Source organism: Trichomycterus rosablanca, chromosome 1, assembly GCF_030014385.1.
Source record: "Trichomycterus rosablanca isolate fTriRos1 chromosome 1, fTriRos1.hap1, whole genome shotgun sequence".
Classification (NCBI taxonomy): domain Eukaryota; kingdom Metazoa; phylum Chordata; class Actinopteri; order Siluriformes; family Trichomycteridae; genus Trichomycterus; species Trichomycterus rosablanca.
Genome location: NC_085988.1, coordinates 20,894,334 through 20,966,422, shown reverse-complemented (window position 1 = coordinate 20,966,422; position 72,089 = coordinate 20,894,334). Strand labels below are relative to the sequence as shown.

The 72,089-nt window shown below is 38.7% G+C and overlaps 3 protein-coding genes and 1 long non-coding RNA gene across 8 annotated transcripts; 2 read left to right on the top strand and 2 right to left on the bottom strand.

The window, feature by feature from the left end:
* Positions 1-13,911: 13,911 nt before the first annotated feature.
* On the bottom strand, positions 13,912-20,896 carry msx2a (muscle segment homeobox 2a). The gene is made up of 2 exons (XM_062994618.1): positions 20,593-20,896; positions 13,912-15,299 (listed from the first exon to the last, which is right to left on the bottom strand). The coding sequence occupies exons 1-2, from the start codon at positions 20,894-20,896 to the stop codon at positions 14,866-14,868; spliced, it is 738 nt and encodes a 245-aa protein (XP_062850688.1). The 3' UTR covers positions 13,912-14,865.
* A 14,236-nt stretch (positions 20,897-35,132) lies between these two features.
* Positions 35,133-51,337, bottom strand: si:ch211-277c7.7 (uncharacterized protein LOC100538111 homolog). Of its 5 annotated transcripts, none has more exons than XM_063000885.1 (4): positions 50,672-51,337; positions 47,637-47,704; positions 47,450-47,545; positions 35,133-35,284 (listed from the first exon to the last, which is right to left on the bottom strand). In XM_063000885.1, exons 1-4 carry the CDS (start codon positions 50,982-50,984, stop codon positions 35,150-35,152), a joined length of 612 nt encoding a protein of 203 aa, XP_062856955.1. In that variant the 5' UTR covers positions 50,985-51,337; the 3' UTR covers positions 35,133-35,149. The 5 variants fall into 5 exon arrangements, with proteins under 5 accessions (XP_062856955.1, XP_062856963.1, XP_062856972.1 ...); XM_063000893.1 differs by having other exon boundaries at positions 47,450-47,542; XM_063000902.1 differs by having other exon boundaries at positions 47,637-47,701.
* A 6,102-nt stretch (positions 51,338-57,439) lies between these two features.
* Positions 57,440-59,014, top strand: LOC134312529 (uncharacterized). Its single transcript, XM_062994572.1, has 3 exons — positions 57,440-58,191; positions 58,681-58,799; positions 58,880-59,014. Exons 1-3 carry the CDS (start codon positions 57,453-57,455, stop codon positions 59,012-59,014), a joined length of 993 nt encoding a protein of 330 aa, XP_062850642.1. The 5' UTR covers positions 57,440-57,452.
* Positions 59,015-59,141: 127 nt separating this feature from the next.
* On the top strand, positions 59,142-61,597 carry LOC134319592 (uncharacterized). Its single transcript, XR_010013543.1, has 7 exons — positions 59,142-59,209; positions 60,063-60,151; positions 60,231-60,336; positions 60,406-60,511; positions 60,871-60,944; positions 61,152-61,256; positions 61,370-61,597. It is a non-coding gene; the product is annotated as an uncharacterized LOC134319592 (long non-coding RNA).
* The last annotated feature ends 10,492 nt before the right edge of the window (positions 61,598-72,089 follow it).

The window sequence follows — 72,089 nt, the reverse complement described above, 5'->3', positions numbered from 1 at the left end:
TCAGTGGTCACAGGACGCTGCCCACGGGGCGCTGTTGGCTTGATGTTTTTGGTTAGTGGACTATTCTCAGTCCAGCAGTGACAGTGAGGTGTTTAAAAACTCCATCAGCATTGCTGTGTCTTATCTACTCATACCAGCACAACACACACTAACACACCACCACCATGTCAGTGTCACTGCATTGCTGAGAATGATCCAGCACCTAAATAATACCTACTCTGTGGTGGTCCTGGGACAGTCCTGACCTGGGAGAGTCCTGAACAGCATGAAAAGGGGCTAACAAAGCAAAGAAACAGATTGACTACAGTCAGAAATTATATATCTACAAAGTGCTTCTATATGGTAAGTGGAGCTGATAACATGGACAATGAGTGTAGAAACAAGGAGATGGTTTTAATGTTATGGCTGATCGGTGTATATTCCAGATCTAAAGCCCACTGACTTTCATGAAGTGTAGATTCACATACTAGATGACTTTTTGCAGCCTACCTGTGGTCCATATCCAAGTGGTTGAGATATTATGAGCAATAGGGTTTGGTAAATTATTTAGCATCACTTAAAGCATTGCTATTTATAAACAGCTTTATTTCTTTGATGAATGGAAACACATTCTGCCTCGCCTCATGTGGACAATTTAAAGCCAGACTAGTTTAACCATAAATATGCTCAAAGCCTGAAACTAACTGTAATTTGTGTGCATTACAGGCCTAATTCAGGATTAACATAAAGTATTTTGCCACCTTTGTGGACCTCCCAGGTTTGAGACATTTCAAAGCTTAGCGCTAAGCCTAGCGAACAGTCGGGCAGACTTGGCATGGCGAGCACAGATTTTCAACTCAAAGGAGTGAAGCTAATCTCCGGAGCCGAAAGGCAATTTTGCACCTCGAAAAACATTCTGCTATCAAACTAATGCCAAAGCTTGTTTTCAAAACAAAGGCAAGTAAATGGAGTGTGAAATAGCTGGTAATTGTAACATGGCTCCACAGGACTGAAAGGCAGTAAGATAGAGTCAGTTAAGCTCACGGGTGAGAGAGCGAGAGAGACAAGTCCCTCTCGGTCTGAGAATGTTTTTTTTTCCTTCTTATCACCAAGCACTGTACACATCATTTCACAGTGGTTAAGATAAAATTGGGGGTCAAGCACAATTAGTCGAGAGTCTGGTTGACATGAAGCACAGCATTTATGATCAGATAAGTCTGATGTGTCTAAAAACCACTAAACACTGGTCTACACACTGAAGTGCCAGAAAAACTGGTTCACCAGGCTAACACTTGGCATCCCAGATGTATTTAATAACATTAAGAACTGGTGACTTAGGTGGGAATGGCAAAATCCCAAACTCAGATGAGTGCTCCTCTAACCATAACTTGGCACCTCTAGACGTGAGTGGTGGCACATTGTCCTGCTGGAAAAGGTCAAACCTATCAGAATGAAGGCAGGACATGAACGGGTGTAACGGACGTTCACCTGTTAGAGATGTTTGTAGATGTACCAGGGGTCTAATGGAATGCCAGTGAAACAAACTCCATACCATTATGGAGCCACACCCAGCCACTACAGTCCCCTGTTGTACCAGTTTTTCTGGCACTTTAGTGTAGACAGGAACTAGACTAGTCGACTTAAGAAGTTTAAGTAGAAATGAACACCTCTGTATAAACCTATATTTACATTTATGGCACTTAGCAGATGTTTTTAACCAATGTGGCTTACAGGGGCTTTAGGACCCAATACCATGCAAGCAATTGGGGCCAAACAGTGGCATCTTGGCTGTAGTGGGGGGTGAACCAGCAAACTTATGATTTCTAGTCTAGTAACTTAACCACTAAGTTATTACTGTCCTATGTCCAACCCCAAATCAGAAAAAAGTTGGGACGGTATGGAAAATGCAAATAAAATAAAAATGCAGTGTTCCTTACATTTACTTTGACTTTTATTTGATTGCAGACAGTTTGAACCCAAGATATTCCATGTTTTATCTGCTCAACTTCATTTCATTTGTTAATATACCTCCATTCCTGCATTTCAGGCCTGCAACACATTCCAAAAAAAGTTTGGACGGGGGCAATTTAGGGCTAGTAATGAGGTAAGAAAACTAAAAAATGATGTGCAGCATCCAGGAAAGGCTGAGTCTTTGATGAGCAAAGATGATCAGAGGATCTCCAGTTTGTCAACAAATGCGTGAGAAAATGATTGAAATGTTTGAAAACAATGTACCTCAAAGAAAGATTGGAAGGGATTTGCATATTTCTCCCTCTAAAGTGCATAATATCATTAAACGATTCAAGGAATCAGGAGGAATTTCAGTGCATCAAGGCCAAGGGTGCAAGCTTAAGCTGAACGCCCATGATCTTCGATCTCTCAGATGGCACTGCATCAAGAACCACCACTCAACAATATCTGATATAACCACATGGGTGAGGAATTACTTTGGCAAACCTTTGTCAAGCTCGACAATACAGAGTTACATGCATAAATGCCACTTAAAACTTTACTGTGCAAAAAAGAAGCTTTATGTTAACCATGTCCAGAAGCGGTGTCAACTTCTCTGGGCTCGGAGGCATCTAGGATGGACCATCACACAGTGGAAACGTGTATTGTGGTCAGATGAATCAGCATTCCAGGTCTTTTTTTTTTTTGGAAAAAATGGACGCCATGTGCTCCGGACAAAAGACGAAAAGGACCATCCAGACTGTTATCAGCAACATGTCCAAAAGTCATTGTCTGTCATGGTATGGAGCTGTGTCAGTGCCCTCGGCAAAGGTCATTTACACTTCTGTGATGGCAGCATTAATGCAGCAAAGTACATTGAGATCTTAGGCATGGCTGTGGAAGAAGAGGGTACGGGTACTGGACTGGCCTGCCTGCAGTCCTGACCTGTCCCCAATAGAGAATGTGTGGAGAATTTTAAAACGAAAAATGTGACAACGACGACCCCGTACTGTTTCACATCTTAAGACGTGTTTGCAGGAAGAATCAGACAAAATAAAAGCTGAAACACTAAATCACTTGGTATCCTCGGTGCCAAAACGTCTTTTAAGTGTGGTGAAAAGGAATAGCAACATTACAAAGCGGTAAATGCTTTACTGTCCCAACTTTTTCTGATTTGGGGTTGTACATTGAGTACATAATGGAACATATAATAACATGTACTTTCAATGTATACAGTAGTGTATCAGGTGCAGCAGTATTGTTGGGATTTTTGACAACCACAGAGCCAGTGATGGGCGAGTTGTGTTACAAGCCAAAAAATATAAAGCCAATAGAACAGAATAGAATTATAGAATCCCTTTATTTGTCAAATGTACATATACTTGTGTACAGTACCATGACATTTTTTTTTTCGCATATCCTAGCTTGTGTGGAAGCCATTGCCCCTGGAGCAGACAGGGTTAAGGGCCTTGCTCAAGGGCCCAACAATGGCTGCATGGCACAGCCTGTATTTAATCTGGAACTCTATTACCCAAAGAAAAAGCCGTACATGAATTCTATACAGAAATGCTACTGAATTCTCTGGGTTCAAGCTCATCTCAATTGGACTGAAAGATAGTAGAAATGTGTGCTGTGGTCAGATAAGTCCACAGTTCAGCTTGTTTCTAAAAAACGGATGTTAAATTCTGTGTGCCAAAAATGAAAAGGACCATTCAGACTGTTATCAGTAAAAGGAGCAAAAGCCAACATCTGTCACGATATGCGGGTGCATCAGTGCCCATGACATGGCTGACTTGCATATGACTGAAGAGACCATTGACACAGACATACATAGTGATTTTAGAGAGACAAAGGCTGCCATCAAGGCGGCGTCTTTCCCTGGGAAGTCCATAATTATTTCAGCAGGTAATAACTGCCTGCAGTCCAAATCTGTCACCTATTGAAAATGCAGCATGAAGAGGAGAATCAGACACTGGCAATCACAGACTGTGGAGCTGAAGTCTCGTATCAAGCAAGAATGGAGAGAAATTCCACTTGCAAAACTGTAACAATCAGTGTCCTCATTTCTAAACCACTAAAAAGTCTCATTATTAGAAAGATGATAGCACACTGGGTAACATGTCTATGTCCCAGCATTTTTAAGTGACTATTTGCAAGACTATTTTGAAGTGACCTGTGGTTTCTTACCTTTCTAACCAAAGTCCTCTGTGCCTGCATGCCCAATTTCTAGTAAGGTTCAATGTTGTGCCAAGAGAGTGTTTTATATATACTCACTGTCCATTTTAACAGCTCCAATTACCATATAGAAGCACTTTGTAGTTCTACAATTACTGGTTGTAGTCCATCTGTTTTTCTGCATGCTTTGTTAGCCCCCTTTCATGCTGTTTTTCAATGGTCAGGACTCTACCAGGACCACCACAGAGCAGGTATTATTTAGGTGGTGGGTCATTCTCAGCACTGCAGTGACACTGACATGGTGGTGTGTGTGTTAGTGTGTGTTGTGCAGGTATGAGTGAATCAGACACAGCAGTGCTGATGGAGTTTTTAAACACCTCACTGTCACTGCTGGACTGAGAATAGTCCACCAACCAAAAATATCCAGCCAACAGCGCCCCATGGGCAGCATCCTATGACCACTGATGAAGGTCTAGAAGATGACCAACTCAAACAGCAGCAATAGATGAGCGATCGTCTCTGACTTTACATCTACAAGGTGGACCAACTAGGTAGGAGTGTCTCATAGAGTGGACAGTGAGTGGACACGGTATTTAAAAACTCCAGCAGCACTGCTGTGTCTGATCCACTCATACCAGCACAACACACACTAACACACCACCACCATGTCAGTGTCACTGCAGTGCTGAGAATGACCCACCACCTAAATAATACCTGCTCTGTGGTAGAACAGGGAGAAAGCAGGCTAAAAAGGTATGTAGAGAAATAGATGGACTTCAGTCAGTAATTGTATAATTACAAAGTGCTTCTATATGGTAAGTGGAGCTGGTAAAATGAACAGTGAGTGCAGAAACAAAGGGTGGTTTTAATGTTATGGCTGATCAGTATATATGTACAGTGTATCACAAAAGTGAGTACACCGCTCACATTTCTGCAAATATTTCATTATATCTTTTCATGGGACAACACTATAGACATGAAACTTGGATAGAACTTAGAGTAGTCAGTGTACAGCTTGTATAGCAGTGTAGATTTACTGTCTTCTGAAAATAACTCAACACACAGCCATTAATGTCTAAATAGCTGCAACATAAGTGAGTACACCCCACAGTGAACATGTCCAAATTGTGCCCAAATGTGTCGTTGTCCCTCCCTGGTGTCATGTGTCAAGGTCCCAGGTGTAAATGGGGAGCAGGGCTGTTAAATTTGGTGTTTTGGGTACAATTCTCTCATACTGGCCACTGGATATTCAACATGGCACCTCATGGCAAAGAACTCTCTGAGGATGTGAGAAATAGAATTGTTGCTCTCCACAAAGATGGCCTGGGCTATAAGAAGATTGCTAACACCCTGAAACTGAGCTACAGCATGGTGGCCAAGGTCATACAGCGGTTTTCCAGGACAGGTTCCACTCGGAACAGGCTTCGCCAGGGTCGACCAAAGAAGTCGAGTCCACGTGTTCGGCGTCATATCCAGAGGTTGGCTTTAAAAAATAGACACATGAGTGCTGCCAGCATTGCTGCAGAGGTTGAAGACGTGGGAGGTCAGCCTGTCAGTGCTCAGACCATACGCTGCACACTGCATCAACTCGGTCTGCATGGTCGTCATCCCAGAAGGAAGCTGACGCACAAGAAAGCCCGCAAACAGTTTGCTGAAGACAAGCAGTCCAAGAACATAAATTACTGGAATGCCCTGTGGTCTGACGAGACCAAGATAAACTTGTTTGGCTCAGATGGTGTCCAGCATGTGTGGCGGCGCCCTGGTGAGAAGTACCAAGACAACTGTATCTTGCCTACAGTCAAGCATGGTGGTGGTAGCATCATGGTCTTGGGCTGCATGAGTGTTGCTGGCACTGGGGAGCTGCAGTTCATTGAGGGAAACATGAATTCCAACATGTACTGTGACATTCTGAAACAGAGCATGATCCCCTCCCTTCGAAAACTGGGCCTCATGGCAGTTTTCCAACAGGATAACGACCCCAAACACAACCTCCAAGATGACAACTGCCTTGCTGAGGAAGCTGAAGGTAAAGGTGATGGACTAAACCCAATTGAGCACCTGTGGCGCATCCTCAAGTGGAAGGTGGAGGAGTTCAAGGTGTCTAACATCCACCAGCTCCGTGATGTCATCATGGAGGAGTGGAAGAGGATTCCAGTAGCAACCTGTGCAGCTCTGGTGAATTCCATGCCCAGGAGGGTTAAGGCAGTGCTGGATAATAATGGTGGTCACACAAAAATATTGACACTTTGGGCACAATTTGGACATGTTCACTGTGGGGTGTACTCACTTATGTTGCAGCTATTTAGACATTAATGGCTGTGTGTTGAGTTATTTTCAGAAGACAGTAAATCTACACTGCTATACAAGTTGTACACTGACTACTCTAAGTTATATCCAAGTTTCATGTCTATAGTGTTGTCCCATGAAAAAATATAATAAAATATTTGCAGAAATGTGAGGGGTGTACTCACTTTTGTGATACACTGTATATACAGTGTATCACAAAAGTGAGTACACCCCTCACATTTCTGCAGATATTTAAGTATATCTTTTCATGGGACAACACTGACAAAATGACACTTTGACACAATGAAAAGTAGTCTGTGTGCAGCTTATATAACAGTGTAAATTTATTCTTCCCTCAAAATAACTCAATATACAGCCATTAATGTCTAAACCACCGGCAACAAAAGTGAGTACACCCCTAAGAGACTACACCCCTAAATGTCCAAATTGAGCACTGCTTGTCATTTTCCCTCCAAAATGTCATGTGACTCGTTAGTGTTACTAGGTCTCAGGTGTGCATAGGGAGCAGGTGTGTTCAATTTAGTAGTACAGCTCTCACACTCTCTCATACTGGTCACTGAAAGTTCCAACATGGCACCTCATGGCAAAGAACTCTCTGAGGATCTTAAAAGACGAATTGTTGCGCTACATGAAGATGGCCAAGGCTACATGAAGATTGCCAACACCCTGAAACTGAGCTGCAGCACAGTGGCCAAGATCATCCAGCGTTTTAAAAGAGCAGGGTCCACTCAGAACAGACCTCGAGTTGGTCGTCCAAAGAAGCTGAGTGCACGTGCTCAGCGTCACATCCAACTGCTGTCTTTGAAAGATAGGCGCAGGAGTGCTGTCAGCATTGCTGCAGAGATTGAAAAGGTGGGGGGTCAGCCTGTCAGTGCTCAGACCATACGCCGCACACTACATCAAATTGGTCTGCATGGCTGTCACCCCAGAAGGAAGCCTCTTCTGAAGTCTCTACACAAGAAAGCCTGCAAACAGTTTGCTGAAGACATGTCAACAAAGGACATGGATTACTGGAACCATGTCCTATGGTCTGATGAGACCAAGATTAATTTGTTTGGTTCAGATGGTCTCAAGCATGTGTGGCGGCAATCAGGTGAGGAGTACAAAGATAAGTGTGTCATGCCTACAGTCAAGCATGGTGGTGGGAATGCCATGGTCTGGGGCTGCATGAGTGCAGCAGGTGTTGGGGAGTTACATTTCATTGAGGGACACATGAACTCCAATATGTACTGTGAAATACTGAAGCAGAGCATGATCCCCTCCCTCCGGAAACTGGGTCGCAGGGCAGTGTTCCAGCATGATAATGACCCCAAACACACCTCTAAGACGACCACTGCTTTATTGAAGAGGCTGAGGGTAAAGGTGATGGACTGGCCAAGCATGTCTCCAGACCTAAACCCAATAGAACATCTTTGGGGCATCCTCAAGCGGAAGGTGGAGGAGCGCAAAGTCTCGAATATCCGCCAGCTCCGTGATGTCGTCATGGAGGAGTGGAAAAGCATTCCAGTGGCAACCTGTGAAGCTCTGGTAAACTCCATGCCCAGGAGAGTTAAGGCAGTTCTGGGAAATAATGGTGGCCACACAAAATATTGACACTTCAGGAACTTTCACTAAGGGGTGTACTCACTTTTGTTGCCGGTGGTTTAGACATTAATGGCTGTATATTGAGTTATTTTGAGGGAAGAATAAATTTACACTGTTATATAAGCTGCACACAGACTACTTTTCATTGTGTCAAAGTGTCATTTTGTCAGTGTTGTCCCATGAAAAGATATACTTAAATATCTGCAGAAATGTGAGGGGTGTACTCACTTTTGTGATACACTGTATGTATATATATATGTATATATATATATATATATATATATATATATATATATATATATATATTTATTTATTTTTATGGAACAAGGAAATGTGTTTCATGCTTATCTTGATTACAGTATACTACTATACAAAGATAAAAACACACCCATGCTGCCAGATACCATGGGCACTCCCAACAAGTCATGCAAAAGAAGAACTGCTATAAATAAACGTTTTAATTTGCATAAAAGATACTGACAGCTTTGGACATAAAAAAAGAATAAATACATCATTAGACTTTTGTCTCGTATATAATGCCAATCTGGGTGCAGAAAAGGGTGTGCACGTCTAAATGATGATGTGATTATTTATCACAATGAATGGACTGAGTCAGTTTTGCACACTCAATAGGCAGTCACATTCCAGTGCTCAGACACAGAGGGAGTTTAAACAGCTTGAATAGCTCTGGGAGAGCCCCAGTGTTTCACTGTGTCACGAAACGACACTATTTAATTAACTTCTCTTAGGACCACCAGGAAGACAAGGAGTGGTATACAGATTAACCTGAACATTTTAAAAGATTATAAGCATGAGTGCCTAAAAGCCTCTTTTCAGCAGCACAATTTAAAAAGCATTAGCAGCCCTGCAGCTTCCGTGGCTCAGCTTATCTCACCTTCTCAAGTGCTGCATCATCAAAGCCCACAAATATGTCAAAACCAGAATTTAATTTGAGGTTTCATATAAAAGTACTCTATTGATTTGGATTAACATGCTTTTACTCTGAGACTCCCTTAAGATTTGTATTAAGTTTCGTATTACATTGTAAGGTGTGGGTTATATTATCAGGGATCAAAACTCACCTCTATAGACCTAATAACAATAGTGCAAAGAGTAAATAAACTGCATGTGCCATTAATCTCTTCAACTAAATAAAAAATGATGATTTACATGGGAAAACAGACTGTTAGTACTTACCTTGAGGTTAATTAAGCTTTATAGAAATTGTTCGTAAATTCATTTCAACCTGGATCAACCAAAACAGTAAAACACAAGATTTGTAATGTTTTATCTTATTACATATATGTTTTTGTAAATATACACTGATTTCAAAATTAATGCCCACAGTACACTTCAAAAATACTTGGAACGGAGGCAATTTATTTCTAGACTATATAAAATGTTCAAAACAACTTAAACAAATGTTAAAATAATGTTTGGGTATAAAAAAAGCATTCAAAAAATTAGTAAAGGTACACCGATCAACCATAACATCTTCACTGTCCATTTTATCAGCTCCACTTACCATATAGGAGCACTTTGTAGTTCTACAATTACTGACTGTAGTCCATCTGATTCTCTGCATGCTTTGTTAGCCCCTTTCATGCTGTTCTTCAATGGTCAGGACTCTCCCAGGACCACTACAGAGTAGGTATTATTTAGGTGGTGGATCATTCTCAGCACTGCAATAACACTGACATGGTGGTGGTGTGTTAGTGTGTGTGTTGGTCAAAGCGTAAGCTCAGAGGGGATAGAGCTTTTTCAATTGCTGCCCCTAAATTATGGAACAACCTACCACTCCATATTAGACAGGCCTCTTCACTGGCTATTTTTAAAACTAATCTTAAAACCCATTTTTATTCCTTGGCTTTCAATCCAGTATGAGACTTTGCCCTTGTTTTATTTGCCTATTAGTTTTTACCGTTTTATTTGTTTCATCTATTTATTTTATTGTTTTTATTGTTTTTATCTTCTCATTGTTTCTAGTGTTTGTTTTATGTTTTATAAGTATCTATGTACAGCATTTTGTCACAGCTGTTGTTGTTTTTAAAGTGCTCTATAAATAAAGTTGAGTTGTGCTGATATGAGTGGATCAGACACAGCAGTGCTGATGTACTGTAGTTCTTAAACACCTCACTGTCACTGCTGGACTAAGAATAGTCCACCAACCAAAAACTCTGACTTTATATCTACAAGGTGGACCAACTAGGTAGGAGTGTCTAATAGAGTGGACAGCGAGTGGACACGTTATTTAAAAACTCCAGCAGTGCTGCTGTGTCTGATTCACACATACCAGCACCACCACCATGTCAGTGTCACTGCAGTGCTGAGAATGATCCACTACCTAAATAATACCTGCTCTGTAGTGGTCCTGACCATTGAAGAACAGGGTGAAAGCAGGCTAAAAAGGTATGTAGAGAAATAGATGGACTACAGTCAGTAATTGTAGAACTACAAAGTGCTTCTATATGGTAAGTGGAGCTGATAAAATGGACAGTGAGTGTAGAAACGAGGAGGTGGTTTTAATGTTATGGATGATCGGTGTATATATACATAACAAAGATAATTATTATAATAATTATAATATAATGGGTTTGACATAATTACATTTTTGTAGTGTTTTTATTTATACAGATTAAGATATTAATGACGTCTGTTTTTATTTGCATTTTACAGACCCAGCTCTTAAAAAATGTCGATTTGTGTAACTGGCCCATGTTAAGCTTACCCATGTTTTTTTTAACAGCAGCATGGATCACTACAATGCTCTCTTTACAAAGCTCATCACTACAGCTCCAAATGTAGCTGCTATAATATTAATAAGAGAAAGAGAAACGATCATGTAACACTTATCCTCAGATTTTACACTGACATCAAGTTCACTAGAGAATTTATTTTAAAAATCATCTTCAATAAACAACTAACATTGCAGGTCTTTCAGCTCATCATGCACTGGTTATTTACCAGTGCCTTACATTTTAAGACAACCCAGTAAAGCATTATTTAGGCATTATGCCACTCACAGCTCAAACCAATTTAAAAAGGATTCATTTATTGTCCACTTGTCTGAATAGTAAAAAAAAGAAAAAAGAAAAACAACCACACCAATGTGCCCTGTACAGGTTGTGCTGTTAGAGGAAAGTAATCTATGAATAGTGATGTGACAAGTTAATTAATTCAAAGTTGTTTGAAGAATAGCATGTAATTTGTAACTTAATCACATGGAATTTACGTGATACAATGTAGTCCTACTTTCATAAATGTATTGTGGGTTATCTGTGGTATTTATGCATATGCATTTGTTGGGCTATATAAAACTTAACATTTATGGCATTTAGAAGATGCTTTTATCCACAGTGACTTACAGTAATGAATAAATACCATGCATGCAAGGGTTATCAACCACTGAGCTATCATTGTCTATTATTATTATTTTATTATTATTATTATTGCTGTTATAATTACTCTATTTATTTATGTAACAGCTTTATTAAACCAATGTCAGTACAGGCATTCTTAAAATACAGAAGAACAAAGAAAAACAGAAAAACATATAGGCTACAGTATCAGGCACTGAGACAAATGGGTTGATTTTAAACATACTTCAGAATTTAGTCCTGTAAAAGACCCTTCTTTCAACCAGAAAAAAAGTATACATCTCACTGGTACATTTTTATTGGCCATTTTAAGTGTCTAACAGCCAATTAACCTCTTCAGCAATTTGAGCTACAGATACTGACCACTGCAGACCGGGAACACCCCACAAGAGCTGCAGTTTTGGAGATGCTCTGACCCAGATAACCACTGTTATCCATTTCACCTCAGTGGTCATAATGTTATGCCTTGTCGGTGTAAGTATTTTAACCAGTACGAATTTATGATTGAGCTTCAAAACTATTTGGTATCATGTTTTGTTGTATAACAGAATATTTTAGCAAAGTTAAGCATATGCATCTGTAAAAAAAACCTCCTATTTCAGTTGGCTGGCATCAGTCAAAATTATGCCAGCATTTAGCAGGTATTTATTCAAAACAACTCATATTTGTGACCAAATACAATTTAAGCAACTAGGGACTTAATGCCTAACAATGGTAGTGGTGGGGCTTGAACCTTCTGATAACTTGTTCGGTAGCTTAACTGCTGAACCTACCGCTTTGTTTAAAGTTGGTGAAACTGGTGATACATACAGCTGCCCAATTTCACATATATGTGAATATATATATTCCCACCCTTTGCCCAGGCTAAAATACACTCAAAACCGAACCCAACACTTATAAAAATCATGTAGTTACTAAGTACAAATTAATAAATAAAGTGTGCAAACTGTATTACATTACATTTTAATTATGTCTATGTTTATATAAATCATACTTAATAAGGGCTGGCATCGATCCGATACTCAGTATCGGTCCGATATTGGCCCAAATCACTGGATCAGATATCGGAAGGAAAATACACATGTAATCCGATCCGATACTGTTGCTTAATGTAAATAACACTTAATGTAAATAAGGCCATTGTTTGTGTGTAAAGCAAATAACAAACAAAGATACGTTCCAACAGAGTGCCGCTTATTGCCAGCTCACTCCTGATGACATCATTAACATGTGCCTCTGATCTACAACTCATCTGCAACAGCCATTCAGAAATTAAAACACACTGATCTACTTCAACTTTTAGCATTTTAAAAAATCATCTACTACTGCCACATCTAAAAACACTATTTAAACACAATAAAAATCATCTACTACTGCCACATCTAAAAACACTGTTTAAACACAATAAAAATCATCTACTCCTGCCACATCTAAAAACACTGTTTAAACACAATAAAAATCATCTACTACTGCCACATCTAAAAACACTATTTAAACACAATAAAAATCATCTACTACTGCCACATCTAAAAACACTGTTTAAGCACAATAAAAATCATCTACTACTGCCACATCTAAAAACACTGTTTAAACACAATAAAAATCATCTACTACTGCCACATCTAAAAACACTGTTTAAACACAATAAAAATCATCTACTACTGCCACATCTGAAAACACTGTTTAAACACAATAAAAATCATCTACTACTGCCACATCTAAAAACACGGTTTAAGCACAATAAAAATCGCTCTATAAATGATAAATCGTTCACCTGAGATAAAGAAAACCTCGTCCCGGCTTGGAGATCTCTCACATCCTCAACGATTAATCCATTAGTGTTATGAAATAAAACAAACTACACCGTTTCCTGTTTCCCGTTTTTCTCTTCAAAATCCAGTAGGGTTTTTTAATAAGCGTGCTTTGGTTTTTAATAATCTAAAAACGTGACAGAACTTTAACAGAAAATCTCAACTCTGCGTCAATTCTAATTGGTCCATCGCGTTTGATTGACATCCACATCTTCCAATTGTAGACACTTTTGTTAAACAAGCCAAAAATAATGCTAAATGTTGTGTGTAAAAGTTAAAATAAAAACAGCAGTTTTGTATAAGAGTGATGTTTTAGGTTCTGTATTTCTTCCTTTAGAATATTTGTTTCACAGTCTGAGCATTGTTATTTAGATAGCTAGTTTAACCATGGTGCATTGAGACGTGTATTATTACTGCTTAGTTGTTTGAGCGGAGAAATGACAATATCGGATTGGTATTATTACTCAATTTGCAGTATCAGTATCGGACATAAAAAAGTGGTATTGAGCCAGCCCTAATTACAATTGTGACAAAGGCATCACAGAATTGTGAAAAATATGGTGAGACAGCTGATCAACAGCAAATCACAAAGTTTTATCAGCAAGTCAAATTTATTAATATTAACTGTACATTCAATGTACAACAATTCTATGTAATTTTACCATAAAACATTATAGTACATTGATTTTTTATATAAATATAATTGTAACTACTACACAAAAGTCATGGAAGAGGTCAAGTAATTAACATATTTGGTTTTATAAGGCTAAATTAAATTTGTCTGTTTAAAATTAAAAATACTGATTACTTTCCAGTACAGTTCAGTATGCTCAATATTAAGTCATGCTTTCATGTAGTTTTAAAAAAATTGTATACAAAAATGGTATGTTTAAATGTAAAAAATGTAAAATGACCTTAGACTGGTTAACTTACCCTGCCCAAAGTTTAAAGTACTTTAGTATATCCAGCATCCAACTTTGCATAGTCTTCTTAATAAGGTGCATTCAGATAAACTGGTCTGAGAGGAACCAGTTACATGTTTGTGTTATACAGATGCTACTATGTAGATAAATTACAGTTGCCCAAATAGATTTTGGCCTCCTGACATACACCGATCAGGCATAACATTATGACCAACTGCAATGCACTGTCTATTCTGACACCTTTCTATCAGAACCAGCATTAACTTCTTCTGCAATTTGAGCTACAGTAGCTCGTCTGTTGGATCGGACCATGTGCATCAATGAGCCTTGGCCGCCCATGACCCTGTCGACGGTTTACCACTGTTCCTTCCTTTGACCACTTTTGATAGATACTGACCACTGCAGACCGGGAACACCCCACAAGAGCTGCAGTTTTGGAGATGCTCTGACCCAGTCGTCTAGCCATCACAGTTTGGCCCTTGTCAAACATTTTTCCTGCTTCTAACACATCAACTTTGAGGATAAAATGTTCACTTGCTGCCTAATATATCACCCACTAACAGGTGCCGTGATGAAGAGATAATCAGTGTTATTCACTTCACCTGTCAGTGGTCATAATGTTATGCCTGGTTGGTGTATTGTATTTAAGATTTTAGTTCATAGAGCAAAACGGATTTGGCAGCACTGAATTACACACAGTAAACAGTCTTAGCTTAGACAGAGAAACAAAATATCCTTGCAAGCATCAGGAAGTGCCTCTCAGGATAAATTATACATGCTGTAGGTCAAGGGTGTGGAGTAAATCCCAAGCGTAGGCACAGGAAGCATGTATCTGCGAATAGGAAAGTTTCCCGATTGTCCATACAGAAGAGCTGCAGCTTGTGGCTGAGTACCTAGACCAAATGGAAATGAGAGGCCAGAGTGCACTACCGGTTTAGATGCCATTTTCAGCTTTTCCATTTCAGCCTCCTGCAGTCTCTTGGCTTTGGCCCGTCTGTTCTGGAACCAGATCTTGACCTGAGTCTCGGTTAGGCAGAGAGAGCTGGAGAACTCGGCACGTTCAGCGATGGAGAGGTACTGCTTCTGACGAAACTTGCGCTCCAGAGCCAAGAGCTGGGCCGTGGTGAACGGAGTGCGAGGCTTACGGTTTGTCTTGTGTTTCCTGAGGGAACATGTTGTCGGACTCAAGTGTCCTGTAACATGGGAGAAATCAGAAACTACTTAGAATGTGTACAGAACTATGTTAACGTTCAATTAATACTGCTCATGACACAAGGTGTCACTACTATTTCCTTTGACTTGTTCAGTTTGACTAATACATACACTGGATTGGTTACTAAAGGGGTCAATCAGAGCACTTGTGTAAACAATGCTGCTGTTTAATGCATCCCAAAATGGTATTCACTAATCATACAACTACACTTAGAATAATTTAGATTTTATGGCTTATTAACTTCACTTTTCCTCTGAAACTTGTCCAACTGTGTATGCAGGATGCCCGGCTAGGCTAGCATGTAAGACTACTGCACCCAAGTACTCACCTTTTAATGTATTCATCATTAGCATAAACACCATACACCAATTAGCCGTAACATTAAAACCACCTCCTTGTTTCTACACTCACTGTCCATTTTATCAGCTCCACTTACCATAAAGAAGTACTTTGAAGTTCTACAATTATTGACTGTAGTCCATCTGTTTCTCTACATGCTTTGTTAGCCCCCTTTCATGCTGTTCTTCAATGGTCAGGACTCTCCCAGGACCACCACAGAGCAGGTATTATTTAGGTGGTGGATCATTCTCAGCACTGCAGTGACACTGACATGGTGGTGGTGTGTTAGTGTGTTGAGCTGGTATGAGTGGATAAGATAGAGCAGCGCTGCTGGAGTTTTTAAATACCGTGTCTACTCACTGTCTACTCTATTAGACACTCCTACCTAGTTGGTCCACCTTGTAAATGTAAAGTCAGAGACGATCGCTCATCTATTGCTGCTGTTTGAGTTGGTCATCTGCTAGACCGTTTTTGGTTGGTGGACTATTTTCAGTCCAGCAGTGACAGTGAGGTATTTAAAAACTCCATCAGCATTGCTGTGTTTCATCCACTCATACCAGCACAACACACACTAACACACCACCACCATGTCATTTTCATTGCAGTGCTGAGAATGATCCACCACCCAAATAGAGAGTCCTGACCATTGAAGAACAGCATGAAATGGGGCTAACAAAGCATGCAGAAAAACAGATGGACTACAGTCAGTAATTGTAGAACTACAAAGTGCTTCTATATGGTAAGTGGGGCTGATAAAATGGACAGTGAGTGTAGAAACAATTAAGGAGGTGGTTTTATTGTTATGGCTGATCAGTGTATATCTGCATTGGTTGATACATTTTATAATAAGCTTTACTATTTATTTATTTTTATTATTATTTTATTATTATTATTATTATTATTATATGTTTTTATTTTTTACATTTGTAAAACATTCTGCCACACTTGTAAACAGATGTTAAGGTACCCCAGGTTGCCATGCCAGCCACATTGTGAACCAGAGACCTACTGTGTGTATATTTTCCTTTAACCTATTGATGTACATACATTTCTTATCGACAACGTTGTGAAAACAAAAGGTTTGCTATAAGTTAAATTCATTGTTAAGCAAACCAGTTTACACAATAAACTGTCTACTGTTAAATGGAATGCTCAGATATTCACAATGTACAATTAAACATTTGACTGACACTTTTTATTAAGACTAATATTTTAAAGGCCTTTGTTGAAAGACCCAACAGTGGCAGATTAAATCCTTAGCATTGTAATCTGTTGTCCTGTACTGTTACTGCTAATCAACCACTGTCTTACAACCACTACATTTTACAACCCTATTATGACACAGCACATCTGTAAACTAGACCTTTTACAATTGTAACATTTTCACTGAATATACAAGTCAATAAAAGTACTGTCTTACTTTCAGACTTATTTAAAATACAAAGAGAAGACACAAATAATAATAATTGTATTAATAAAGTCATTAAATTTGAACGTAATTTTTGCTGATGAATCTAAATAAACTAAACGTTAACATGAAAGCATGGCATCATTAAACATTTAATTGTTGCAAGCTTAAATCATTAAAATAAGCTCAAATACTTTGATAGTTTTACACTATAATAACTGTGACGGACCTATCTATGATGTATATTTTAAATTGGTTCTGGGACTGGCATTGAGTTTTAAGGCATTTTTTCTCATAAGGATGTATGAGAAACCTGTTAATGCGTTCCATCGTCTGTGGAACTGCACATATTTTATGCTAATGTAAAAGAATAGGGTTGTTTTTGACATTTATACACTGAAAATAAAACAAATATAATATAGAAACACTGAAATTCAATTGAAAACAGTTAAAAAAAAAATAAAAATACAATAAAACCTGCACTTTACCTTTATTTCTTAATTGTTTTCTTATGCTTAGATCTTACCATATTCCATTCAATACAGGCGCATTCACATGTAACACAAATATCTTTTGCGCTGCTTTTTAACGATAAGCTGATTCTCACAATTTCTCAGAACCCCGAGCTATAACACAAGTTTAAAAGTGAAACAGGAGAAAAATCCAGCTAAACACAGATACATGTGGACGCTTTCAGATTGGATTTGACTGTTATTCCACACAAATGCAGATTCGTCTCATATTCTCACTTTGATACGTTTTACTGCACCGCTCAAGCCCAGCACTAAACAAAGCGGCTGGTTATTGTTAAATTAAAGTTAAATAAATATTTAAAAAAAAAGAAAAAAAAAAAGAAAGAAACTAAACACGTTGAGTGTAAGGGAAATGTTAAGTTTAAGGGTACAAATTTCTCGACAAAGGATGTTGAGTTTCAAAGATTTTGAGTTTGGGGGACGTTGTGTTACAAGGTACCACTGTCATTTTCATTTAGGAGCAGAAAACCAGTTTACCAAAATAATGGGAAAAAATAAGAATTAAAATTAGTTTAGTTTGTTCTCATGAACACTTTAAAGTTCTTTGAATATTATGCGCCCAGCTGCTGTTGGATCGGCAGTGGGCTTAAATTACAGAATCATGTCCATCTGACCTGCTACTAATGACCGGCAGGCAGCACAGAGGCGCAGATGACTGTCAGTGGCAGTCTCTGTGTCTCATCAGCGGTAACATACTGCGCCTAGTAGGTCCTTTTAAAAGCTGTTCTTGTTGGACTTTTGGTTGCTGGCTAATTGGTGTATGGTGTCAGTGCCTAAGTGGCACCTGCACAATCTGCGAGGGCAGTATTTTTTCTTGCACAGATTCAGATGCAGGCACTCTGATCTCCCCACAAATGGATCCACACTGGACACAGGCTATCTGTGATGCTTTGTTACATTTTAACTGTATGTAACTGTATACAGAGTTCCTCTATATGTTGTCTCTTTTTCCAAAAACATGAGTTATCACACCCAGATAAACTGAGTAATTAGGGTTGTGGTAACTTAGTTTTCACTCCTTTTTTATCTTATTGTTTCTTACTTTTCTCTGTGGTTGTGCATTTCACATGGAGATTTTTGCCAATGTTTCTGTGGGGCATTAGCGAACCGTGACAACTAAACTACGGCCCTCTAACCTCAGAGAGACTGTATCATAAGAGCTTAGAATGCCTACTTTTTAGCAATGTAAATTATTTTAGCTTTCAATAGAATATTTTAGGCCCTTTCAATAGAATATCTAGAGTATACTATACTAAGATATTTAGAATATCGTATATATCCCTACTCCACTGATGTACTGAGTACTTTTGGAGGTAAATATTTGTGCTGCATTGGTTTAGTGTTACATAACTAAATTAAGACACCAGCACATCTGCCATCTGTAAGTTTTGAGTAAACGTGTTACTTTTTTCAATTACTTTATATTTTATGAATATGAGATATGAAAATTGTGGTTATTATTATTATGATACAGAAGCTAAATTAATGTAAACCATCCTTGTGTATACAGGTAAAATAGACTATCACTGAATTTATATCTACATGACTTTATTGCAAGCCTAGCAATAAAATATTTACTATGTCACAGTTAATTACATACTAAGAAAATAGTTGCGGCAGCATTATGTAAGCTATGATTCTTTTTTTCATGTAAGAAGAAAGAAAAATTACAGCATGTTATTCCTGTGTTGCTGAGAATTGTCATAAAAATCTTAAAATAATCTGCCCTTGACTGCACCTAATCGTAATAGTAAGGTTTGGTCGAGTTTGGCTAAATGTTTTTGGATCTTTCAAAATGTAATAAATTTAACAGCAAATTTTAATATTGCGCATTTATTATTTGATATTTACATATTCACTAATTAATTCTTATTTTGGGTATGGTTATTTATGGCTACTCCAAAGTCACATGGTCATCCACAATTCCAGTATTTAAGCAAGCATTACATTTTACATTTTCGGCATTTAGCAGACGCTTTTATCCAAAGCGACTTACAGTTGTGACAGTATACAATTTAAGCAATTGAGGGCCTTGCTCAAGGGCCCATCAGTGGCAACCTGGCAGTGGTGGAGTTTGAACCGGCAACCTTCTGATTACTGGTCCAGTACCTTAACCAGTAGGCTACAACTGCCCTTATTGAGTATTTTTGCATTATTGAGTAGTTTGGTATTGTTTGAGGTGTTTGTTTGGTTAAAAACGAAATAACTAATTTGTTGAAGAACTATAGCATCTCTAGCAACTTCTTATTCTTGTATATGCAGCATCAATTTCTTGAACTTTACCTGTGTAATTCTTTACATATATACCTTTTTAATTTAGAGACTCTTTTCTTATTATTTTTAACATTTTATTTAAACAATTTCTATAAGCTGTCTTCATTTAAGCCTACAAATACATAACGTTGATCATTTAAAGTTTAAGTAGCACAAGGAAAACAAAATAGACATGGTGATCATTTCCTCACAGCCAATTGACATTGTTTATGGAACCTACATTGCATATCTGTGATATTACTATACAGGACACTTTTATAATTGTCTGGTATATCACATATTACATATCTTTATTATATTTATTGCTTACAAGTATTGTACAGTAATACTTACTTACTGATTTTCTAACGTACCTTGAGCTTTTTACTTACTTGCTTAATAATTTTATAGTGTACCTTGACCTGCTGTAATGCTCGACTTTTCTTTTTGGGATTAATAAAGTGATCTATCTGTCTGTCTGTCTGTCTGTCTGTCTGTCTGTCTGTCAATTCACTGACTGATGTGTTTTCGAAAGCCAAGAGAAAACACGTGGATACAGGGTAGTATACCATGCTTAACTCCTCACATAGACAAGTACACAATGATGATTAATTTAAACATAAAACATAAAAATATCATATCAAAATCAAAAGAAACATTAAAAACAAAACTGCATTGAGATTAATTAGGTTGATTAGGTAGTAATATTTTTCTGTAACATTAGAGGGAATTGAACATACGTGCATGCGGTGAGTATTCAGATTTGACCCAGGTTGCCTCTTGATCCGACGCTTCAGACTTGACCGGTGACGTCGGATCGCAGTCCTGTACTGAAGGAGAACCGTGTACGTTCGATCCTCCGCTCCCCGATTGAAGCGGGTCACGATCGCGGTGCGCAGGACGCCACTCAGCTCCCGTTCTGGTCCCGCTCTGCGCCATGAGCGCTTCCACACTGAAGGCCAGGCGCGGAGTTTTGCGCTCCTGCTGCTGCTGCTGCTGCTGGTGGTGTGTACGCGCTCCATTGTGACCGAGCTCAGTGCTCATCCCGGTACTCATACACTCAGTTCTAACCGAGCATAAACATTCAACCTTCCGTTAAACCGAACTCTTATTATTCCACACACACAACCGACAACCGACAAGCTCTCCTTCCTCTCTCAGCCTTTCAACTAGTCCGCGTGTGAGGAGCATCCCGAGGCTAAAGTTGAGTCACCGCCCAGCCAAAAAAACCCTAATGAGGGAAGGGTGTGCGTGCCATTGGCTCGTTTTAAGCGACCTTACTCTGCTCATTATAGGTGATTAACGAGAGAAGAAAGGGCACAGCGCTTATAGCTTCTAATAACCGTTTTCCGTTCACTTCACTCCACTTTAAAGCCTGTTAAAGCTCTTAAAATAAAGGTGCCAGAAAATGTCTTGAGAGCTAAACCATATGCACAACCCAACAAACAAACAAAACAACACAAACACCAACAACATTCACCATTCACCTTCAGATAAAAAATAATAATACAGTGCTACCTTAAAACTCAACGTCAGTTGGTTCTGGGACTGTCATTGAGTTTAAAAAGCGTTGAGTTTCAAGGTGTTCCATGGTCCCGTAGACTTGCATATACTGTACACTGATCAGCCATAACATTAAAACCACCTCCTTGTTTCTCCACTGACTGTCCATTTTTTTTTAGCTCCACCTACCATATACAGTGGGGGAAATAAGTATTTGATCCCCTGCTGATTTTGTAAGTTTACCCCCTTACAAAGACTTGAACAGTCTATAATTTTTATGGAAGGTTTATTTTAACAGAGAGAGACAGAATATCAACAAAAAATCCAGAAAAAAAACATTAAATAAAAGTTATAAATTAATTTGTATTTAATTAAGGGAAATAAGTATTTGATCCCCTACCAACCAGCAAGAGTTCTGACCCCCACAGACCGGTTATGTGCCCATGAGGCACACAAATTAGTCCTGTCCCTGTATAAAAGACTCCTGTCACAGAATCAGTTTCTTCCGTTCAAATCTCTCGACCACCATGGGCAAGACCAAAGAGCTATCAAAGGACGTCAGGGACAAGATTGTAGACCTGCACAAGGCTGGAATGGGCTACAAGACCATCAGCAAGAAGCTTGGTGAGAAAGAGACCACTGTTGGTGCGATAATTCGAAAATGGAAGAAATACAAGATCACAGTCAATCGCCCTCGCTCTGGAGCTCCATGCAAGATCTCACCTGGTGGGGTAAGAATGATTCTGAGAAAGGTGAGGTCAGTCCAGAATTACACGGGAGGAGCTTGTCAATGATCTCAAGGGAGCTGGGAGCACAGTCACCAAGAAAACCATTAGTAACACACTTCGCCGTAATGGATTGAGATCCTGCAGTGCCCGCAAAGTCCCTCTGCTCAAGAAGGCTCATGTACAGGCTCGTCTGAAGTTTGCCAATGAACACCTGAATGATTCAGAGAAAGCTTGGGAGAATGTGATATGGTCAGATGAGATCAAAATTGAGCTCTTTGGCATCAACTCCACTCGCCGTGTTTGAAGGCAAAGAAATGCCCGGTGGGGATGGTGTTCTTGGGGTCATATTCAGCATTTCTCTGCTCCCAGCTCCCTTGAGATCATTGACAAGCTCCTCCCGTGTAATTCTGGACTGACCTCACCTTTCTCAGAATCATTCTTACCCCACCAGGTGAGATCTTGCATGGAGCTCCAGAGCGAGGGCGATTGACTGTGATCTTGTATTTCTTCCATTTTCGAATTATCGCACCAACAGTGGTCTCTTTCTCACCAAGCTTCTTGCTGATGGTCTTGTAGCCCATTCCAGCCTTGTGCAGGTCAACAATCTTGTCCCTGACGTCCTTTGATAGCTCTTTGGTCTTGCCCATGGTGGTCGAGAGATTTGAACGGAAGAAACTGATTCTGTGACAGGAGTCTTTTATACAGGGACAGGACTAATTTGTGTGCCTCATGGGCACATAACCGGTCTGTGGGGGTCAGAATTCTTGCTGGTTGGTAGGGGATCAAATACTTATTTCCCTTAATTAAATACAAATTAATTTATAACTTTTATTTAATGTTTTTTTTCTGGATTTTTTGTTGATATTCTGTCTCTCTCTGTTAAAATAAACCTTCCATAAAAATTATGTTCAAGTCTTTGTAAGGGGGTAAACTTACAAAATCAGCAGAGGATCAAATACTTATTTCCCCCACTGTAGAAGCACTTTGTAGTTCTACAATTACTGACTGTAGTCTATCTGCTTCTCTACATATATTTTTAGCCTGCTTTCACCCTGTTCCTCAATGGTCAGGACCCTCAAAGGACCACCACAGAGTAGGTATTATTTGGGTGGTAGATCGTTCTCAGCACTGCACTGACAATGACATGGTGGTGGTGTGTTAGTGTGTGTTGTGCTGGTATGCACTGCTGGAGTTTTTAAATACCGTGTCCATTCACTGTCCACTCTATTAGACACTTCTACCTAGTTGGTCCACCTTGTAGATGTAAAGTCAGAGACTCATCTTCTTGACCTTCATCAAATTCTAATAACCGTTTTCCGTTCACTTCACTCCACTTTAAAGCCTGTTAAAGCTCTTAAAATAAATATGCCAGAAAATGTCTTGAGAGCTAAACCATATGCACAACCCAACAAACAAACAAAACAACACAAACACCAACAACATTCACCATTCACCTTCAGATAAAAATAATAATACAGTGCTACCTTGAAACTCAGCGTCAATTGGTTCTGGGACTGTAGTTGAGTTTAAAAGTTTAAGGGCAGTTGTAGCCTAGTGGTTAAGGTACTGGTCCAGTAATCAGAAGGTTGCTGGTTCAAGTCTCATCACTGCCAGGTTGCCACTGTTGGGCCCTTAACCTTTAATTGCTTAGATTGTATACTGTCACAACTGTAAGTCGCTTTGGATAAAAGCGTCTGCTCAATGCCGAAAATGTAAATGTAAAAGGCGTTGAGTTTCAAGGTATTTTTTTTCATAAGAATGTATGGGAAACCTGTTAATGTGTTCCATTGTCCCGTAGACTTGCATATACACCGATCAGCCATAACATTAAAACCACCTCCTTGTTTCTACACTCACTGTCCTTTTTATCAGCTCCACTTACCATACACTTTGTAGTTCTACAATTACTGACTGTAGTCTATCTGTTTCTGTACATATCTTTTTAACTTGCTTTCACCCTGTTCCTCAATGGTCAGGACCCCCACAGGACCACCACAGAGCAGGTATTATTTAGGGGGTGGATGATTCTCAGCACTGCAGTGACACTGACATGTTGTGCTGGTATGAGTGGATCAGACACAGCACCGCTGCTGGAGTTTTTAAATACTGTGTCAACTTACTGTTCACTCTATTAGACACTCCTACCTAGTTGCTCCACCTTGTAGATGTAAAGTCAAAGACGATCGCTCATCTATTGCTGCTGTTTGAGTTGGTCATCTTCTAGACCTTCATCAGTGGTCACAGGACGCTGCCTACGGGGCGCTGTTGGCTGGATTTTTTATTTTTTTGACTATTCCCAGTCCAGCAGTAAGAGTGAGGTGTTTAAAAACTCCAGCAGCGCTGCTGTGTCTGATCCAGCATACCAGCACAACACACACTAACACACCACCACCATGTCAGTGTCACTGCAGTGCTGAGAATGATCCACCACCTAAATAATACCTACTCTGTAGTGGTCCTGTGGGGGTCCTGACCATTGAAGAACAGCATGAAAGGGGGCTAACAAAGCATGCAGAGAAACAGATGGACTACAGTCAGTAATTATAGAACTACAAAGTGCTTCTATATGGTAAGTGGAGCTGATAAAATGGACAGTGAGTGTAGAAACAAGGAGGTGATTTTAATGTTATGGCTGATCAGTGTATTTTAAGGATATGTAAAATAATAGGGTTGTTTTTGACACGTATACACTGAAAATAACAGAAACATAATATAAAAACACTGAAATAAAAGCTAATTCTTACAACTTTTCAGAACCCTGAGCTGTAACACAAGTTTAAAAGTGAAACAGAGGAAAATCCAGCTAAACTGCTTTACTCTGATCAGAGTCAAAATAATTCAAAGCCCATATTTAAATCACTGCATGCAAGACCGAAATACAAAACATTTACATGTACACTTTCACACATCACAAAGCATTTTTTGGCTCTATTCATGACAGGACAGGTAGTTACAGTTTACATGATTTATCAGATCAGGTTTAATGTCAAACACAGCCACGGGCAAATTTGTAAATCTCCAATTTACCTCACTTACATGTTTTTGGACTGTGGAAGGAAACAGGAGCTCCTAGAGGAAACCTGTGCAGATATTTACATTTACATTTTCAGCATTTAGCAGACGCTCTTATCCAGAGCGACTTACAGAAGTGCTTCCATAGTGAACATTTCATTTCTCATGTTTAGGTAAACAACAGTCGAAGAACACAAATCTGCTAAAACCTGTTAGAACCAAAGTGTTTTTTTGTTTTTTTTTGGAAATGGAAAAGGATGGAACAAAATGTTAGTAAGTAAGTACAAGTCAGCTTAAGTGCTTAGTAAAGAGGTGATGAAGGTTTTTAATCGTTTTTTAAAGACAGCAAGAGACTCAGATGTTCGGACAGACAGAGGAAGTTCATTCCACCACTTGGGCGCTAGAACAGAGAAGAGCCTTGATGCTTGTCTTCCTTTAGTCCTGGATGGAGGTTCAAGTCGAGCGAGACTGGTGGCTCGGAGGTTGCGTGGTGGGGTTTGATTAGACCACAAAGGTAGCTTGGGGCTGGTCCATTTTTGGCTTTGTAGGCGAGCATCAGTGTTTTAAACTGAATGCGTGCAGCTACAGGAAGCCAGTGAAGAGAACGCAGCAGTGGGGTGATGTGGAAAAGACGTTTTGGCACAGAGAATACCAAGTGATTTACATTTCATTTTCAGCTTTTAGCAGACGCTTTTTATCCAAAGCGACTTACACAATGAGCTGAAGACCATAAGCAATTGAGGGTTAAGGGCCTTGCTCAGGGACCCAACAGTGGCAACTTGGTGGTGGCGGGGATTGAACCCGCAACCTTCTGTTTACTAGTCCAGTACCTTAACCACTGAGCTATCACTGGCCTGATAGTGAGAGAACATGCAAACTCCCCACAAAAAGGACCTCCACCTGGGAATCAAACCAAAGATTTTTTTCAATGTGAGGCAACAGTGCTACCCACCAAGCCACATTTAACCATTTAGTTACTATTGTGATGCAATTACAAGTAACAGTGTACTTATTAGAATGGTTTTGAGAGGTGGGAGGTAGCTGGCATACCTGGAGGAAACCCACAAGTATACACAAGTAAGTAGAACAAGCCAAACTCCTCACTGACGAGGAGGCGATGATCAAATCCAGGTCTTCAGATCTCCTGTGCCTTTGTTACTGATATTTGATGTGGTATGGTGGTACTAACGTATAGTATGATAGTACATGGTTTGCCATGGTCTAGCCATGGCTGTGGAGTGTCTGTTAATTGCTATGTTGACAACATTGGTCATAAGTAGGGCACTACCTAATTCATGGCCGTGAAAATCGTGTCACGGACCGTGAAATGAGCTGTTTACCGTGTAATATGCAATTTGCTGTAAAATTCAAAATGTAAGGTTTGTGTTTAGCAATGTAACATTTTTTTAATTCATGTAGCGTATGAAATATGAGGCGGTCCTAGCAATCATACGATAATTAAGTTAGCGTAACAGACTTTTCTGTGCTGTATATGCTGACAATGTTTGATGTATGTGTTTACATACTGAATGCATTTTGTCCCTTTGAGGATTCCATAATCAATGGAAAAGTGTGCTTCTCTACACATGTGATCATCTCTCTGTAGTCTGTGCTGCGCCTCAAAAGAACAAGCCAAGTGTTATGCTCCCGATAGTTTGTTTATGTACAGTTTATTTCTTACTTTATAAATTCAGCAAACTTTAAAGATGCTCGGTTACACTAGCAATCGGTTAGACAAAATGTCCAAGATGTCGAAGTCTAACGCAGCTAAAACACAATTTAGGTAACTGATTTTGGAAAACTTGCAACCGATTATGTGGACAAAGAGAAATGTGAAATTAAGCACATTTTCCAGTGAATTTAGTAGGGCCCTAGTCATGAGAAACCAGGTTGAACCTTTACCTCTGATTGCTGTGTAGCAGGTTCCCAAAGTGTCTGCTTGGGTACTCTGGCTCTTTACCACATACTTTAATTTGTACTTTAAGTATTTTAAATTGTCCCAGGCAAACAAGAGTAAACACTTCCAGGAGACATCAGACCCATATGGTAGTTAGTGAAAAAATCAATGAATATATTAATAATAATAAAAACAACAACAATAATAATAATAATTACACACCCAAAGCAATTTATAGCAGATAATCCACCTTTTGCATGTTTTTTGAAAAAACAAAGTATCCTGAAGAAATTCACAGATGCACAGGGAGTTGAATTCCTTACAGGCAGTGGCCATAATGATCAAACCCATATCATTAAGGTCGATAATGCTTTGAGGCACTATATACCAGTGCAAGACAATAACCATTTTGGTAACCTAAAGTAGGGGTTCCCAAAATTTTCAGGATCAGGAAATCTCTGTAATAAGAGGTAGATATAGTCTAGTCCTTGTTGTAGTGTAGCCACAGTTCAGCCGTAGTCAGTGTCTTTGTCATAGCCTGGCCATTGCCATAGTGTACAGTGTACCCCTAGTCTTTGTGTAGTCCTTGTTATAGTTAGTCATAGTCTAGTCCTCGTCACAGTTTAGTCCTTGGTCCTGTCACTGTCTTTGTCCTTATTCCCCATAGTGTCAGGTCTTTGGTGTCTTTTGTTAGCTTTAGCCATTTTCATAAGAATTAGCATTCTTGATTTGATCTAGTGTAGGTATCTGTTCTGAGCATTTTAAAATTAGCATTCACATTAGCTTAGAATTAGTCATAGCATAGTGTTTCTAATTCATAGTCCCAGCTTTGTTTATTGTCCAGAGTATAGCCCTGCCCAGTGTTTACAGTGTGCCTGGTCTACTGGCCTGTCATGTTATTTCTTGTATTTATAGATTGTGCTTTGTTAAGCGTGTTCTTGATTCAGTCTTGTTGTTCCTTGTTTGCTCCATTCTTTGTGATAATAAAGCTAATATGTTGCAAATGTCTTTGTGATTGTGTCCTGTTCCTTTCTATAGACTGCCCTAAACCACATTGTGCAATGATCAACATTTAAACAATTTATAAACTTAAAAAAGACCATTAAAAGGCCATTTCAAGAATAATCACTTGGAAAAAGAAGTCATTCTTTTAAACAATACCTATCCACAAATTTTTACTTTAGGTCACTAGAGTTGGCTCCTAAATCAGACATCTTTCTAAATGACATTTTTCAAAATCATAACTTACATACACTATAAAATTAGAAGCTTGTTCAAGTAGAAATGGTTGTGAATAGAAGCATTACTTAATTAATCTATTAAAATGTCTATGGCATCTAATTTCAAAATATCTTCCTGCAGCACATAAAGACCCCGTCCAAGAACCTCTAATGCTTTTGAGTAGAACCATTCGGAAAAGGACCATCAATCATCCAAAAACAAAACTGTTAATAAGCATTTTATTTCCTGTGGGACCAGAAAAGTCTCAGAACACCACAAAAATCCCTTTGTTGAAGCCTACACCATTTGCACCCTGTAATAATTCTAAAATATCTAAAGAACAAACAAGGAATTATTTTCCTAAGACAATAATAAAACTGGGTACCAACAGACACTCCACAGCCATGGCTAGAGAGCAAACCATGTACTGTCATACTATACGTTAGTACTACCATACTACATCATATATCGGTAACATTCGGACAAAGGCACAGGAGATCTGAAGACCTGGATTTGATCATCGCCTCCTCGTCAGTGAGGAGTTTGGCTTGTTCTACTTGTTTCCTTGTGGGTTTCCTCCAGAAATGCCAGTTTCCTCCTACTTCTCAAAACCATTCTAATAAGTACACCGTTACTTGTAATTGCATCACAATAGTAACTAAATGGTTAAATGTGGCTCGGTGGGTAGCACTGTTGCGCCATGTTGAGCGAATGCCTTCAGCAGTTGTAGCCTAGCGGTTAAGCTACTGGTCTAGGTTGCTGGTTCAAGCCCCACCATTGCCAGGTTGCCACTGTTGGGCCCTTGAGCAAGGCCCTTAACCCTCAATTGCTTAAGCAATTTCCTGTCACAGTAGTATGTCGCTTTGGATAAAAGCATCTGCTAAATGCCGAAAATGTAAATGTAAAAGATCCTTGGTTCGATTCCCAGGTGGAGATCCTTTTTTGCATGTTCTCTCACTATGTGCACAGGTTTCCTCCAGGAGCTCCGGTTTCCTCCTACAGTCCAAAAACATGTAAGAGAGGTGAATCGGAGATACAAATTTGCCCGTGGCTGTGTTTGACATTTAACTCGATCTGATGAATCATGTAAACTGTAACTACCTGTCCAGTCATGAATAGAACCAAAAATCCTTTGTGATGTTAAAATAAATAATTACATGTGTGTAAGTGTACATGTAGATGTTTTGTATTTCTGACTTGCATGCAGTGGTTTAAATATGGGCTTCAAATTATGGTGACTCTGATCAGGGTCAAGCAGTTACCAAAAATCACTTAATGATGTTTTAATGATTAGTGTGTTTAATAAATAAATAAAACAGCTTTTGTGTAAAATAATTTAAGGTTTTTTATGTATACGTTTTGTCGCTTTGTGATCACTGACTAACGTGTGGGTGAAATTTAAAACCTGGGTCTGCAATTTGCTGATACATTTTTCTTACAAATGTAAACCGAAAATGTACACTTGTCAACAATAAACATAAAATAAGTCTCTCAAGATGAACATTTGATCACAGTCCAAATAATAACGTACACAAATAACACACGACTGATAAAGGTAATTCCTGCCAAACACTCCCCTTAGCAGACTTTAAGGCACGGGGATCGGCGTGGCCTGTAAATGACAGTCATTTCATTGTTATTATTAACACCTTGTAATTAGGCCTTTGGAATCCGGTTCTTTTAACCGGGATTTAACGGTAATGACACTAAATTGCTACCTTCCTGAGGTGTATGGCGCCCACTGATTAGTCTGAGACTGTCATTTTAAGAGCTATGAATTTTGCTTTGTCGTCATTTGACCTTTAATCATCACACAATGCTGTATTTGTCGCTTAAGTGCAAAACCAATACAAACCTATTAAAGCTAAGTTGCTGTTCATTCTACTGAAATGTGCCAGATTTGTAGAGCACACAATGTCCCAAAGAATAAATGTAGAATCTAGATATCCTGAGCACTTCCTGCAGGCCACCAACAGCTGGGTCAGATAATAGGATTTACAATGTGTCAGTGACAAACCAGACTTCAAGAAAAGTCTTTCCTCTATAGTGCACACTGCAGTAATTATTCGATTCACTCTGGGAATGCAATGGTACAAGTCAAAAGCAATATTTAAGTGCCTCCACCGAGTCTGGGCTCCTGCGCTCTTATTACAGCCCTTGAGGGGAACGCTGCTCTGTAATTGTGACAGGTTTAATGCCCTGGCAAAGGCCCCATGGGCTTATGGGTTCATTAAGCTTTATGAATCGCTATGTTCACAGCTTGACTTGTTGGTGTAAATGCCTGTAAATTAATTAAGAACCTGCCTTTTCATCTTTTTCATGGGTTCCCCTTCACAGACATGGTGATTAAGCAGCACTGGTGGGTTAAAAAACAGAGCAAACGTATTCCTCTGTGGCTAATTTGGAGTCATTTAGGTCACTTAATGAGAAGAAAGAGTAGACATAATTAGGAGGAAATTCTATTACAGTAGGAAAGGAGCTCCAGCAGCATAACACTCATTAGTGACTAAAGAGAGAATGCTCTGTATTTAGTTCCTCTACGTAATTACTTCCAATATTAACACACCTCATCCAGCACCAACTACAAAGTCAAGGTAGAAAGAACAAAGAGAATGATGACATCATTCATGAAAAGGAAGTTTAGTAAATACTCGGCATGGTGAACCTTTAGTCACAAAAGGTGGGGGGTGGACTCATATTACATACACTGATCAGCCATAACATTAAAACCACCTCTTTGTTTCTACACACAGTCTATTTTATCAGCTCCACTTACCATATAGGAGCACTTTGTAGTTCTACAATTACTGACTGTGGTCCATTTGTTTCTCTGCATGATTTGTTAGCCCCCTTTCATGTTGTTTCTTAATGGTCAGGAATCTCCCAGAACCACTACATAGCAGGTATTATTTAGGGGGTGGATCATTCTCAGCACTGCAGTGACACTGACATGGTGCTGGTAGGAGTGGATCAGATACAGCAGCACTGCTGGAGTTTTTAAATAGCGTGTCCACTCACTGTCCACTCTATTAGACACTCCTACCTAGTTGGTCCACCTTATAGTTAAGTCAGAGACGATCGCTCATCTATTGCTGCTGTTTGACTCGGTCATCTTCTAGATCTTCATCAGTGGTCACAGGACGCTGCCCACAGGGTGTTGTTGGCTGGATATTTTTGGTTGGTGGACTATTCTCAGTCCAGCAGTGACAGTGAGGTGTTTAAAAACTCCATCAGCATTGCTGTGTCTAATCCACTCATACCAGCACAACACACACTAACACATCACCACCATGTCAGTGTCACTGCAGTGCTGAGAATGATCCACCACCCAAATAATACCTACTCTGTGGTGGTCCTGGGAGAGTCCTGACCATTGAAGAACAGCATGAAAGGGGGCTAACAAAGCATGCAGAGAAACACACAGACTACAGGCAGTAATTGTAGAACTACAAAGTGCTTCTATGTGGTAAGTGGAGCTGATAAAATGGACAGTGAGTGTAGAAACAAGGAGGTGGTTTTAATATTGTGGCTGATCAGTGTATTGCAGATCACACACAGTCATGTCAATAAAAACCTACAATCAATCAAATCTTACATCCAGAATGAACATATTAAACATACTACACACAAAGAGAAACCAGAATTGATGATCAAACCAGGGTTGCTGGAGCTGTGTGGCACCAACATTTGTTGTTTTCTAAATATGTGTGTAGTTCTGTGGACAACTTACCACATGACTGTTTACTTTTAAGCTTTTTTTTTATGTAGGAAATGAAATCTTTTGTCTTTCTTGCTACAAATGTCATGTTTTGGGAGGACCCATTACAAAAGAGCCAGAAACCAAAAGGACGCCTGAAAGAATAAACAAAATCAAACTCCTATTCCAGTTCAAAGATGTGACAATGGGAGCACATCAGTGAGTATATCAAAGTCGTTACTCTGTTTAGAGAATGAACAGGGTAATGGAGTACAGAATAAACCTTTTGACCATTCATGTTTACTTAAACGTGCTTTAAGTTCTGACATTCACATCACAACTACGTTTAGTAACGCACATGCAGTGACCACTAGTGTGAATTATCTTCAATTTGTGAAGGGATTTTCTGGTCACAACATCACTGGAAAGATCTCATCATCGTGCATTATGCTTGCATGATTCAGGTTGTAAATTTAACTGTTTAAACACCCATCATAAAAGCAATGCGTGTAGCTGAAGACATTATCTGAATTGCCGTGACTGATTAAAGCAGTTAAAGAACAATCAGACTTATGTCTTTATCCATTTAAAATAAGTATGGGGAGGATGTAATTGATTTGCGTACACTAACAAAACCAAAAGCATTCATCAACAAAAAGCTGATTTGGGGCAGCCAGGTGCCGAGATTCTGAACACCCCTGCTACCGGTTGGCTGGGCGCCATCTAGTGTGCACAATTGACAGAGCCTGCAGCAGACAAAAATTGGCCACTGTGTCTGCTGGGTGGGAAAATGAAAGGGTGAGGTCTTCAAAAAGCAGTGCAAGGACCCTGGTTAGCAGGCCGAGGCACCTGTGCAGAAAGTGGATGAGCCTCATTTGCGAATTCACCAAAGCACTGGCGTAAAAAAAGGAGTCCGCAAGAACTGCGTAAGTGTCGGAGGGGGCGTGAGCAGGCAAATATCCCCTTCTCGAATGCAATCGGGACAAATTTACTATGCTAAAATCGAGAGGAAAAGACAGTATCCCAGCTTTTCAATAAGCACAAGGCATACAGCAACACCCTGGATGTCTTTGGACTGTGGGAGGAAACCGGAGCTTCCAGAGGAAACCCATGCAGACACGGGGAAACTCCACACAGAAAGGACCCGGACCACCCAACCTGGGGATCAAACCCAGGACCTTCTTGCCGTGAGACGACAGGGCAGTTTATGTTGCTCCAAAATGCACCTGAACCCCTCAGCATTAATAGTGCCTTTACAAATGTGCTAGCTGCCACACCTATGCCAATACAGACCTTTGTTTTTAAACTGTGTTCTCGTATCAAGCGGAATGATTTACCACAGTGCCGCTTTAATACACAACCATGGTAGCATTACCTGTTACATATCTGTCTGTTTACCTGTGGAAAGTCTTACACTGGGCCTGTCTTTTTTGAAATTTGTTGCAGGCATCAAATTAGAAATTTATTATATTTACAACAATCAATAAAATTCATATGGTACACATTACACTTCCTTTTTGTGTTGTTTTCTATTTATTTATTAGGATTTTAACATCATGTTTTACACACTTTGGTTACATTCATGACAGGACAGGTACTCACTGGTTGCACAAGATTGATGAGTTCAAGTTTAATGTCAAACACAGTCATGGACAATTTTGTATCTTTTTTTTTTATTATTATATTTTTGTGTTTTTCTCCCAATTTAGCATAGTCAATTTGTCTTCCACTGCTGGGGATCTCCAATCTACCAATGCACTCTGCACAGGCGCCTCTATCCACCAATCAGGGTCCTTACACAGCATTTGAAGACCCCACCCACATAATCCGGTCATCCCTCCCTACAGGCCAGATGACACCCAGTCGACCGGTGGCAACGCCGAGTTTCAAACCCAGGAGTTCAGAATCTCCGCGCTGGTGTGCTAGCGGAATATCTCGCTGCGCCACCTGGCCGCCACAATTTTGTATCCTAAATTCACCTCACTTGCATGTCTTTGGACTGTGGGAGGAAACCGGAGCTCCCGGAGGAAACCCACACAGAGACAGGAAGAACATGCAAACTCAACGAAAAGAGGACGCTGACCGCTCTTGTGCTGTTTTTAATTCAACACAAGCAGAGACAGTTATAAATCACAGCCTACTGTTTTCATTTGTATTTTACATAATGTATTAACCTGGAATTGGGTTTGTAAATATCACAATGTACAGATTCCATCTTAAATACTGTACATTAATAAGTCACCATTGTTTAACAGTGTCAAAATCACACACAAAAAAAAGTCTCTCTGGTGTGCACCACTTTTAAAAGTCACGGTTCTGAAACAGCCAATTTTTGTCCGTCAGGCTACAGTGAAGTGTAAGCAGACCGTTAAACACAGTTTAAGCTGAAGGAGACAGAGCTGCAGACAGCTCCAATTTTAGGGCTGAACTGCACCACAGGAACAATTCACTCCAAGCAGTGCTGCATGTGCCTTTGTTCTCAACACCACCGGAAAAACATTAAATTAGTGTAATAAATGAACCCAGCTGACAATTTACTTCAGATAAACAAACACAGAAATATGGAGAATTACACTGAGATGTGGGAAGTTAAAAGTGTAAATAATTAGATACTGCACTTAGGTTTTGTTGTTTCCTTCAATATTACTATTATTAATTATACTTAAAACATTTTTAAAACCCTCTCCTCGCCAAACTAGCAGATTTATTTCAAGTTTTCACATTCTTTGATTAAGGTGCAACTGTGGTATTACTAAAATACAAACAAAGGTTGGCGGAGCAAACTCTTTTCCAGCTATAAGTACATTCAGGGGTGGCACAGTGGCTCAGTGGTTAGCACTGTCACCTCACAGAAAAAAGGCCCTAGGTTCAATTCCCAAGTAGAGCGGTCCAGGTCCTTTCTGTGTGGAGTTTGCATGTTCTCCCAGTGTCTGTGTGGGTTTCCTCCCACAGTCCAAAGACATGCAAGTGAGGTGAGGTAAATTGAAGAGAGAAAATTGTCCATGACTGTGTTTGACGTTAAACTTGAACTAATGAATCTTGTGTAACCAGTAATTACCTGTCCTGTCATGAATGTAACCAAAAGTGTGTAAAACATGACGTTAAAATCCTAATAAATCAACAAATAAATAAGTATATTCAGCTATTGTCTTTAATTACACACTACATTACACAATTCTAATCAATCTTACTTTTAATTAACTTTTAAAAGCATGGTGGCAGAACAGTTATTACAGTTATTACAGAGAATTAAAGATTTTCTTAGTAGTCTGGTTCCTCTCAAGGTTTCTTCCTGTAATTTTAAGGTAGTTTTTCCTTGCCACTGTTGCCCTCGGCTTGCTCAATAGGGATTTTTGGTCTGTTGGTCCTGGATTCTGTAAAGTTGATTTGAGACAATGTTCATGGTAAAAAGCGCTATATAAATAAATTTGACTTGACTTGACTTACATAACTCATTCTGTACAATACCTGCACATCTGGACATTATAAAATTATTATAGTTCTAAATTGAAATGTTACATGCCGGAATAATACTTGAAACATTCACATTAACGGACTCACAGTAGATTGTACTTTAATGCTGTATATCTGTACATTCATAGCTTTACATACTGTATATATATTGAACAGATGGTGCCAGTTTTATGTAAGATTTACGTAAGCAAATGTGTGTTTTGTATTTAATGTGTGTTAAAACTGAGAGACTGTGCACCCAAGATTTCACACCTTTCACACCTGTGTTAATGTGACGTGACAATGAAAGTGAAATGAAATGAAGTAGTATGACCCTGGACCTTTACCAAAAATAACCCATATCGACCACAATAATTGTGCACATTTTTTAAAATTATTACACTGCATTGTTGAATACATTTTGTATTTTCTTACATATACCATACCTACATATTATTTTTGTAATATTTTGAATTACCACCAACACACCAAATCAAATTTATTCTATATTTTATTTATTTATTAGGATTTTAACGTCATGTTTTACACACTTTGGTTACATTCATGACAGGAAAGATAGGTACTGGTTACAAGATTCATCAGTTCAGGACAATTTTGTATCTCCAATTCACCTCACTTGCATGTCTTTGGACTGTGGGAGGAAACCGGAGCTCCCAGAGGAAACCCACGCAGACACGTGGAGAACATGCAAACTCCACACAGAAAGGACCCGAACCACTCCACCTGGGAATCCCCTTCTTGCTGTGAGGCGACAGTACTATCCACTGAGCAACCAAGCCTCCCCTTCCCTAATATGAAAATGTACCTGGCAAAAACTGTTCTGATTAAATATGAAAACTTGAATGTTGACAAGCTACTGTAAGAATAAGTAAGTAATCGAGTGAAAGTGAATGGATGAGTGTGTGGTGCCATGATGTCCATAAATGCCATTATAATGAATAAATAAAATGTAATAAAAATATTGTGTAACAGATTGATTAAGCTAGTTAAATTCATGATATTTACCAAAAAAGGAGAAACATGATCAACCAAAACTCACATATGGACACTTTATCCTTCATTTTCACCAACTGCTTGTTTCTAGTTAGGGTCAGGGTGGGCACACTCCCATCCAAAAACACTCAATGTAACACTTCTGAGCATTAAACCCTTTTGAAAACTATATTTTCCCTTCATTTTCAAGCATGCGCTTTTAGACTTTTATAAGTGTAAAAGATTTTAAAATGCCCCTTGGCTACATGGATGTGGCTCAGGTCTTATCATGCTCCCATCAGGTCTTACGCAATGCATGGCGCCACGGTTCCCTTCTGCCCTCTGCATCATAATGTTCATTTCAGTTTTCTCAGGGCGCTGCACAATTACACCTGCACTCCATACTTAAACACAGAGGCATTCCTAAGAATGACTTGTAACAACAGCCTAATTATCAGCTAGATGTCATCATCTAAATTTACAACCATTCAGCTACAGATTAATGGCAGCACATGATGTGACCCAGGTTCAATTTCATACAGCCCTTCTGGAGACTTGTTTAATGCTACATGAGGTTTAACTTAAAATCAAATTGTATGATGTACATTAAAGTTAATGGGAATAATGGGACCCTATTTTTACATTTACCGCAGTCAATATGTAGCAACACAGTTAAACAATGACAAATAATAATGACAAAAACACACCGCTGTCAGTGTGATTGATTAACTGACAAGCCACCAAACACATGTTAATAAAATCATGAGCCATTTACAGTACTAATGAGTAAAGTGGTCAAAAGAAACTGCAATTGTCGATTCTCATGAAAAGGATACATACACTATATTGCCAAAAGTATTCACTCACCCATCCAAATCATTGAATTCAGGTGTTCCAATGACTTGCATGGCCACAGGTGTATAAAACCAAGCACCTAGGCATGCAGACTGCTTCTACAAACATTAGTGAAAGAATGAGTCGCTCTCAGGAGCTCAGTGAATTTCAGCGTGGTACCGTGATAGGATGCCACCTGTGCAACAAGTCCAGTCGTGAAATTTCCTCTCTATTAAATTATCCACAGTCAACTGTCAGTGCTATTATAACAAAGTGGAAGCGATTGGGAACAACAGCAACTCAGCCACAAAGTGGTAGGCCACGTAAAATGACAGAGCGGGGTCAGCAGATGCGTCCGATCCAACAGACGAGCTAATGTTAATGCTGGTTCTGATAAAAAAGTGTCAGAATACACAGTGCATCGCAGTTGCAGGGCTGTTTTGGCAGCAAAAGGGGGACCAACAAAATATTAGGAAGGTGGTCATAATGTTATGTCTTTAATGTTAAGAAGACTTACTTGTCTAAAAAGCAAGAAATTACCCACATTTTGACAACTTTGCATGTGGTGACATTTTCTGTCTGTTATAACAACAGTAAAATGTTCATTGGCCCCTCGACTATTTAATACCAGCTAAATAAATAATTAGTTTATTATTTTTAATATAATAAACTCAATGTACGTATTGATTCAAGTTGGTACAAAGCTTGTATGTTTACTGTGCCAATACAGTATAACTTGCAAATGCATTTGAAAAAAAAAAAACCACCCCAACACCCATACTGGTTCAAGTACACATGGTACAAAAAATAAAAGGGTTGGTCTTGGATTTGTGGCCACTTACCTGGTATAATTTGTGTAGTCTGGCCTATACTTATTGTGATACATTGTTTAATAATTATAACACATCAGTTCTCTTAAGACATTTCTGGTCCTTATCCAGCTGGGAACTGGTCTAGTCATGCAGGCTCTGAGCTGCATCTAGTGCTCTTCCTACATATTGTGTGGCCTTAATGTTAGGATGAACACATATTAGTGCAAAGTCTGTATTATGGCTGCATTCATCACAGGTTTGGTAAATATAGGAGTTTTAAACTCTGCTACAGAAGAATCATAGCACAGTTTACTGTTTAGTCTCTTTACACACCAATTTGGGTAATTAAAGGCTCTGTAATGAGGTAAGTCATTTATGTTAAATTAGAGAAACCACTAAACTAAGCGGTGTGTGGCCCACAGAGCAAGTCATGATCCAGGAGCCTGGCGCATTGTTTAGAGGACTGAATCTGAGGAACTGAGAGGCAAGAGGCAAATCCACATTCTACTTTTCCATTTGTAACTGATAAATACACCATATGGATGGAAGTGCTGGGATACCACTTTTAATTGTTGTATGTGTTTCAGCCACACAATATATAAATATATAAATCAATTATATAAAGGAGGTTCCATGCTTAACTTTGTTCAAAATCAAAAGCCACTTAAAAATAACAACTTTGTGGTGTATATAAGGCAATTTAGATACCATTAAAATGCATGGTTAATTTAAATTAGAACAATGTTATAGACATAGCATAACATTGGAGCTGACAAAATGGACAGTGAGTGTAGAAACAAGGTGGTTTCACTTACCATATAGAAGCACTTTGTAGTTCTACAATTACTGACTGTGGTCCATCTGTTTCTCTGCATGCGTTGTTAGCCCCCTTTCATGCTGTTCTTCAATGGTCAGGACCCCCACAGGACCAATACAGAGCAGGTATTATTTGGGTGGGTGATCATTCTCAGCACTGCAGTGACACTGACATGGTGGTGGTGTGTTAGTGTGTGTTGTGCCGGTATGAGTGGACCAGACACAGCAGTGCTGATGGAGTTTTTAAACACCTCACTGTCACTGCTGGACTGAGAATAGTCCACCAACAGCACACTGTGGGCAGCATCCTGTGACCACTGATGAAGGTCTAGAAGATGACAAACTCAAACAGCAGCAATAGATGAGCGATCGTCTCTGACTTTACATCTACAAGGTGAATCAACTAAGGAGTGTCTAATAGAGTGGACAGTGAATGGACACGGTATTAAAAAACTCCAGCAGCGCTGCTGTGTCTGATCCACTCATACCAGCCCAACACACACTAACACACCACCACCATGTCAGTGTCACTGCAGTGCTGAGAATAATCCACCACCCAAATAATACCTGCTCTGTGGTGGTCCTGTGGGGGCCCTGACCATTGAAGAACAGGGTGAAAGCAGGCTAAAAAGGTATGTAGAGAAACCGACGGACTACAGCCAGTAATTGTAGAACTTCAAAGTGCTTCTATATGGTAAGTGGAGCTGATAAAATAAACAGTGAGTGTAGAAACAAGGAGGTGGCTTTAATGTTATGGCTGATCAGTGTATAAGAAGAATGGTTTAACCCTGTTTATTCCAGCAAAGTCCACAATGCACAGAGCCTAGGAGTCATGCAAGCTGAACTGGTTACATATGCAAGCTTTACAGAGTCATGAGCTTAGCGGCTGCTGTGCAGGAAAGAAGGCCCCGCTCCTGCCTTAACCTTGCTCTTTTAATTATCAACAAACCTCAGTCGAGCTTTGAAGTCTGGATTTTGAAGCATTGGCATCCTTTCTTGCACATCAGCCCCTAAGCTCGGTAACTGAGTCACCCATGCAGCTTCTTATTCATGGTAGACCAGGTTTTTGGCAGGTCTTCTATTACATTTGAACGACCAGACAAATTTTCTTTAAGCATAAAAGTTTGGTTTTGTTATGACTTGATTTATTTAATTTTTTATTTACAGTGGTACCTTGAAACTCAACTTCAATAGGTTCTGGGAGTGGTGTTGAGCTTAAAAGATGTTTCAAGGTATGTTTTCCCATAAGAATGTATGATAAAACTTGTAAGTGCGTTCCATGGTCCTGTGGAACTGCATATATTTCAATCTAATGTAAAACAATGGGGTTGTTTTTGACACTTATACAGTGAAAATAACACACATATAATATAGAAAAACTGAAATACAATTGAAAATTAGTTAAAAATCAATAAAAACACAATAAAACCTGCACTTTACCTTTTTTGCACTTTTTTATTGTTTCCTTATGCTTCTTAATCGTGGAGATGCTTGATCTTGGAATACCGTATTCCAAGCTCAGTATGGGCGCATTCACATGAAAAGCCACAAAATCGCATTTGCACAGGCTGTGCTTTTATTTACCATGGAGTGTGGCGGTGCTGCTTAGTTTGCCGCTACGCTTCCCTGAGCATTGTACACTCTCGGAAAAGCTGATTCTTACTATTTCTCAGCACCTTGAGCTGTAACACAAGTTTAAAAGTGAAACAGGAAAAATTATTACATTTTCAGCATTTAGCAGATGCTTTTATCCAAAGCGACTTACACGATGAGCAATTGAGGGTTAAGGGCCTTGCTCAGGGACCCAACAGTGGCAACTTGGTGGTGGCGGGGCTTGAACCGGCAACCTTCTGTTTACTAGTCCAGTACCTTAACCACTGAGCTATCACTGCTTAACACTGCTAAATATCTGCTAAATATCTGCTAAATATCTGCTAAATATCCAGCTAAATATCCAGCTAAACACAAATACATGTGGAGTGAAGTTGACGGTTATTCCACACAAATGCATCTTCGTCTCATATTCGCACTTTGATGACATTTTACTGCACCACCCAAGCCCAGTGCAAAGCCGAGTCAAGTTTAACGGAAATGCAGAGTTTAAGGGTACAAATTTCTCGACGAAGGCCGTCCATAGAGTTTCAAAGATTTTAAGTTCAGGGGACGTCGACTTACAAGGTACCACTGTTTTTATTTTTTGTGTTTTTCCAATTTTTTTATTCCCCGATTGTAACTTCCTCTGCTGCTGCATCACCCCTGCACTGACCAGGAAGAGCCACATTCTATCATGTGCACTTTCTGACAACTATGCCGACACCCTCAACGGCCAGATTTTCACAGTGGACCGTATCACGCACAGAGAGTCCTGTACTGTGTCTATAAATTATTTAACAGCAACAAGGAACCCATTTTATCCCTTCCTATCCCTTCCTCAAAACCATTTGTGCCTGTTGGATGCCCAGCCAGGCTGATTAAGATTTGAACTCAAGCTCCAGATCAGTGGTGTTGGGTTAGCGTATAAAACTGCTACACCATCTGAGCACCATGTATTTTTTTGAATGGTGCAGTCAAACTAGCCTTAATAATATTGGCACAAAAGAAGTCACCAGCTGTTGTTAATTGTAATTAATAACAAGAAAACTAATTATTTACTAATAATCAATATTCTGACCTCATGTATTTTTAGAACAAAAAAATACAATAAACCAATGATTTTTGACAAGGAATTGTTGCTATTATGTAGTCACAGAAAACAGCTGGAGAAATTATTAAAATTTTCAACCTAAACAGTAACTAGAAGCACTGACTGGCTATAATCAGCAGTAATTTCCATCTTTGAATTTGGTTTTCAGTCACTTAGTGTACAATATGGCGATACAGCTCATTGGACTTTGGCTGCATTTACCCTGACATGCCTTCGTTGATTTAGATTTTGACCAATGTTTATAGGAAAGCCAAATTTCCCACTGTCACACCAGCAAATTTTAAAAGTTAGCTACTAGGGATGTAACGATACACTCTACCCATAATGCTATGCGATTCACGATACCGGGTTCACAATTATTAATTACTAAATAGAAATTATTAATTATTTATTTTTGAGGTAGGTACAAACTATGCAAAACAATTTTGAATTAAGCCCAATTTGGCTGAAAAACCCTGAATTTAGCAACCAGGCGTATAGTGCCGGTGACATCAACCAGGCGAGGTGTATAGCGCCAGTGCCCTCTGCTGTTTAAAGTGAATATCCATTCATTTTACATGTCAGATCGATTTGAATCGTGGAATTTTTGAATCGGTTATCAACTGTCTTGTGATGCATCATTACATCCCTATTAGCTACTGTATTTGCTCTGCTTGCAACTTAACAGTTCCAAATCTAAGTATAAAATGGTTTCGTCCACCTGCTTCCAAAATAATGCTAGCAGGCAATGTCCTTTACAGCACCTTCAAGAGTCATGAACTAAACATTTTTACTTCATGCCCCAGCAACTAATAAACAAGGTATTGGATAAGATTTGACTTATTTTAGCATATTTTGATGTTTTTGCCATGAACCAGATAATCTATAGATTCTTACAAACTGGTGAAAATGAAACAAGTCAGCACAGAATAATTCCAGTATCAGTCAGTACCTACAGATTTGATGTAATAATAATATAAAATATGGAAAAAAGCAACTGGGATTAGATGGATTAATGGTTTATGCCTGTGTTTTACCATAACATATTTTAAGATGTTCCCTACGTAACTAAGAAGAGCTGTTAAAGACAAAGAACAACATATGTTAAACTATTTTTTAATAATAGTCTAAAGCTCCTTAAAGTCTAAAGCTACAAAAATTAAATCTTCTAATCCCCTGACAAACTTACACGAGTTTTGGACATAAAGCTACAAGTCAGTGTTATTTCTTACATTAAAATGCAATAAACAAAGCATTATCAACAAGCGGACTATAATGGGAAAAAATTAACAACAAGCACATCAAGCTCACTGATCTTGTTGAGACCAAATAAACCAACAGATGAGCAATTATTCTGGATCATTTGTAATCCACCTAAAACATAACTCTTAAAAACAACTGATTGAAATAGAATATATCAGTTGTAATCAGGTGAAAGCTTACACCTAGACATCGTGTTCACTGACTCAGTGTGGCCCAATTTGACTTCTTATCCTTGGAGGCATAATTGCCGTTTGTGTTTTTCCTGTTTCTCTACCCACCATTATAGAGATTATGTTGAGCAGTGGTGGCATATTACTGCAATTAAAATCAAGGCGTGGCTCTATTTGCTCTGTCCGTTTCAACATATGACATTAAATGAGCCCAGTGGTGAAAATAATTACAGCTTAATTCGTCACTAGTGTCTGAACCAAAAGTACATGGCCATAATAATGTGGCGTGGTCACAAAACACTACTCAGCACTGTGTGATGTCTTTATTTGCTATCCAGCTCCAGCCGAGACTGGCTATTCAGCACTGTGAACGGGAAATCTGACTCAGGGCTTAAAGAAGAGATCAACATTAATCTGTCAAAATAATGATCCTAATTAAAAATATAATAATAATAATATTAAAAATAAAATAATGAGTAGACAGGAATGGCCAAGTTGTTAGAGTATTGTACTACTGAACAAAAATTTCCAGATTTAAGCCACAAAGCAAACATCAACACATTTTGACGAATGTCTAAATGTACAACCCCATCAGAAAAACTTGGGACATTATGGAAAATGCAAATAAAATAAAAATGCAGTGTTCCTTACATTTACTTTGACTTTTATTTGATTGCAGACAGTTTGAACCTCAGATATGTCATGTTTTATCTGCTCAACTCATTTCATTTATTAATATACCTCCATTCCTGCATTTCAGGCCTGCAACACATTCCAAAAAAAGTTGGGACGGGTCAATTTTGAGCTAGTAATGAGGTGAAAAAACTAAATAATGACGTGATTCCAAACAGGTGATGTCAACAGGTGATTGTAATCATGGTTTGGTACAAAAGCAGCATTCAGGAAAGGCTGAGTCTTTGATGAGCAAAAATGGCCAGATAATCTCCAGTTTGTCAACAAATGAGTGAAAAAGGAATAGCAACATTACAAAGTGGTAAATGCTTTACTGTCCCAGCTTTTTTAGAATGTGTTGCAGGCCTGAAATGCAGGTATGGATGATTATTAATAAATGAAATGAAGTTGAGCAAAGTAAGAGTCAAAGTAATTACTGGATGTACAAACTGAATGTTAAACTGTAGAGATCATGCTGTAGGGATTTACTGGCACTGTTGCCTAAAACAGACACTGGGGTTTTTGTGATTTAAATTTAAATGAAAAATATTCTAATAAAAATAATATTTCTAATAAAATAATTAAAATATTAAAATATTTGTTCATATGTAAAAAAAAAATTCTGTAATTGCTTTAATATCTGTAAACAGTATAAAAACAGCAGTCTAATGAGTTAGCTCACCAACAAGAAGACCCACGTTTGAGTCTTACCAGTGCCATCGGTTTGAGCACTGTTTCTATTTAGCATTTTTTCATAAGTTTAATACGTCTTAATGTCATATTTCATCAGATTTAATGAAATTATTGGGACAGTGGTAGCCTAGTGGGTAAAGCTTTGGGTTATCAATGAAAAGGTTGAGAGTTTGAATCCTGGCTCTGCCATGCTGCCACTGTTGGGCCCTTGAGCAAGGCCCTTAACCCTCTCAGCCCTCTCTGCTCCAGGGGCGCCGTACAATGGCTGACCCTGCGCTTTGACCCCGCGCTCTGACCCCAGCTTCCAAAACAAGCTGGGAATATGTGAAGAAAGTATTTTGTTGTACTGTACAACTGTATATGTATACACTGATCAGCCATAACATTCAAATCACCTCCTTGTTTCTACACTCACTGTCCATTTTATCAGCTCCACTTACCATATAGAAGCACTTTGAAGTTCTACAATTACTGACTGTAGTCCATCTGTTTCTCTGCATGCTTTGTTAGCCCCGTTTCATGCTGTTCGTCAATGATCAGGACCCCCACAGGACCACCACAGAGCAGGTATTATTTAGGTGGTGGATCATTCTCAGCACTGCAGTGACACTGACATGGTGGTGGTGTGTTAGTGTGTGTTGTGCTGGTATGAATGAATAAGACACAACAATGCTGATGGAGTTTTTAAACACCTCACTGTCACTGCTGGACTGAGAATAGTTCACCAAACAAAAATATCCAGCCAACAGTGCCCCTGTTTAAAATGTTTTATAGTAAAGCCCATTTGAAATGAATAAAGATAAAAGAGATTTAAAAGTGTACCACATCATTTAATCAGTACTGGCGCCTATAAAAGTAGCCACAAAGGCCGTAAGCACTGTTAATCACAATCAAGTACTGAAATTATTGCTCAATTGAATCCAAGTTTGACAACATGATTAATACCACTCCAGCTTAACAACCACTGTGTTGTTTATGTGGTAATGTCTATTTAATTTGATGCCATTTACCACAGGCTCACAAGAACAAACTTGTGAACAACTTGATGGGGAATGTTTTCTGCCTCCTCTCCTAGTTTAATGAAAAGCAATCATAAGACCTTAAATAAATGTAAAATGTGTTAAATCTAAACTACCACTTACAAATTTCCAAACTAAATGCAAAGCTTACATTCAGATAGGTTAAAAATTAAATGAATTTGAAAGTGTTAGTAAAGCATTGGGCAAAAATTCCACAAGTTTTTGGAAATGTACTAGAGAAACTGAACATTATGATATTTTTTATCGTATATGTGCTTTTCAAATAATTCATTCTTAAAGAAAAAAAATATATTAATGTTTTAATAATGAACCTTGTTACTATAAAAAAAAAAAGAAAACATTTAACCTCAAAAGGACAGGGTGCATCATTTTATTAAATTGTACCAAAGCCTCTAAAACTGAAATGAAGCGGTACATCAGAAGACTTTACCCTGTAAACTTTGATATGCCACAATAAAACATGCTGCAATGTAAACAAAATGTAAACCTATCTTTAAACAGACCATATAATCATTGTTTAAGGACTCAGCCCTGTTGAGTAGACACTACTAGTCAAAGTGTACTGTACATAAGATTTTGCTAGAAACAGAATTGAATTAGATTTAAAAGCGCATTTGAAAAACAAATCCAGATGCATCACATCTATACACATAAAAAAATAAGTTAAGCCTATAAACAAATAATTTAGAAATGCAAAAACTAGAATTATATAAACTAGAAAATATAATGGATTTTATATGGTCTGACAGACCCAAAACATCCTGTTCGCACCCAGCTGTTTCACACAAATGTAAAACTAACAAACAATTTTATGTTTACCAATGTACTTAATTTGTGTTTGTTTTCCCCTTTTTTCCTATTTTTTAAATTAAACATTTGTAGGAAATACAATCCTGCAAATGTTACTGTAGGCTGTTCTATGATCCCATACAGCTTATTTGTCCTTAAAAAATACAATACAGCAGAAGTGGTAAAATGAGGCAGTAAACAGAAACAAAATATAAATAGACACACAGGCAAGCTCAGAACAAATGCTAAATGCTGAGAGTATTTTCTACGTCTAATTTGAAAGTAAAACAGAAAACAAATCATTAAAAAGGTTATAGGGAATAAAGACGGCATAAAGAAATAATAACCAGTAATAAAGTATCAATGTGGGTGAACTAAAATTGCTAACTAACGGGTTGACAACAGGCACGTATAACGCACTAAACCACATAAATTAATAACTTTTGTCATTCAAAACAATTTCCAAATAACCATCATCTCCTCACCATCCTAATCTCATAACTTTGGTGTTCGATTTTCACCGCATCACTTCAAACACCGATGTTTAGTTCTTTGAAAACAGCCCCATCTAGTGGTTATAAACTAAAACTATTTTACATCTATTTGCAAACAAAGCATAAAAAGAGAAACTACAAAAGATGTAGCATACAAGCAGAATAGAACGATCTGCACTTTTTTTTTACAGATTATAAATCCTTTTTTTAAGAGCAATGAACACAACTTGTTTGAACAAATATTCAAATATTACACAAACCCAATTTCAGGACAACCCACCGCCACCCTGAATTGGATAAAGCGGTAGTAAAACAGACAAATATTGAATAAATGAACTTCTGGACAGGCTAAGATATCTTATAAAATACAATAAAATGAAGAATCTGTGATTTATTGGATTTTATAATTATATACAAATTTAGAATTTGATGCCCGCAACACACTTTTTGGGACAGGTGCAAAAAAAACATTTCTTAACCAAAAATGGCAAATAATTTAGGTCTTTCACAATCTATTGTACATAAAATTGGAAAAAAAAGGGGAACAAATGGGAAACAGACTGTAATAGTATGCCCACAAAGTTCATCTGTATGGGAGGTATGACTTATGAATGAATTCTGGGTAATGGCAGTTGAACTGTGATTGCGTAATCATAAAGTTTTGTTGTGCAATATGTTGATATTGGAATTGCAACTTTTGTTAAAACAATGTGTATGGTTTGTTTTTTTTCCCCCCAAATGCATTCTAGTCCTTTTGTGTATCACTAATAAAAGGGTATTTTGGTATGCTAGAATTTTAAAAACACCTTTTAAGGATTTAAAACTACCTGAGATAAAATAAGCTCTCGCTTCCTGAGGATCCTGTTCTCCTGCAACATCCTGTAAATTGTCCTCAATACATTCTGTTTCACATCAGACTGCTGCTGAAAAAGAACCAAAGATTTGTCCATTATGTTTAAAAAATGATGGTATAAAATTCATGTAAAGTTGCTGAGGTATAGAAAATCAACGTACTGTGCTCTTTTCTTTACCGTCTGTTGGTGTAAAGCTGAAAACATCTAGGTTGTTGTCAGGTGGTCCTGCTAAAAAAAAGATTTTTTCTCTTACTATAGTGTTATGTAAAAGTCCTAATAATTCGGTTAAAAGGACAATACACAAAGTGCACTGCTGTAAAGGAAATCATTGCATTACATAAGCTGAACCCATAGTAGATTAAACATTTGATACAATGGCTGTATTTCATATGATTATAAGCAAATGCACTAGAGTACAATTAAATTGTATTCCATGTACACATTAAGGAGGCTTCTGTTGCAGGTTTTTGTTTGTAAAGTATCCACCTAAACATGTGGAGGATGGGCTACCCAGATATTAGCTAAAGCAAGACTTTCCCACAAGTATGAGGTTTCAAATGTGAGCCAATAAAGTTAATGATAAAATGACAATGTTTGTAATTGAACATTTAATGCTAGCAGGTATTAAGCATAAAGATTACATAATGTGGCTGGTTGCGCCCTGCACCTGCAGTAACCCAGTTTTCAGAATGCTTAACCAAGGTAGAGCAATATTGTGGCTAAAAGTTACAAACAAAAGCAATGAAGGGAAAATTAAAACCATGGCCGAAACAATCCAAACAAGCAACGTAACAAACAAAACACACAAAAACATCCGCAAGGTGCAGCAGAGAAAGTGGATGGAAAAGGGACGGAGGAGAAATAAAAACTGGTTGTTATAATATGTCAAACTCCAACCACCAGCAACAACCAAGTTCTCGAAAAAAAAAAAACCACAGAACAATCTGCAGTGGCAATGAACCAGCAGCACCTCGCATCACCTACAGGGGCATTCTGCACTCAGCATGGACCCAAATGTGTGTCATTAAGGACCGGAAAACCAGACCATATCAAGCACAGCATCACGGTTTCTAGAGAAGCAGGTTGCCAACAGGTTGTTTTGGCAAATAAGAAGGACATGTTTCCATTGTGTGATGGTCTATCTCAGATGCCTCAGAGCCCAGATAACCCAACACCGCTTCTGGACATGTTTAACATAAGGCTTCTTTTTTTTTGGCACAGTAAAGTTTTAAAGTTTGTCAACGTAATCCCCTGTGGTTATATCAGCTATTGATGAATGACGATTCTTGATGCAACTTTTTTTGGAATGTGTTGCAGGCCTGAAATGCAGGAATGGAGGTTTATTAATAAATGAAATGAAGTTGACCAGACAAAACATGAAATATCTTTAGTTCATATTGTCTGCACTCAAATTAAATCCAAAAGAAATGTAAGAAACACTGCATTTTTGTTTTATTTGCATTTTCCATACTGTCTTAACTCTTTACATCTTGTTTTAGCTTAGCTGAAATTACAATAAATCAGCTTGTCCTTAAATCATTCTATTACTTATACCCCAATTCCCACAACATGCAGAAGGTGGATTGTCTGCTCTAGAATGCCCTGAGTGTGAATCAGTAAACGAGTCAGTGAGTCAATTAAATGAATAAATCTTCCTTAATACTAAACATTATATGGTTTGTTCAATGTTCAGTGGTTACAGCTTAAAAAATGGTCTGTTAGTAAAAATGTAATAAAAGTTAAAATACATATTAAAATAGGCATATTAAAAACAAATACCACCAATGTAAGATAAATACTATTATACATTATACTTTTGCTTCTAATGAAAATAGGGTTGCCAACTTTCAGAACTGGAAATAAGGAACACCCTGGGCTGGCGGGATGCCAAGTGTTTACGGGGGGGGGGGCATTATTAAAATGTTTTATTTAGGCTGTTTAACATTTATTATTTTCATTCTTTATAATAATAAATCAGAACCATATTTTAGGTAAAACAACATAAAGAACATCATGTAACATTTTTTCTCAATAGTGAAAACAACATTTTTACATAATCCATCTTCACACTGACATGCGGCCCGGTTGTGGACTGCGTTGCTTAGGGGGCATCAAGAAAATTGGGGGAGGGTTGGGGCAATGCCTACCCCAGCACCTGCTCTGCTTGTGTTACTTTAGTTTCGCCCCAAGCCGGATTTGAACCTAGAGCAGAAGAACGTGCGTGATGCGCTCTGCCCACTGCGCTACTCAAACAGCGGAGTATTTATAGTGGTGGTAAATTCGGTTCATTTTATGCACTCGGGTTAATCTGAGTCACTCAGTAATGTGATCCGGTTCACTTGGGTCACTTGAGTCAGTTGAGTCACTTATACTGACGTTCTGCTTGTGATTGATTTACTGCATTAAAATGCATCCAAATATCACTTGTGTTCTGTGCTCTCATCTTCTGTAAATAAATCCTTCTCTCTTAATTCTCTTGGCCCCTCACACTTCTCTCATCAGTGACAAGTTGACACTTTTTTAAAGTAAAATCTTGATCATGGGGGAGAGGAGGGTGGACTCACCTACCAATCAGATGGGTATATTAATGGGTCGAGGGTTTAAAATTACTATGGGGGCTATAAGTGGTACAGTACTAAAGTAGCCTGTAAGCATTTGCATTTTAATAATAATATAACTATATTTTGTTCTTTTGCTTACAAGAAAATATGCTGCATTACTAATCTATACCACTACTACTTATAATACAGTGTTTTTAACCGCTTGTTTATTGGAATATTTAACTTATTGCTTAGATTCACAGACTGGAGTGAAGTCGGTTCAGCCAAATCATCTGAGTCAGAGGTGTTTCCAGTGAGTCGGCTCACTCGCCTTGTATACTGAGCAGCAGCCAGTCAGAGGACTCGTAGGATCCGGGTTCATTGAGATTTCGGACTCGTGATTCCTGATTCAGTACAAAGTTTCGGATCATTAACCCGGGTGATTCAGGAACCGCCCAGCTCTAGTATTGAACAGTCTAATCTGCAGCATTTCTCTCCCATTGATAAAAATACGGAACAAAGCGCGTCCAGTATCAGTTCAATACGGAACGCGACGTTTAGTTTCCAAATACGGAACGATTCCGTATTTTACGGGACGGTTGACAATCCTAAATGAAAACCACAGTTAGCTTTTTAGCTAATGCAGTTAAATTACCTTTTTTACAAGCAAAGTTCTCATGGTTCTGCTGTACTTTTTGAAGTTTTGATTCCATTGTCGTTGTCCAAATCGTCTTTTCTTTCATTTTAACAGAAGAAACAGACTTGGGAAGCTCCTTCATTTTTTTCTTGCCCGACAACAAGCTAACAGTAATTTCAGGGCTTTTTCTGACTGCCAATGACAACACCGTCTTTCCAGTTTTAAACTTCTTTAATTTCTTTCTTAAATTTCTGTCTGACCTGGCGTTCGTTAGACTGGACGGTAGAGAAGCGAGTTGTTTTGCAGGAATACACTTTCCTTCAGTAGACATGACAAAATATTGCGTAGCTCTGACCGTAGTAAAGCGGGAGTCTTTTGGTTGAAATGTTAAAATGAGAAGATTAGCAAGTCTGCTAACTATTTATACTTTAAGCGCCGTTGTGAAGCTGCGCGTGGCAAAGATAAAGGATTCAAACTATAGGCTCGTTTAGGTGAGTCATATTAGCAATAAGAGTCGGCTCATAAATGACTCTTTGTTTAGTTCCATCCAGTTCTACTTTGACAAAGTAGTCAGATTCATGACCCAGTGTCTTTTTCCCTTTAAAATATAAATAAAGCAAAACCAGCATAATGCTACAGTATGTACTACAGGGCCGGTGTTACGGAGAATTCAGTTCCCCCTGTTTCCCCTTTAACGCGCATGTGCAAAAATCATGACGTTTAAAATCATGACGTTTTTTTCAGTCGCTTCGTTGAGCATCGGTTTTTTGGAATATGTATTTATAGCGGTATGTTCTTTTCACATTTCATGTTGTATGTTAGGTAGTTTGTGATTAAACACATACTTTAAAGTATTGAATGAACTACTGTCAGAGGTTTTATTGCTCCATCCCAAGTCAGAGGTTTTCACACTGCGTTCGTCTTCAGCCTTGCTGTCAATCAACTAGAATTAACGTGTCAGATTTATTTGTAAATAAATCCTAATACAGGACATGCTCTTATTCACACACTTGTTTGTTCTTTTCGTTTTGTCACGCAAGAAAAAGTTTTGGTGCACATACAAATAAACTATATCGCACAGGACAATAGTCTGTGTTATTATTTAAGGTTACTCATCTCAGCTGCACTACCATTTACTTTAAAGAACAGTTTCATTCATGGTGATCTCTCGTTCATTTAAACTTTACAAACTGCAGCCATGTGATTTTAAAATTAACAAACAGTATGTAGAACAAGTTTAACCTATAGATCAGTCCATTACACTAGGGGGGAACACATTTACCTGGAGACCTGGGGAATATGGTTCCCCACATGTATATCACTGTGTGTGTAATGATAAAACACTACAGTGATGCTGGTGATGTATTTAACTGTTGTCATTATGTAGAACAAGTTTAACCTATGAAACAGTCCATCAAACTAACAACACAGGGGGGGAACACATTTACCTGGAGACCTGGGGAATATGGTTCCCCACATGTATATCACTGTGTGTGTAATGATAAAACACTACAGTGATGCTGGTGATGTATTTAACTGTTGTCATTATGTAGAACAAGTTTAACCTGTAGATCAGTCCATCAAACTAACAACACAGGGGGGAACACATTTACCTGGAGACCTGGGGAATATGGTTCCCCACATGTATATCACTGTGTGTGTAATGATAAAACACTACAGTGATGCTGGTGATGTATTTAACTGTTGTCATTATGTAGAACAAGTTTAACCTATGAAACAGTCCATCAAACTAACAACACAGGGGGGGGAACACATTTACCTGGAGACCTGGGGAATATGGTTCCCCACATGTATATCACTGTGTGTGTAATGATAAAACACTACAGTGATGCTGGTGATGTATTTAACTGTTGTCATTATGTAGAACAAGTTTAACCTATGAAACAGTCCATCAAACTAACAACACAGGGGGGGAACACATTTACCTGGAGACCTGGGGAATATGGTTCCCCACATGTATATCACTGTGTGTGTAATGATAAAACACTACAGTGATGCTGGTGATGTATTTAACTGTTGTCATTATGTAGAACAAGTTTAACCTATGAAACAGTCCATCAAACTAACAACACAAGGGGGGAACACATTTACCTGGAGACCTGGGGAATATGGTTCCCCACATGTATATCACTGTGTGTGTAATGATAAAACACTACAGTGATGCTGGTGATGTATTTAACTGTTGTCATTATGTAGAACAAGTTTAACCTATGAAACAGTCCATCAAACTAACAACACAGGGGGGGAACACATTTACCTGGAGACCTGGGGAATATGGTTCCCCACATGTATATCACTGTGTGTGTAATGATAAAACACTACAGTGATGCTGGTGATGTATTTAACTGTTGTCATTATGTAGAACAAGTTTAACCTATGAAACAGTCCATCAAACTAACAACACAAGGGGGGAACACATTTACCTGGAGACCTGGGGAATATGGTTCCCCACATGTATATCACTGTGTGTGTAATGATAAAACACTACAGTGATGCTGGTGATGTATTTAACTGTTGTCATTATGTAGAACAAGTTTAACCTATGAAACAGTCCATCAAACTAACAACACAGGGGGGGAACACATTTACCTGGAGACCTGGGGAATATGGTTCCCCACATGTATATCACTGTGTGTGTAATTATAAAACACTACAGTGATGCTGGTGATGTATTTAACTGTTGTCATTATGTAGAACAAGTTTAACCTATGAAACAGTCCATCAAACTAACAACACAGGGGGGGGAACACATTTACCTGGAGACCTGGGGAATATGGTTCCCCACATGTATATCACTGTGTGTGTAATGATAAAACACTACAGTGATGCTGGTGATGTATTTAACTGTTGTCATTATGTAGAACAAGTTTAACCTATAGATCAGTCCATTACACTAACAACACAAGGGGGAACACATTTACCTGGAGGCCTGGGGAATATGGTTCCCTCTAATTTAGATCGCTCGTTTTGCCTGAATGTTTGCGAAGTGTTCTGAGGTAAGTTTTGCTGTTTTTCTGGCGTTGTTTGTTAAAAATATTTAAATGACATTCATTAATCATGAGTTAAATATGATTATTGCCACTCTACTGTAAATGTTTTATTATGTCATGTCAACTTTTAACTTAAATTACACGTACCATAGGTAAAACTTTTCTGAGTGCGTAGCTAACTGCTAAATAGAAATATAAACACTTTAAATGAGATTACAATTGTTCATTTTCTTTTATATGTCAGTATGGATCCGACTCAGTACCAAACATTATTAATTTACAAAATTACTGGAAAATACCCAGAGTGTCAAACAAAGGCTGAAAAGTACGTCATTCGACGACGCGCACACCAGTACGTTGTCGAGGGTAAGACTTGCTGTTTAACTTATTTGTAGTTTGTATATATCTGACAATACGTATCCGACGTATTAGAATGGAGCCCCTAAAGGCCCGTAAGGTGATATTTTCAATATTTATCTTTTCCACACAACATAATTTACTATATATTCATGTTTGTAAATAATGAAATAACACAGTCACAATACAATAAACCACAAACGTAAATATTAAATCATTTAATCTATACTGAGTTAATGTCTTTGATCAGGTTACAGTATAAAAAAAATACTGTTAAACGGCATTTAAACTACAATTGTATTATGTTCATTTTAAGTGCCTGCTGATTTTAAATTTGTTTAACTTTCTTATTATTCTGCAATATTAAAGACCAGCTAAGATACACCATAATATGCACAATAATTTATATTAAAATAGAAATAATGTGTTCACAAGATGAAAAAGTCACCTTTTAGGACTTCAGGGGCTTCATATATTAGCATATAGTCTTATTAGAGTGAAAACATTCATGTTAGGGTTGCAGATGTATGTCCAGTTTTCAGCATTAATTAAAAATATTTTACTGCTAATATAAATTGTGAATTACTGTCAAACCCAACATAATATACTTTATTATACTGTAGATGGAGTACTGTTTTATGTGCGCCATAAGGGCACAGAAAAACAGCTAAAAATAAATGTGGTCAGAGGTGCTGAAGAAGCTGACAGAATTTTTAAAGAATTTCATGCCAGCGAGACAGGTGGGCATAGTGGCAAAGAGAAGACAGCACATGCCATTTCTATCAGATATTATTGGCCTGGAATGACAATTGACATCGAAAACTGGGTGAGTTTACTGATACATTGTTACTTTTAATATTTATAACAGTGCAGGTTCCATAAACAGATATTAAGAATGAAAAAAACTTTTTTTTCTACCTATTTGCTGATTAAACAGTGCTCTGAATGCCAGGCGAGTAGACCCATCAAACTCCAGGAACAGTACACTCCAATAATAGTGTGTTTTTTCTATTATTATTATTATTATTATTATTAGTACTAGTAGCAGTGTATTTTACAAATGTGTTCCAAATAATTAATTGCCTAAATTGTTTGTGTAGGTAAATGAACCATGGGAGTTAATAGGCATGGATTTGATTGGCAAGTTGTCAATGACCTCCACTGGAAATCAATACATTTGTGTCCTCATTGACTACTTCACAAAGTGGGTAGAGGCTTATCCACTTGCCTCCAAAACAGCAGAGGAAGTTTCAATGATCATTGTTAAAACATTTTATCGTTTTGGGGCACCAAAAAGGATACTCACAGACCAAGGCAGGGAGTTTGTTAATCAGGTTTGCATTTGCATTTACTTAACAGTTCACTTTCTTCATATAGTTGTTGCTGTCATTGTACTTATCATTTTATTATGACAATAAATATATATTTTTTTCAGATCAACAAAGAAGTTTGTGAATTGTTTGGGATCAAACGCAGCCTTTGTTCACCATACCATCCACAGACTAATGGGTTAGTGGAAAGAATGAATGGCACAATACAGCGGTAAGTTTAGTATACATGGATTTTGCACATATTTTATTGCAGATTGTAGTCCATCTGTTTCTCTGCATAATTGGTTTCATAAGTTGGTCTGTCCTCCAGCCCTTTCATCTAAGGCTAGTATGTCATGTATGGTTAAGCATTATTTGGGTGGTGGAGCTCTGTACAACGGTGACACCGTGGAGCTTTTAAACAAATCTGTATCACGGTTGGGTTGAGAATAGTCCACCAAACCAAAGCTATCCAGCTAACAGATCCATTAGTCCAGGCACTGACCAGTTACTGACTATATATAACTATACATGAGCAAGGTAAACCAACAAGAATAGTGTGGTCACAAATTTTACAGTCTGCCCAATATCCCAACAACACTGCTGTGCCTGATACACTCATATCAGTTTAACAAACATTAACATGCTACAAACAGGTCAGAGTCACTGATGTCTTGTGAATGCTCCACCACCCAACAATACCTGCTCAGTGGTGGTCCTGTGGATGGGTATGAACTATGATAAAACAGCCAAACACATAAGACAGATAAAGAGACTATTGACTAGTAATTAAATATGTACAATAAACACCTGTGTTAAATGGACCTGATGAAATTGATAATTAGTGTATGTAAGTGGTATCCATGATTAATAAAGTGTTTTACAGCACTTCAATAAAGCACTGTTTTGCTTCACTTGTACATTATGTTGCAGAAAGAGCAAAGTACTACAAAACTACACCAGCAAAAAACTAGTGAGCTGTTGCCATATACCTTCAATGTAGTATTTGTGTTTCAGAACCCTTGGGAAGCTGTGCAAGGACAAACCACAAATATGGGACAGATATCTTGATGCAGTGCTGTTCAATGTCAGAACCAAAAAACAACTGACTACACAGTATTCACCATTCTACCTAATGTTTGGAAGAGAGGCACGCTACTTCTCTGAAGTACCTGAATCTTTCAGTGTAAGTTTATTCACTGTGGTAACTTTTTTCAATGATATTCATGACTGTGCAGAAGTCTTAAGTATATAGTATATATATGTTGTGTTTAGTACAAATATTGTTATAGACATTTATTTTATGAATCCTGCTTTATCGAGTCCGTACAAAAACATTTTAGATTTACAAATATTATAAATAATAATTATAATAATAATAATAGTAATGTTACAGAAAAAAATTGTATGTCAGTAAAGAAAGCAATCTACTAAATGAGATTAAAAAAAGGAAGAAGCAAGTGTGACAGTCAATACCTCCAGAAAAACTGATCATCTAATTCCTTAATAAAACTGTATCATCTTAACCTGGGACGACTATTTAACAAAAAAGCAAAGTGTAGTCACACCTAATCCAAACTTTCTTTAGTTTATTACTGTTTACTGTTTGCTCATTGTGGTGTTTTTTTTTTTTTCAAATATTAAAAACTTTTTTACTATTTATTTGCATGTGCCTAAGACTTTTGCATAGTACTGTATTTGTACCTGTATTTATAGCTGCATTCCAATTTAGGGGCTGCATCCTTTGGCGGCTGCATTTGAGGAACAGTTGCATCACAGCTGCATGACTAGGCTGTCCCATTTCAAAAAGCTTCCTACTTTTCCATGACAATGAAGGATCCAGTGGGTGGATCTTTCGCTAGTCAACATTTGCCAAGGTTCATTGCATGCCAGTGATGCAAACAAGAAATCCTATTTCTATTTGGCCTTTCTAGGATGTAGCCCCTGAATTTGGACACAGCTTATACCTTGTTTAAATATTTTTTTATATCACAGTTTGTACAAATAGAATTTACTTTTATTGCCTAGGTCAATCAAACAGTGGAAGATGTACTTCAGGCAGAGATAGTCCTGTCTGCCATACAGTTGCAGGACCAAGTATATGAGGCAGTAAAGAAAAATATGCAAGCCTCAAGGGACAAAATAAAAGCCAAAAAGCAAGCTTCCAGGGCTGCAGCTCACACTTTTGTTCCTGGGGAAAAGGTGCTGAGGAGAAACATCAGAAGTCAGCAGAGGAAAGGAGGGAAGTTAGAGAGAGATTTTCTGGGACCCTTCACAATTACCTCTTTACAAGGCAAAAGTGCTAATTTAGTAAATGCTGAAGGTGGGAAATTCACAAAAATTAGTCTGGATCACTTGATTCCAGTTGTGGAGGAAGTAGCTCGAATTCCCCACAGACTCAAAATGTTAGACTCAAAAAGTTCAGCACCTCCAGTAGAAAGCACAGCACATTTGGTCCTTAGCACAGCCCCTTCAGTCCCAAGCACAGCACCTCTGGTCCCAGATACAGACTCTCCAGGCCAAGGCACAGAATCTCTAGTTCCAGGCACAGCATCTCCAGCCCAAAGCACAGCATCTCTAGTTCCAGGCACAGATTTTCCAGTCCAAAGCACAGCATCTCCAGTCCCAGGCACAGAATCTCTAGTTCCAGGCACAGATTTTCCAGTCCAAAGCACAGCATCTCCAGTCCCAGGCACAGCATCTCCAGTCCCAGGCACAGAACCTCCAGTCCAAGAATCTCCCGTCCCAGACACAGAATCTCCCATCCCAGACACAGAATCTCCAGTCCCAGGCACAGCACCACTGGTCCCAAGCACAGCCAGTGCTCAATCTATCACATGTTACAGTGATCTTGAGAATAGTAAGTTGATTTATAAAAATAGTACTAATGTTAATAAAGTACTGCATAAAAAAATATCATTTTTAATGACCTTTTGTCACAAAGGGGCAGTCGTAGGCTTGTGTTTAAGGAACCAACCTTGCGACCGGAAGGTCCGCGGTTCGATTCCCGGTGCCGCCAAGTCATGATACGGCTGAAGTGCCCTTGGGCAAGGCACCTAACCCCGCTCCCCGGGCGCTGTGGAGGCTGCTCACCGCTCCGGGCATGTGTGCCCACTTCACTAGTGTGTGTGTGTGTGTGTGTGTGTGTGTGTGTTTCACTGCATGGATGGGTTACATGCGGAGGACCAATTCTTCTGTGTGCAAGCAGAATAGCAAATAGATCACTTTCATACTGTGTATTTAAAATACTTTCTTTGCTGAGAAATGTAGCTAACTTATGTACATTTTCCAGTTCTGAACAAAAAAATCTTGGGATTAATGTTATTTATCTCTTTCATAACTTTGGCAGTCATCAGTGCAGTTTGGTCTGGTAGAAGTGATTGTGTCCTGATGGCCAAAATTGGACCATATAAAATCTTTGAGACGGACATAGCACACCTTGGACCTGGCAGAGAATTGGAGAGCGAGGTACAATATTCTTTCAGTCTATAAAATATCATATAAAAAAAAAATAAAAAAAATGTTTATTCTGTTTGATTTTTCGAAAGGTTATTAATTCATACATTTTTACACTGGTGAGGAAGCATAACCAGGAGCACGAGGGCAAGGCTTACATGATTGACACCTTTGCAATGACCAAAATATGGCAAGGGTCATATCAAATGCTAAAAAAGGTATGGTAATTTCAAACTGAGTCTATGTAGGTTTTTATAAAACATTTTCCTAATCTAATTTCAAATGTGTTTATTGAGCTATATTGCTTGTATTCTTTATTGCTTTTATTAATCTGTTTTTTTATTATTCAACTTCAGTGTGATCCAAGCCAATATAAGGTTCTTTTGGGTGTCATAAATGAACATAATCACTGGACTATTGCTGTGAGTATCCATAAATACACCTCACATTAATAGTAACTGGGAAACAAACCTGATTAAATCTGTAACAAATGGATTTCTGAAAGTCTAAGTACACTGCTGTCAGGGTACCCACTAACCCAGCATCTGCTGCATCACACCTCCCTCACTCCTATTCCCCAGTCTAATGATTTCACCTGCCTTCCTTTCTGTAGGCCTTAGCCACTTCCTCCTGCATCAGATTCACATATTCTCACCTCTTTTTATTTCTTCTATTCTTCTGTCGGTTTTTGTTTGTTTACTCTCTGCACCCTCTTAGTAGCTTCCTGTGCTACCATCCAGCATTCCTGCCTCTCAGATGTCCCATTTTGTAGGAGGCTTGTATTTGCACTCTCACCCGTTTCTTCTTTCAAACTTTTCTGAGTCCCTGTTTTTTCTAATAACGTCCTTTGCTGCACCTTACCTGCATTCGTCTCCATTCCAGCAAATCAACTGCAGTTCTTTAAGCAAGGACGGAAAAAGGTGCAGGTAAAACTTGTTAAACACAATTATGACTCAAGATTCTTTCTTAAGACCATTTCTAGCTCTACTTAGACCCACTATGCACCTCTTTGAAAATTTGTGTTTACACTTCTTTTTTGCATATTAGTAAAGAAAGCAATGTAACAGACCACCCTTTAGGCAAAAAATATATTATAATTGCCTACAAAAAAAGGAGCCAGTCAGAGCACCCAGAAGAACTGTGGCAGATTCCCCCAGATGCTCATTAAAAGATTTGACACACCAATGAGTAAAACATCTTTTTATAAACACTGCCAAAGAAGCATGTTTTGGTATGCACAAACTAATGTACACGTTGTGAATTGTTCGTTTTTAGGCCATTTATCCATCTAAAAAGAAAACATTGTTTTTGGATCCCCTGGGAGAGTCCCAAAAAAAAGTAAACAAGTGCCTGGAAACCACAAGGTAACGAATTGTAAGCAGCACTTTTAGTATGTTGGCTGTGGGAATAATTGAAATCTTACATAAATCAGTGTTTTTATAGAGCCTTTATGAGGAATAGAGGATGCAAAGTTTCAAGGTGGACGTGTGACACTGTTCCTCACCCAATGCAACGTGATGGCACATCTTGTGGTGTTTTTGTATGCAAGGTAAGCATAACTTAAATCATTTGGCTGTAATAAACGTATAACGCTATTATAATTTTAAACACTTTTAAGTTTGCAGAACAAATCCTGATAGAACAGCCTATCAGCTTCTCAAATGCAGAAAAGGCAGTTAACCTCTTTAGGAAAAAAATTGCAGTGACCTTAATACAGGAATCAGGTAAATGCTGCTGATGGAACTGTTACAGTTATGAAATGGTTATGAAGTTCATTTTTCATTTGATCAGTGCATTACATATTGACAAAAAATGAAAAATGTTGTTCTGTATGTTTAAGCAGACTGTATTTTATATTACTATTAATTAATTAACGAGAGTATGGGCATCTAATGCCAAAATTTGGTAATTCCAATTAGTCTTTTGACTTATTTGTGACTCTTATTAGTTATAAAAATGACAATTATTTAAGATAGATTTAAAAACAATTATGTTATTATGGATGCTATTGACAGTTGTAAAATGTATATACTCTAAAATGGATCCAGTCTGGAGCTGATTTATAGTCTATACAATTTTGTAGAAGATTTGAGTGATCTTTGTCGATTCTGTGGGGAAGACATCAACCTAAGTGATCCAGGGCTGACACCTGCATGGGTAATGAGACATTTCTGTTTTAAAGGTTTAAAAAAAAAGTTTAAGAACAAAAAAGAAATAGTAATAATGCCTTAATTTTATTGCCTTTTTCATTGCACTATGCTTGTACACTACAAGTAATTGACTTGTAATTGAGAAGTCTAATGTAACCATAAAACTATTTTGTGACATTTTATTTATCAATTGAAGGACTGTGTCATTATTTAGATTGCCTGTGATGGATGTGACAGATGGTACCACCAGTCATGTGTTGGCAACCCACCAGTAGATGAAGATTTTTACTGTCCTGCATGCACTGAAGATTAGACCAAGGTTAACTGGGACATTATTTATAAAAAGTTTGCTTGTTGCTGTATTTTATTTTATGTTGCTCTTTTAGTATATTTAAAAAGTAGATAGTAAATTAATTATTCATTTCTGTTTAGTAACTGCTTTATCCTGGTCATGGCCGTGGTGGATTCAGAACTGTTCCTGGGGAAATTGGACGTACGGCAGGAGTGCACTGTGGATGGGATGCTAGTCATTCCCAGGGCACCATCCACAAATAAATTTGCACATTTCAGATTTTATTTAATTTAGATTTTAAAGAATTATTTTTATTGAGTTATAAATATGTTATTTTTTCAAGTATTTCAGTTTTACTTTGCAGTGAGGTGGATTTCTTTATTATATATTTGAATAATTGTAATATATGCATAATTTAGTTAACACTAATTTCTAATACAAATATTTTGTTCTTAAAATGTGTGTGCCTGTAGTTTGCAATAAAAAAAGAATAATCACACAGTGATATACATGTGGGGAACCATATTCCCCAGGTCTCCAGGTAAATCTGTTCCCCCCTGTGTTGTTAGTATAATGGACTGATCTATAGGTTAAACTTGTTCTACATACTGACAACACGTAAATACATCACCAGCATCACTGTAGTGTTTTATAATTACACCCACAGTGATATACATGTGGGGAACCATTTTTTCCAGGTCTCCAGGTAAATGTGTTCCCCCCTGTGTTGTTAGTATAATGGACTGATCTATAGGTTAAACTTGTTCTACATAATAACAACAGTTAAATACATCACCAGCATCACTGTAGTGTTTTATAAATACACACACAGTGATATACATGTGGGGAACCATATTCCCCAGGTCTCCAGGTAAATGTGTTCCCCCCTGTGTTTTAGTGTAATGGACTGATCTATAGGTTAAACTTGTTCTACATAATGACAACAGTTAAATACATCACCAGCATCACTGTAGTGTTTTATAATTACACCCACAGTGATATACATGTGGGGAACCATATTCCCCAGGTCTCCAGGTAAATCTGTTCCCCCCTGTGTTGTTAGTATAATGGACTGATCTATAGGTTAAACTTGTTCTACATACTGACAACACGTAAATACATCACCAGCATCACTGTAGTGTTTTATAATTACACCCACAGTGATATACATGTGGGGAACCATATTCCCCAGGTCTCCAGGTAAATGTGTTCCCCCCCTGTGTTGTTAGTATAATGGACTGATCTATAGGTTAAACTTGTTCTACATAATAACAACAGTTAAATACATCACCAGCATCACTGTAGTGTTTTATAAATACACACACAGTGATATACATGTGGGGAACCATATTCCCCAGGTCTCCAGGTAAATGTGTTCCCCCCTGTGTTTTAGTGTAATGGACTGATCTATAGGTTAAACTTGTTCTACATAATGACAACAGTTAAATACATCACCAGCATCACTGTAGTGTTTTATCATTACACACACAGTGATATACATGTGGGGAACCATATTCCCCAGGTCTCCAGGTAAATCTGTTCCCCCCTGTGTTGTTAGTATAATGGACTGATCTATAGGTTAAACTTGTTCTACATACTGACAACACGTAAATACTTCACCAGCATCACTGTAGTGTTTTATAATTACACCCACAGTGATATACATGTGGGGAACCATTTTTTCCAGGTCTCCAGGTAAATGTGTTCCCCCCTGTGTTGTTAGTATAATGGACTGATCTATAGGTTAAACTTGTTCTACATACTGTTTGTTAATTTTAAAATCACATGGATGCAGTTTGTGAAGTTTAAATGAACGAGAGATCACCATGAATGAAACTGTTCTTGAAAGTAAATGGTAGTGCAGCTGAGATGAGTAACCTTAAATAATAACACAGACTACTTATTGTCCTGTACCATATAGTTTATTTGTATGTGCACCAAAACTTTATCTTGTGTGACAAAACGAGAAGAAACAAACTAGTGTGTGAATAAGAGCATGTCCTGTATTAGGATTTATTTACAAATAAATCTGACACGTTAATTCTAGTTGATTGACAGCAAGGCTGAAGACGAACGCAGTGTGAAAACCTCTGACTTGCGGTGGAGCAATAAAACCTCTGACAGTAGTTCATTCAATACTTTAAAGTATGTATTTAATCACAAACTACCTAACATACAACATGAAATGTGAAAAGAACATACCGCTATAAATACATATTCCAAAAAACCGATGCTCAACGAAGCGACTGAAAAAAACGTCATGATTTTAAACGTCATGATTTTTGCACATGCGCGTTAAAGGGGAAACAGGGGGAACTGAATTCTCCGTAACACCGGCGCTAGGGGGGGGGGGGGGGGGGGGCTGAGGGGGGCATTGCCCCCCCCCAAATTGTGTCTTTGCCCCCCCAAGCACAATGCAAGCAACGGCTATTTTTAAAATTATCTCTGAACCAATCACAAAAATGCATTTTGTTTTACAGTGTGAAGATATTTCCTTGCTTATTCCTGATTGGCTCTTTGAGTCATATAAAAATCGGCAGACTGCCCCAAACAGTTCAGTTCGGCAGTATATGTTCTGTTAGTGTGAGCGAGAGGCAGGTATACTGGTAAACACTTTTTTTACAGAATTAGTATTCTTTTGTTTTCTTTATATTTTAATTTCCCAATAATATAAATATTCTCACTCATTCCTATTTCCACGTTTGAATATTCTCAGTCTGTGTGTAGGTACATTTGTCAGCTTTGACTTAAATTTGTATTAAAGCCTTTCAAGAAATAGAGTTGTTCTATTAGTAATGGCAATTTAATTAAGGTGGCGTATTAAAATGAAATACAATTAGATAATCTTTTTTCTCCATTTACATAATCAACATGTATTTTTTAATCATTGGGTTTTAAGTTTAAGTTCGAAAACATGCATTTTTATTTCTTTACCTCATACATCACTTTAAGCCAGTATCAATAGCTTGGCTGTCATCATTCATGCACAAATCAAGCCTTGAATATATTTCTGGCTTCAAAAACATGACTATCAACATGCCCCCTCATTAGGTTTTACTGCCCCCCAAGCAAAGCAGTCTAGAACCGGGGCTGATGTACTACATCCATTCATGTATTCACTTATTCATTCATTCAACCAGGGTGACATATGTCCTATTTTTCCCGGTGCTTCTCTAATTTTAACTTCTCACAAGTAAAAATTCACTGATGAATTACAGAATAAATCTGTGTTTTTGTCTCGGTAAGGTTTCTTGGGAAGCAGAATGCATGACATGCAAAGCTGGCATGTACATGTCAGTATCAAATAAAAAAAATGCTGTTACTGCTGCAGAGGGAGTTTTTGCATTTCACACCACAAAGCATCACAACAGCTACAAATCAATGGACTGCATATCTGCCTTGATTCTGAAACAGCGTAAACATTTCCAAATGCTCGTTATTGTCAACGCTGTGATAGCACCACATTCTGTCGAAATAGCTCTACTGATGAACTATTTAGTACGTTGTTATTATTGTTTAGGGCTAAACGCAGAATTGAAAGTAATAAGATTATCTGACCATGCACAGCCACAAGGTGATATTATACCATGCACAGCCACATGTTAACATCTTGAAATGCATTTGACTTCTCAGTGCTTAACCTTAAATAGATTGATGCAAGGACTGTAAATATGTATCAAGGTTTGAGTTTACCTTTTTCTATGCTGGTGTCTAGACAGTTTGCATGGCTGCAAAATTAGAGAGTGAGGATGCCAGACTTGCCTGCAGTCCAGATCTGTCTCCCATTACACATGTTGCACATAATAAGCTAAACATGATGACAGCCTTGTTTAGCTGTGCAACCTGAGATCCACAAAATAGAGAATGTAAAAAATTATTATTTCAGAACTGGATCAATTGATGTCTTCAGTCCCAAAATGATCTGGAAACATCGTATCGAATCTCAGCTCTGCCTGCTGGCCAAGGCTGAGCGGCCACATGAACAACGGTTGGCCTGTTGTTCAGATATGTGCGGGACTAAGCCGAATGGGGTCTCTCTCTCATGACTGGTGCAATTACGACCTCTGATGGCTGATTGATGGCGCCTGCACAGAGATGAGAAAAGAGTGCTGTCAGGCAGGGGCGTAACTACCGGGGGTGCAGGGGGGGCAGGTGCACTGGGGCCCATGGCGTGGGGGGGGCCCTCCACGACATGAACTCAATCCTTACCGCACTCATTGGCTGCACTCGCCAGGTCGTTATTATTATATTACAATATCGTAGCAGATTTTGGGAATCTGTGTAACCTGCTTAACGTTACTAGACCTATATATATATACATATATATATACAGTGTATCACAAAAGTGAGTACACCCCTCACATTTCTGCAAATATTTCATTATATATTTTCATGGGACAACACTATAGACATGAAACTTGGATATAACTTAGAGTAGTCAGTGTACAACTTGTATAGCAGTGTAGATTTACTGTCTTCTGAAAATAACTCAACACACAGCCATTAATGTCTAAATGGCTGGCAACATAAGTGAGTACACCCCACAGTGAACATGTCCAAATTGTGCCCAAAGTGTCAATATTTTGTGTGACCACCATTATTATCCAGCACTGCCTTAACCCTCCTGGGCATGGAATTCACCAGAGCTGCACAGGTTGCTACTGGAATCCTCTTCCACTCCTCCATGATGACATCACGGAGCTGGTGAATGTTAGACACCTTGAACTCCTCCACCTTCCACTTGAGGATGCGCCACAGGTGCTCAATTGGGTTTAGTCCATCACCTTTACCTTCAGCTTCCTCAGCAAGGCAGTTGTCATCTTGGAGGTTGTGTTTGGGGTCGTTATCCTGTTGGAAAACTGCCATGAGGCCCAGTTTTCGAAGGGAGGGGATCATGCTCTGTTTCAGAATGTCACAGTACATGTTGGAATTCATGTTTCCCTCAATGAACTGCAGCTCCCCAGTGCCAGCAACACTCATGCAGCCCAAGACCATGATGCTACCACCACCATGCTCGACTGTAGGCAAGATACAGTTGTCTTGGTACTTCTCACCAGGGCGCCGCCACACATGCTGGACACCATCTGAGCCAAACAAGTTTATCTTGGTCTCGTCAGACCACAGGGCATTCCAGTAATCCATGTTCTTGGACTGCTTGTCTTCAGCAAACTGTTTGCGGGCTTTCTTGTGCGTCAGCTTCCTTCTGGGATGACGACCATGCAGACCGAGTTGACCGAGTGTGCGGCGTATGGTCTGAGCACTGACAGGCTGACCTCCCACGTCTTCAACCTCTGCAGCAATGCTGGCAGCACTCGTGTCTATTTTTTAAAGCCAACCTCTGGATATGACGCCGAACACGTGGACTCAACTTCTTTGGTCGACCCTGGCGAAGCCTGTTCCGAGTGGAACCTGTCCTGGAAAACCGCTGTATGACCTTGGCCACCATGCTTTAGCTCAGTTTCAGGGTGTTAGCAATCTTCTTATAGCCCAGGCCATCTTTGTGGAGAGCAACAATTCTATTTCTCACATCCTCAGAGAGTTCTTTGCCATGAGGTGCCATGTTGAATATCCAGTGGCCAGTATGAGAGAATTGTACCCAAAACACCAAATTTAACAGCCCTGCTCCCCATTTACACCTGGGACCTTGACACATGACACCAGGGAAGGACAACGACACATTTGGGCACAATTTGGACATGTTCACTGTGGGGTGTACTCACTTATGTTGCCAGCCATTTAGACATTAATGGCTATGTGTTGAGTTATTTTCAGAAGACAGTAAATCTACACTGCTATACAAGCTGTACACTGACTACTCTAAGTTATATCGAAGTTTCATGTCTATAGTGTTGTCCCATGAAAAGATATAATGAAATATTTGCAGAAATGTGAGGGGTGTACTCACTTTTGTGATACACTGTATATATATACAGTCCCTGACAGAAGTTCTGTCGCTTATCCATGTTGTGGAAACAAAAGCTTATAACCTGACTTTAAATTCATCCATTGGTTTTAGAAATGACTCATATGAAAGCTGAAACCCTCCCAAATGAGGTTTAATTTACGAAAATAAATTTGCTTCACTGCAGAAATATTGATCATTTAATGAACACAGAAAGGTCAGATTTTGGCAAGACAAAAGTTTTGTCGCCCACAGAAAGTAATGTGAAAATCAGACAAATAATTTACTTCAAATACAAAGATATGTTTCATAACATTGGTGAATGAAGTTGTGGTGCTATTAGAGCCATATTTAATATGTTGTGTGACTTCCATGAGCTTTAAGGACTGCATCCATGTGGTTCGACAATGATTCATACAATTTATTGATGAAGTCATCAGGAATAGCAAAGAAGTTCATCAAGATTCTTTGGTTTTGTCTTCCAAGCTTCCTCTTTCATCCTACCCCAAACATGCTCAATGATGTTCATGTCTGGTGACTGGGCTGGCCAGTCCTGGAGCACCTTGATCATCTTTGCCTTGAGGAACTTTGATGTAGAGATGGATGTATGAGATGGAGCACCATCCTGCTGCAAAATTTGACCCCTTTTATGATTGGGAATGTAAGAGGTAGCTAATACTTCTTGATATTTTAGGCTATTGATATTGTCTTCCACCTTGCAAATGTTTCGCACACCCCCATACTGAATGTAACCCCAGACCATGATCTTTCCACCACCAAACTTAACAGTTTTCTGGGTGAATCTTGGATCCATACGGGCTCCAGTAGGTCTCCTGCAGTATTTGCGGCGGCTGTGGTGTAATTCAACTGAAGATTCATCTGAGAAATCCACCTTCTGCCACTTTTCCAGCGTCCATCCGTTTAGCAGGCTGTGGGCCTTTTGTTTAGTGCTGGCTTCTGGGCACTGATTCGACCATGGAGGCCATTTCGAGACAGAATCCTACAAACTGTTCTAGTTGACACAGGGACTTGAGGTGACCAGGCCTGGTGGAGCTCTGCTGCAGTGGAAGAGGGGCTGGCTTTGGATTTTCTAACCAACAAACATTCGTCCTTAGCATTTGTCTTGCGGGGTCTGCCGGACCTGGGCTTGTCAAAAACATCTCCAGTCTCTTCAAATCTTTTTTTAATTCTTTGTACTTGACGCTGAGACACATTAAAGGTGCCAGCCACCTCTGCAGTGGATCTGGTCTTCAGCCTCTTGATAATCAAGGCTTTGGTCGCAGGGTGGCTTTTTGGCATGTTGTCAGAGGTGAAGTTGCAGTTCAAGTGAAGGTCTGGGGTGCTGGGGTTCTTCTTATACACACCCACTAATTAACCGATCAATTAGTGAGCACAGGTGAGGCTGTAAACTAGGATTGGGTGCATTATATGACAAGGCGACAAAACTTTTGTCTTGCCAAAATCTGACCTTTCTGTGTTCATTAAATGATCAATATTTCTGCAGTGAAGCAAATTTATTTTCGTGAATTAAACCTCATTTGGGAGGGTTTCAGCTTTCATATGAGTCATTTCTAAAACCAATGGATGAATTTAAAGTCAGGTTATAAGCTTTTGTTTCCACAACAGGGATAAGCGACAGAACTTCTGTCAGGGACTGTATGCATATATGCATATATATATGCATCTTGTCACCTACACTTTGACGAGTGCAGTGAGCTCAGCGTTGTATACAGAGAGACACACCCAGAGAGCAGTTGCGTAACTAGGAGCTCATGGGCCCAAGTGCAAAAAAAATAAATAATTGGGCCCCTTCAACAAATATATATATATATATATATATATATATATATACAGTGTATCACAAAAGTGAGTACACCCCTCACATTTCTGCAGATATTTAAGTATATCTTTTCATGGGACAACACTGACAAAATGACACTTTGACACAATGAAAAGTAGTCTGTGTGCAGCTTATATAACAGTGTAAATTTATTCTTCCCTCAAAATAACTCAATATACAGCCATTAATGTCTAAACCACCGGCAACAAAAGTGAGTACACCCCTAAGAGACTACACCCCTAAATGTCCAAATTGAGCACTGCTTGTCATTTTCCCTCCAAAATGTCATGTGACTTGTTAGTGTTACTAGGTCTCAGGTGTGCATAGGGAGCAGGTGTGTTCAATTTGGTAGTACAGCTCTCACACTCTCTCATACTGGTCACTGAAAGTTCCAACATGGCACCTCATGGCAAAGAACTCTCTGAGGATCTTAAAAGACGAATTGTTGCGCTACATGAAAATGGCCAAGGCTACAAGAAGACTGCCAACACCCTGAAACTGAGCTGCAGCACAGTGGCCAAGATCATCCAGCGTTTTAAAAGAGCAGGGTCCACTCAGAACAGACCTCGCGTTGGTCGTCCAAAGAAGCTGAGTGCACGTGCTCAGCGTCACATCCAACTGCTGTCTTTGAAAGATAGGCGCAGGAGTGCTGTCAGCATTGCTGCAGAGATTGAAAAGGTGGGGGGTCAGCCTGTCAGTGCTCAGACCATACGCCGCACACTACATCAAATTGGTCTGCATGGCTGTCACCCCAGAAGGAAGCCTCTTCTGAAGTCTCTACACAAGAAAGCCCGCAAACAGTTTGCTGAAGACATGTCAACAAAGGACATGGATTACTGGAACCATGTCCTATGGTCTGATGAGACCAAGATTAATTTGTTTGGTTCAGATGGTCTCAAGCATGTGTGGCGGCAATCAGGTGAGGAGTACAAAGATAAGTGTGTCATGCCTACAGTCAAGCATGGTGGTGGGAATGCCATGGTCTGGGGCTGCATGAGTGCAGCAGGTGTTGGGGAGTTACATTTCATTGAGGGACACATGAACTCCAATATGTACTGTGAAATACTGAAGCAGAGCATGATCCCCTACTCCGGAAACTGGGTCGCAGGGCAGTGTTCCAGCATGATAATGACCCCAAACACACCTCTAAGACGACCACTGCTTTATTGAAGAGGCTGAGGGTAAAGGTGATGGACTGGCCAAGCATGTCTCCAGACCTAAACCCAATAGAACATCTTTGGGGCATCCTCAAGCGGAAGGTGGAGGAGCGCAAAGTCTCGAATATCCGCCAGCTCCATGATGTCGTCATGGAGGAGTGGAAAAGCATTCCAGTGGCAACCTGTGAAGCTCTGGTAAACTCCATGCCCAGGAGAGTTAAGGCAGTTCTGGGAAATAATGCTGGCCACACAAAATATTGACACTTTAGGAACTTTCACTAAGGGGTGTACTCACTTTTGTTGCCAGTGGTTTAGACATTAATGGCTGTATATTGAGTTATTTTGAGGGAAGAATAAATTTACACTGTTATATAAGCTGCACACAGACTACTTTTCATTGTGTCAAAGTGTCATTTTGTCAGTGTTGTCCCATGAAAAGATATACTTAAATATCTGCAGAAATGTGAGGGGTGTACTCACTTTTGTGATACACTGTATATATATATATTTATATATATTTTTTTTTTGCACTGGGGCCCATGAGCTCCTAGTTACGCCACGCCACCAAGGGTAGGTGATAAGATGCATACTGCATGTTGCCCACGTGTCGGAGGGGGTGTGGGTTAGCTTTGTTCTCCTCAATCAGAGCGGGGATCGACATTGGTGGAGAGAAAGCATGACGCAATCGTGCAATTGGACTCGCTAAAAAGGGAGAAAAAGGGGAGAAAATGCATAAAGAAAAATATATATCAAAAAAGGCATATGTTTATAGAGAATAAATCAAAACAATACAATTAATTAGGAAAAACATAGGCTTTATATTGTTATCTATTATCAGTTTCATACAGGATTGATGATAATTTGCAAATTGCTCTTTTATTATATTAGCATTATACATACTGTCCCAAATTGTATGAGGTTGTACATACCTAGGGTTTAAAAATACTGTTACTAGTAAATATTCAGTACAACAGTATGTGGTTTAAAAAGCTGTGCTACTAAATAAATCAGTAAGAATATGATTTTAAAAATCAAAACAGACATCGTGCTCAACACACGTTTGAGCTAACATGGTTACCAACAGTGGGGGCTTCTAAATTTACATATTCATGAATTTTCATAAATATTAAATATTGATGTTTTATTGAGGGTAGAACTTGTAGAACGTACAAAAGTTATTCTGGCAACACAGAAAATTAAGTATTCTGAATAATTCAGGTGATTTATTAGCCTAAATAAGTACCAGCGTTACCAATTTAGATCACCAGAGTGTACTGTTGCTTTCTCTAGTATGTGAGTGTTCATGTCAGACGACAATTGGGTGCCTGACATTTGTTTACCTCTACTGTAGTAGCTTGGTGGCATGACAGAGTCATTAATTCATTTATTAATTAATTGTCATCTTATGTCAACTATGACATATTAATATACTAAATACAGTATAAAAAATTGTAAAATAAACACTTTTTAACAGTATGGCTTAGTTGTCTGTGATAATGCCCCCATCCAAACCCTTTGCAGTTCTCCTCTGGGATGCCTCAACACAAAATTTTGTTGTGTCTATGTTTGTTTGTTTATTAGGATTTTAACGTCATGTTCTACACTCTTTGGTTACATTCATGACAGAAACTGAAGTCCCTCATTACACAAGATTCATCAGTTCACAAGGTTATATCAAACACAGTCATGGACAATGTTGTATCTCCAATTCACCTCACTTGCATGTCTTTGGACTGTGGGAGGTAACCGGAGCACCCGGAGAAAGGACCCGGACCGCCCTACCAGTGGATCGAACCCAGGACCTTCTTGCTGTGAGGCAACAGTGCTACCCACCTAGCCACCATGCCACAGCTATGAAAATTTGTGACTATTCAGTTTAGGCACTGATGTTGGAAGGCAGTTGATGTTTTAAATGTATCCCAGAAGTGTTCATTAAGGTTAAGGTCAGGGCTCTGCATAGC

Coding starts and splice junctions, on each gene's coding strand:
- msx2a (XM_062994618.1), bottom strand. CDS start 20,896: ATGAGCACTGAGCTCGGTCACAATGGAGCGCGTACACACCACCAGCAG. Junction 15,300..20,592: donor TGAATACTCACCGCATGCAC/GTATGTTCAATT, acceptor CCCATGTTACAG/GACACTTGAGTCCGACAACA.
- si:ch211-277c7.7 (XM_063000885.1), bottom strand. CDS start 50,984: ATGTCTACTGAAGGAAAGTGTATTCCTGCAAAACAACTCGCTTCTCTA. Junction 47,705..50,671: donor GAACTTTGCTTGTAAAAAAG/GTAATTTAACTG, acceptor TCTTTTTTTTAG/CAGGACCACCTGACAACAAC. Junction 47,546..47,636: donor ACGGTAAAGAAAAGAGCACA/GTACGTTGATTT, acceptor GTTCTTTTTCAG/CAGCAGTCTGATGTGAAACA.
- LOC134312529 (XM_062994572.1), top strand. CDS start 57,453: ATGCAAGCCTCAAGGGACAAAATAAAAGCCAAAAAGCAAGCTTCCAGG. Junction 58,192..58,680: donor TTACAGTGATCTTGAGAATA/GTAAGTTGATTT, acceptor TAACTTTGGCAG/TCATCAGTGCAGTTTGGTCT. Junction 58,800..58,879: donor GCAGAGAATTGGAGAGCGAG/GTACAATATTCT, acceptor ATTTTTCGAAAG/GTTATTAATTCATACATTTT.